This window comes from Diadema antillarum, unplaced genomic scaffold (assembly GCF_040938485.1).
Source record: "Diadema antillarum isolate AM-2024a unplaced genomic scaffold, OU_Dant_1.0 seq00001121_RagTag, whole genome shotgun sequence".
Lineage (NCBI taxonomy): Eukaryota > Metazoa > Echinodermata > Echinoidea > Diadematoida > Diadematidae > Diadema > Diadema antillarum.
Genome location: NW_027271935.1, coordinates 357 through 72,445, shown reverse-complemented (window position 1 = coordinate 72,445; position 72,089 = coordinate 357). Strand labels below are relative to the sequence as shown.

The following is a 72,089-nucleotide window of genomic DNA, read 5'->3' as shown; positions in this document are numbered from 1 at the left end:
ATCACGGACAAGGCACAACTACTGGCTGGGATGTCTCTATGGGGGCCGGAGGTGTGAGTTTGCGTCAGTGAAAGACAAGATGAGATGGGTCTCTGAACCGTTTATCTTCGTGATAGTAAATCGGAGCATGACGTTGGCAATGTAAGTCCATTGAAAAGCTATCAGGGATTCATGTTTGTCATGTTTTTTAACACTGATTTCATCCTTTCATCTTTGGCTCTTCGTGGAGGGAACCAGTCCATGGATGCGTCGTTGCTACGCCAAACGCGCACAGACACACTGCGCGGTTACCATGCACTGTGGCAGCAACTATCAGTCTAGACGCATTCCATCACAAGCAGGTTAGTTTTGAAATCCGTCCGACCAGGAGCAGACGTATACCCTTGTGTGTATGTTCTGCTTCAGAAACGGATTTTTAATCTAACATCACATCGCATCCTGGTCGCTGATGAAGAATGCGATGACTAACCTGTTTGGTGTCTTGTTTCTAAAACATGCGCTTTCCTCGCCAGGATAAAGCGTTTTAATGCCATTTTAGGTTTTAATCTCATAGATATATATATATATATATATATATATATATATATATATATATATATATATATATATGTTGATAAGGTAGTCCACGTGTTGGCAAGATAAAAAGATAAGTAACAAAGCTGCAACAAAGTTCATGCTGTATTCACCAACGGTTTATTTCTTCACACAAATTTTCGGGCGTCTCGCCGCCCTTTCTCAAGTGTTGATACTGAGAGAACAATGATAGTTGTTCTCTCAGTATCAACACTTGAGAAAGGGCGGCGAGACGCCCGAAAATTTGTGTGAAGAAATAAACCGTTGGTGAATACAGCATGAACTTTGTTGCAGCTTTGTTACTTATATATATATATATATATATATATATATATATATATATATATATATATATATATATATATATAGGTAGAAAAGAAGATAGACGATGTAGGAAGATACAGATAGATAGATAGATAGATAGATAGATAGATAGATAGATAGATAGATAGATAGATAGGTGGATGTAAAAATACAGGTGTAGTTGGTAGATGTGTTTTATAGATGTGATCGGACAGATAGATGAATAATTATCATTAGAAATTATTTTTTTAAGAAAAGGCGGAGTTATAATGACGGTGTATAATTCGCAATGTAACGTTTGATCGAATAGTGTTTCAATCTAATGTTGAAGCCCCAATCGCTGGTAAAATTATCAATTTCATTGATTGACTAAATCATGAAGTAACATTATTCGTGCGAGGATTATCATTGATGATCATCAGCATGGTGATTAAGATGATGACGATGATTATCATCATTATTATAATACTATATTGTTACATTATTACTACCATTATTGTTACCATTATCATTGTTATTATCATTCTTATCATTGTTGTTATTATTATTTTTTTCTTATTATTATTATTATTCCTATTCTAATTCTTATTCTTATTATTATTACTAGCAGTAGTAGTAATAGTAGTAGTAGTAGTAGTAGTAGTAGTAGTAGTAGTAGTACTATCATTATAGTCATCATCATCATCATCGTCATCATCATAATAGATTATCATCAGTAGTAGAAGTATACCAGTAGCAGTAGAAGTAGAAGTAATACATAAGAACACATACCTTCTGTCACCCTACCCCCAACTACGCCGTCTGTCACAAAGAGCGTTACGAACGCGAAGACGAAGACGGATTCCAACACATTTGCCGTCATGACTTTTAAATTTGTATGAGAAGTTGATGTCTGCCGTTCCGAATAAGAAAAATGTGCAAGCGATCGTCTGCCGCGTATACACCGATGTTTATTATCCTTCCTCACTGCAGTGAATGAGTCTGCAAGAATATATACCAGACGCGGCAACACTACGCTCTGGTCCTGCTCGTCCTTCCGTGGCGCTGCAACTCAGCAATGCGTTATTTCGTAGAGTTTCAGATCTGCAAAAACACGTCAGAAATATTTTCGTCTTGCGTTCAGTCAGAACTTGCCGGTGTACGTTGTAGTTTACAGTTGACGCAAGACTCCTGTGGGTTGTTTATTGGTGTGTATGGGTGTGTGTGTGTGTGTGTGTGTGTGTGCCCGCATTTGTGTGTGTGTAACACGAATGTGTGACAAAAATGGAACTGATGAACACGTCATGCGCAGGTATGAAAAGGTGTTGTGATATTGCCATTCCGGGTCAATACGACTGAACAATACTAGTATCTTTCGAATAAAGTAGGCATAATTCTAGCATCAGCCGAGGTCCGAGCAAAGAATTTAGAGAGTTCTACGAACATGATGAATATGTTACGATGTCAACATCTTGTCTAAAGCCGCCGAATACATATATATTATTCGCATGTAAAGTTCGATAAGCCTAGTTAATCAAAAAAAATATAAAGATTTCAACCCAAAATAACAACCAAAATACAGTGTAAATGAATTATACCAAAATTCTGCTAGTTTTTAAGGTTTTTCTGTCTTGTGTGTGTGTGTGTGTGTGTGTGTGTGTGTGTGCGTGCGTGCGTGCGTGTGTATGCCATATAAAGTGGGTCAAGAGCTTCGGAGTAGTTTAGAATGAAGCTGAATGTTCGAGATGACATTGCAAAGTACCATGAAATTGACAAACATATAGGCAGAAGTGACAATAAAATCGGGACAAATGAACCTTTCAGCTGGTACAACACAGACTCTCAGGTTTTCATGAATTGGTGAGTCAGAAGATGACGTAATAGTGTCATCACTCACAATTTTATCACACATCGATACCAGTTCATAATTGCTGCATTTATTCATGTTGCTGTTGTTATCATTTTAAGGGGGGTCAGCAGAGGCTTATCGGAGGGAAGAGAAGGTCCATGCAGCAGCCAGTCCTGGTGTCCTAGGTGCTCCTTTGCGGTGCCATGGTCAAAGAGTATATGGATAGGTAATACGAATAGGCAATACAGTAGAAACACTTTTTCCATATGTAGTACATGTATATTATGTTTTTGCTGTTCTCCTTCTCTCTTCTTCTTCTTCTTCTTCTTCTTCTTCTTCTTCTTCTTCTTCTCCCGGTCAAGCAGCGGCCCATGAGTATAAACATTTTGCACCGAAAGAGTTTCATATCATGCCTATAATATCGATCTCCTACAACTTCAAAGCATATAGCAATAGCCTTCTTCTATATAGTGCATGGGAACTCGCTTTACTTCTATATACTCATTGTTGATGGAACAGAGAAAAAGGAACTGTCATTTCCGATGAAAACCAAACTTTTGACCTTTATCACTTTCAGATGGTAGGTAGTGTTGTAGTTGTTACTGCTGCTGCTGCTGCTGTTAACAATTGTTGTTGTTGTTGTCGTTGGGGTTGTTTGCGTGCATGCTAACTGCTTCTAATCAAATGCACTTTATTATGTAACACATGGAGAAGGCGACCATTCATGAGGAGGAAAAGAAATTTGGAGGAGGGAGAAGAGTTGAAAGAGTTGTTGGAAGAGAGAAAAATAAGAGTAGAATGAGGAAGAGGAAGGAGAGGGGGACAAGAGGAAAAAAGAGAGAGGAAAGGAAGGTCATAGGATCTGTGTCTGACCTTCACAGTTCAAACTGTCGAGATCTCGGTCGAGTCAATCTAAAATCTATTGCTTGTACGAATGTTGTTAGCTTGTGTAAAGGTCCTGTTTACCTTTGGGAGCAGTGATTTAAAAAAAAAAAGAATCAAGCTATCACTTTTGATGCATATTGTAGGTCAGTTGTATCACAAAACAACCTACTATATAATTTTTTTTTCCAATAAAGCCTAAACTATAAGGAGATATCACTATTTTTCTCATTAAGCCATAACTGTAGACGGTTTAGTCTGGAAACACTTTTATTATATCATTGTTCACATTTTGTATGTTTAACAATACTTAACATCGATTATAATGGCTCAAATTTTCACAATCGTTGTTTCTATCCCTAACTCACATTTTAGAACTATTTTGAAGCACTAAGACTGGGTTTTTGTTTCATCTGCAAATTGTAAATTATGCCTTTAATCCCTTCTATGCCGATGAGTCAAATAATGTGCACAAATTTTATAAACAAACCTGTGGACAAGAAATGAATGTGACAGACTGAGGGTTAATAGTGGGAGCATAGTTATATATTGGAGGAGAGGATGGGGCATTTAATGAAGCGTTTTGTCCGACGAATTTGTCGGACAAACTTGCTCTCAGCCAATCAGATGCAAGGATTTCAGTAACAGAAAAAAAAATCTCACAATACGCTTCATGAAATGCCCCCAGGCGTCTGTGACAAATGTATATAATAATATATGTACCAAATGCGTAATTAGCAAAACTGCATATTTCATTTGCAATTCATTCATTTCATTTCCAATAATGCAAACCATTTACATACACAAAATAACACAATATCGATACAATTAACAAGTACAAGTAACAAAGAAAGATATATGTGAGATTAATATTGCTACGCATCGCATAAGCAGATGAAACTGAATAACAATTAACGTTGCAGGAAATGGAGGAGACGTGCTGACAAGCCAAGCTTGTATTTTGCAGTCTCCTCGTGGAAAAAAAAAAATAACATCAAGAAAGCAAGTTGCTTAGATATATAAAAAGTGCACATACATACAGACTTATACAAACAAACAAACAAACAGACGGACAGACAAACACAAGCAAGCACTCTTGTTACAGAGAAAGAGAGAGAAAAAAAAAACAGAGTGAAGAAAAAGAAGGAAATTATCTTGGAAGGAGAAACAGAAAGAGACATGAGAACAGGAAAAGACAGGGAAAAGGCGAGAAGGGAGAAGAGATGAGGAGTCTATACACCAGCACACGCGAGGCACAAGATGCGATGGATCACAGAGATAAATGTAAGAAAAGGAATAGGTAAAATGTGAGCATGGTGAATAAGAAAGAGCACTCAAAGTTAAGGATGACTAGAATGTAACTCATTCCGCTATATAGGAATTTATAAACAACATTCTTCAGTTTGAATGTGAATGTGTTTAAACTTAAAGCTTCTTTCATACTTTTATCGAGAGAATTCCAAAATTTTGGGCCATGCAGTAAATGAAAATAAAGATTCAGCAAAAATAGTCCTAGTTTATGGCAAATGAAATGAGTTGGATTGCCAGGTAGAGTAAAAATGAACAGATCGATTTTTAGTGAACATGGTCTCAAACACAGATGGGAGAGAATTATGATCGTGTGACTGCACGTCACTTTTGACTCCAAGTCATGTGAAGATGTATTTCTATTCTTATGGTAATATAATGAATATCTCATGATGTTCAGTTTCACTTTCTTTCTTCTCAGTCAATCTAATCACGGTAGATATTTAATATTTCTGGGAGACATCTTATGGTTGTTTCACTGGTGTATCGACTTCACATAATGTCTTTCGAAAAATATTTTATCATATTTCCGGTAGACTTCCCCACCAGGAATGATGTGTCGTTTCGGTGAAGCGAAAGTTTACATCAATGTAGCGGGACAATTGTCGTTATAGGCGTAACAGGAACTGAGGATATATCTAATACCTGCCAGAAGTTATATTGTATAGCCTCTATAGGTAATTCGTGTCTGGGATCTTCAAGTTTTTAAAGGGCTGTTCCTTTCTTTCTTTCCTTATTTGTCGTCATTACACAAACGTAGAATGTCGCAGATTAACATAAAAAATAGGCATCCATCTTAGTAGTATTAATATAATACTGATAGCAAATCTAAACTTCTGAATTTAAAAGTATACTAAATGTTACTCAATATTCAATTGTACATTAACACAATCGCATGTGAGGAAGCTTGCTAAAGAAGCATACACCCCCCCCCCCCCCACACACACAAGAGAATTATGACGATTCCATTTAGATATAAAGCATATAGTTTATCACTTCCTGCGCGTTTATATACGCGCTCCCCTCTCTTTCTCTTCTCCTCGTATCACCTGTTTTCCTTATACCTCTTCTCATTGTTTTTTTTTTTAGTTGTCTTTTTTTAATTGGAAAACGGTGATTTTGAATGTCTTCCTTTCCTGTAGAAATATGCCAAAACACACATTTCATGGTCTCATAGATGTGCTCCAGCTATTGACTGATTGAATTCTCGGGCTTCGAACAACAAAATGGAAATACATGTAAATAAAAAGTGTTTGATGATTGCTTCTTGGTGGATATACAGTATAGTCAGCTATACAAACACGTCATGCCCTCAATGAGAAGAACAATTCAATTCGGTTTAGATATTAAAGGGATGGTACGGTTTCGGCTGAGATGGAGCTTCAGGTTTCCAATTTGTATTTTGATAATATTCTTTTCAGAAAATGAGAAACCTCAATGAAATATGAAAGAGCATTATTTTGTAATTCTAGGAGGAATTCAAAGTTTATTTGATGAACGGTTTTGAAATGACTGAGATATCCAAAACAGGGTGATCACAATAAAAGGTGGGATCCATCTTTTATAACGGATAGCTTCTTTTTACTTTGTTATATTTTGGATAACTCAGCCATTTCAAAACTGATTTTCATCAAACAACCTTTAAATGCCTCTTAGAATTGTAAATGCTCTTTCATATTTCATAATGCCATTTCTAAGTATCTCGCAAAAAGAAAAAAAAAAACTTAAAAGCTGAATCATCTCCTCAACCAAGACCTTACCATCCTTTTAAAGTCAAGGAATTCAAGGAAGGAAGACGATAACATAACAGAACTCAAGTTCGGATACACAAACATTACCTTAAAGTGTGGTCTCACAGTCGGCACTGGTCGGTCAGCGGTCATGGTTATGACTTTCTATTTTGGCTGGGAACAATGATTCACTGAGTGGGATGCTGTCTGGATGAGTGAAATCAAGAGCTCTTTTGTCATTTGTGTTTTTTTGAAGACCTTCTAGACAAAATGTTTATGTCTTATGTGATTCTCTTTTTTCTGCATTTCTTAGGTCCGTGTGTCTGCTTTGTTATACACTTGTAATATGATATTACACTGAAACAATATAAGTGATTCAGAGTACACACAATCATGTTCGTGGTCATGAGTGTGAAAAGTTCTGTTTCAAGTTCGTTTCAGGTCACTTCCTATTCAAGGCCCATTGGAATCAATCACGCATATGATTATAAATATCTGTTTTATTCTATGGATTTAGGTGTCATTGTTTTTCTCTGATGAATGCTAGGCGGAACGAAGGCAATTCAAAAGCACGTCCAAGTACGCTAATGATATAAATGCTATCCCTCCTCCTCTAACCAATTATTTAATGATAGTTATTTACACCTTGATTTCTTCAAAATTACAATGCATAGGCTTGTATTCATCCATCCCTTTATATTTTGATTTTCGAGGGAAATGTTGTACGCCGACATCTTGATATATTCGTCAGTTGATATCATGGATAGATTTCATTTAAGATTTTCTCCATATTAGGAGACATCTGTTGGCCTAACTATGCAAAATGCTTCTTCCTTCTCCTCTTCCTATATTCTTTTTCTTCTTTTCCTGGATTTTTCCCATCGTCTTTCTTGTTCTTCTCCTCTCTCTCCTCTTATCTTAAATCTTCGCTCCTCTTTCTTCGTTTCTTTCATCTTTTTCGGCTTGTCTTTCTTCTCCTTAATTTTTCTTCTTCTCCTCCTCCTTCTTCTATTTTCTCTTTCGTTTTCTTCTACTTCCTTCCCGTCATCTTTCCTTCTTCTTTTTCTCGTTCATTTTTCATCATCATCATATTAATCATCAGGGGGCGGATCCAGGAATTCAGTAAAGGGAGGAGGCGCAAAGCACTATTTCTTGTGCCACTTCTGGGTTTAATCAATCTGACAAGTATTAAAAAAAGAAAGAAAACAAAACAAAATTAAAGGGGCCGGGCGCACCCTGTGCACCCCCCCCCCCATCCGCCACTGGTCATCATCTTGTTCTCTTCTCTTGATTATTCTTGCTTGAATTTGTCTTTAATCATGCTTCACATAGGCTTACCGACTACTATAATAGGCCTAACTTGTTCTCTATCTCATATCCATGTAATACCCGCAGGCAAATAGCCAGCCTACAACGCATCCACCAACATGACCAAGGACGCAATGACGAATCAGCGATTTCCGATGATTTGCACGTGATAACTAGACAAACTATTAATCGGTTCACCGACCGGACGTCACTGTGCACTTAAAAAAAAAGTCTTGCGTTGAGTTTACTGTAATTACAAATTCATCTAAGTTACTGCAATATATTCTGTTCGCCGATGACACCAATGTATTTTGTTCCAATTCTGATTTTCAGTCGCTTTTAAGAACTCTTGATACTGAATTACCGAAATTATCTTCATGAGCAATAGATTATCACTCAACTTAAAAAAGACAAATCTTATTTATTTTCATAATAAGAAGCATAAAAATGAAATGCACCATTTAAATATTATGGTTGATGGTATATTATTGGAACAAAAAGAGAGCGTCAAATTTCTTGGAATATATATAAGTGAAAATATGAAATGGAATGCCCATAAATGCAATACATTTCAGATAAAGTGTCTCGCAACGTTGGTATACTCTGTAAGCTTAAATATTATGTCCCAAAGAATATTTTATTTATGCTTTATAATTCGTTGATACTATCGAACATTTCATATTGTAACATTGTTTGGGCAACTGCAAAAAGTCACATTGACATCATATTGCTTCTACAAAAGAAAGCTATACGTATATGCACTAATTCAGGTTATAGGGACCATTCAGATCCTTTGTTCGTAGAATTAAAAACACTGAAGGTAAATGACATTAATTTTTTGCAAAATTCACTTTTTATGTTTCGTTTGCATAACGGTCAGTTGCCATCTTCTTTTTTCCCATTATTTCAGTTAAACAAGGACATACATTCTCATCCCACTAGGCAATCAGATAAATTTCATTTACAAAATCCTAAAACGGTGATGGCTCTGAAATCTATCAGACACACTGGACCCAATATTTGGAACTCTCTTCCTTAATTCTGAAATTCGAACTTTAAAGTCTATGTATTCTTCTAAGAAAGCTGTAAAGACAATGCTGCTCTCTGGATATCAGTGATCTTATAATGTCATTGTAATTGTATTGTATATGAAATTCCCTCGTGGAATTATCGCCGTTCTGAATTTATTGCGTAATGTTATGTAACCGACCATGACCTGTAACAGTTCACCTGTATACCTCGGTGAGAATTCAAATACTTTGCCATGCTTTACTATTCAGTGATCCAGGTGATCTAACGTTGTGTATTAGCGAAAGCAGACAGACTTCTCCTCTCTCCTTCTTCTACCATATCTCTATGCAAGTCATCCCTCCCTCCTATTTTCCTATATGTTATGTATTATGTAGGCCTATATACGAGGGCTGCATGCAAATCAAGCAATGCTGAAGCTGTAGCCCTAATTCATTTCATCGCTGATATGTTCTGTTATACATTGTAAAGGCAATTAATGAAGAAACTGTATTGCTGTATATTCTAAAGGTAATGGAGAAACTAATTTGTTAGCAATTAATGTTTATGTATATATGTATGGCACTATCAATACATATAATATATGTGTATGTATCTGCATGAGCAATGATATAATGCAGGAACCAATCAAATCAAATCAAATCAAACGATCTAGGCCTAGTACAATATTGTAGTTTGGATCTATTTTACTAACTCGTCAAGTGCCATACATGCATCCACTGAAGGGTTCCAGGAGTCGTCTGCTTAACTAGGTACCTTGAGTAGCACAGACAAAAGAAAAGCAAGCAAACAAACAAACAAACAAGCAACGAATACCTTTTCGCTCATCAAGTCATACTTCTACATACTGTCCGTCATTCACACATAATATACCAAGTTGCCTAGTACCTCCTTGCACATACCCCCTACATCGAATGGTTTCTTCTCATTTTCCTTATCTCTCTGTGACCCATGACCTCAAGCCAATGCACAGCTGACACATGCACCAAGTGTTATCATAGTCCCATGCGTTGCGAACAGTGCTGGTTGGTCGATAGAGGTTGATAATGAACACTGCCACTGGGCATCATCACCGGTGACCTGAAATCATTTGCTAGAATACGTTGGATTCTCTCTCCAAGGATCAGTTAAAATGTAAGTAATGACCATCTGTATCCAACAAGGGCAGTTCAAAGTCTGTTATCGACAAGATTAGTATGGTAACGCCAGAGTTTAATTTACTTTAAAATTTACTGTAGCCTCGTAGGGAATAGGATTTCTCTTAGACTTAGCAGATGCTTGCTGCTGTTTAAAAAAAAAAAAAAAAAAAAAAAGTTTTCCCAAATTGAGTTCACCCTCTGCCACCATGCACCACGAGTTTAAACTCCGCTTGGGGTCTTTTGCAGGATCACTACCAAGTACATATAAACTTGCGAATTTGCGGCTTTTGCCAAAGACAAGTTGCAGTACATTGCACGTGCAGGGCTGCCAACTCTCACTCATTCAATGAGACGAGAGTGAGACTCACTCATTTTGGTCTTTCTCACTCTAAAACTTTATTTCATTTGCATGCATTTCTATTGATCTCACTCATTTTGACTCCTAAATTATAGCATTATGGCCTATGGGAGTCTCACTCTCAACGGACTCAACTATGTCTAGAAATAGTTTCCAATGTTGGCAGCCCTAGCACGTGGTTGGCACCGTAGGTTGAACCTTCAATCATGCGGGTCCCCCCCCCCCCCCCCCCCCCCCCCAAAAAAAAAAAAAAAACTGCGAAACACAGCCCGAACGCTGGGAAAGGAAAGCGTTTGTCGCTCCCGGAGAGATCCCACAGGCCACTATAACTGTGTAACACGTTACAAGGAGTGCCCCGGGGTTACACCCCCCCCCCCCCCCATAAGCATGCAGAGCCCAAAATAGGCAGAAAAATATGTTTGTCCGGAGGAGTTTTATAATATTTAACAGTCCTCGCTTTGGAGACAGGGATTCCATGAAGCTTGAAGCTAGTAGGCCTTTGTATAAAATTTCTAGTCTCCACTGATTTTATTCTGGATGATAGATCATAGACAAAGACTGATCTTTCATTCAGTCAAAACCCCAAACTACTGCAAGCATGCTGGCATGTAACTATGCACACAGCCCAGTCGCTGTATAAATAGCAACCCAAGCACGGCGTCTGGTCGGGCTAGCTCATAAGTAGCTGGCATGAGCAGCTAGCAGTGCCATGTAATGGGTAGCTGCTGACCAAATAATTTACTGTATGATCATCATCATTTTCCGCTCGCCCACGAAGTATTTATACAGTGTTTTCCTAAATATTGTACATGTTATATGTTGTTCTATAATATGTCTCGTATATATATTACATGAATCTTATGCAAACGTATGAACAATATTTCATCACATGTATACTTTGTACTATGTTTTTTGATTTTCGATGATTGGAAATAAACTATGATTGAATTGAATTGAATTGAATTGAATACACTTTCACTGCATAGAGCCTACAATGTACTGCAGGTCTCTTTTATCATCTACGTTGTATGCCATATTTTGCGAGTTGACTGATATCTGATGAGCTAAGAAATTTAGATATATATGGAGAAAAAAGACTCTTTTATTAGATAGTAATTGCAATAGAATTAGAAATGCAAGGCTTACCATCTCCAATTTGGAAACCATCCACTGTTCTGTTGAGAAGTGGGAATAAATTCACTTTCTCCTTTCATTGCTGTGATGATTCTTGATATAATGTCTCTCAAGACTCGTTTTTGAATACAAAGTAATTTGATAAGATTCAATTCAATTCAATTCAATTCAATTTTATTGTCCGTTTCTGGAAATTTGTTTTGTTTGCATGCATATCCGGTTACATACATAATATACAAAGCACACGTATGCGTTGTAACATAGATACATAGGCATGATAGACATACAAAAGATATACATCAATACAATATCACTATCATTGTCATAAGATGTACAGTACATTATGTATACAGTGCTATATTGTTGAAAGATTTCCTCCTATGATGTAAAATTTACTGAAGAAATGTATTTTACAATTTTTTTGACAGGTGACATTGATTTGAATTGACTCACACCAGAGTGGAGAATGCAGAAACGAAGCAGTGTAGCGTACTTGCTGTGGCTGGTTGGGGGATGGCTTGGTCTCCACCATTTCTACCTCGGACGCGACAGGCAAGCCTTTGTCTGGTGGTGCACCCTGGGGGGATTCTTTGGTCTAGGGTGGCTGCGAGATCTGTTCTGCATACCGCGGTACGTAGAGACAGCCAACGACACTCCCGAATTTGTCAAGTACTACACTGAGCTTCTACGGACGCGGCAGTCGCCGAGATTTAGCGTATCCCGCTTTGCCGGGCAGCTCTTCACGGGATCCTTCTTTGGGTTGCTTGCGACTGTCTCGGTGCCCGATGAAGTGGATGAGCTCTACCCACTAATACGACCATTCATCGCTCCAGTCGCTGTCGCCATAGGTGTTCACACTGTGGGAAACATTGGACGTGAGGAGGGTCCACTGAAAAATGCTCTTATCGGAGCATACATCCCTGCATTGCTACTCTATGCAGATCCAACTAATATTGTTTACATAGCCATCCTCAGTGCAGTATTGTTCAGACGAGGCGTTTCATATAGGAGGACTCCAGAAAAGTGGAAACGAGAAGGCCTGTGTAAAAGAGTAGTTATATTGGGGGTAGCAGGTAAATATTTTGTGCTTTTGAAGTCATTGTTGGAGTACATCTGTAAAGTAGTTTGACAGAGTCATGTGAGAGACGTTTGTTTGGCATTTGTGATCACACACACTTGAAAAGCTTGATTTCAGCGAACAAGTTTGCACAAGTGTTCTCAAGACTTTAGTTTGTGAGCAAAATGATTCTTAGATGTACCATGTCATACAAGATCCTAAACTCCTTTTATGGTTTGGATAACACATCACATTGCACAATACAGTGCACTCCCGTTATAACGAAATGCTCGGGACCGGCAGTTTTCTTTCGTTATAACGAAATTTCGCTATAACTGAACAAATACAATATATAACGAAAACAAGGAAACCACGTATATACAGATGTATATCATATTCTGTTTGCTGAATACTCATCATACACTGGAAAGCTATGTGAAATGTGATGGGATAACTGTATTACAATAATAAACGCAAGTTCCCCTCAGAAACTGTGCGTGACACAAGGAGCGAACACACAGTGGTGTGAAGCGTTCACCCATGCAGAGACACAATATATGCTTGTTCCGCTACGTATTTTCGAAAGCAATTCGCATTTCGTTATAACGGAGCACATTTCTTTTGTTTTTCTTTGTCTGTAGCACTCGGAAAAGACTTCGTTATAACGGAAATTCCGCTATAACCGTGTTCGTTATAAGCGAATTTTGTACCATAGACTTTAATGGTGATAATTTTGGGACCAGAAAATTTACCTTGATATAAAGAAATTTCATTATAAATGTGTTCGTTGTAACGGGAGTGCACTGTACAATCATTACTTCTTTTGTTGATTTCTTTCAGTCTTATTGTGAAAAGCATCTTGTGTATTGTAACCTGTTATTTGCTCATACTCTTTGTAGTGAAATATGTGCCTAAATATTGAAAGCAAATAAAAGTTAGGAGTATATAACACATTAGCAGTATAGAACTCATTCCATGCTGTTTATGAAAAGTGCTTCTTATTTCCTGCTGTTATTCTTGGAACAAAAGTGGAGCATGTTCTTGAGTGGCATTGGGCTAGTTTTTTTATGAAAAAAAAAAAAAAACAGACTCTGAGCTGTATTACCATAAGATTTCATACATGATGTTGGGATACATTTTGTTTTTTTCTACCACGCAGGATTTTGTGACATTTGCAAACAGGAATATATGACCTTAAAGGGAATGTACAGTACTTGTTGAGGTGGGGATTCATGTTTTGAACATTCCTAAGTGAGATAATGAGAAAACTCTTCCGAAATATGAAAGAGCATGTAATTTTACGAAGGATTCAACATTTATTTGAGGAAAATTGGTTTTTAAATAGCTGGGATATCCAAAAAAGTGATCAGATAATGATAAAAGGCGACAGGTCATGCCTTTTATTAGGATCTCTTTGATTCACCTTGTTTATTGATATCTCAGCCATTTCAAAACCGATTTTCATCAAATAAACTTTTGATACCCCTTAGAATTGCATGCTCTTTGACATCTCATAGAGTGGTTACTGAAAATCTCGCAAAACGTTAAAAGCTAAATCCTCACCTTAACCAGAACTGTACACACCCTTTAAAGAGGAAATGGCGCACAACAAGTACTTTTCCATGTTTTCCACAGGTTGCATTGTGTGCACCGCTTGGGGCTCTGCCATCTATTACAACATGAAGGTCACGACCGCCGAGGGCGAGTCGATACGCGTGAAGGACGCCCTCAACCACTTCTTTGAGTCGCCGGCCTGGAAGGACTTCAAGGAGGTGCTGGGCCACGTGGTGAACCTGATTTGGGAGCGGGGCTGGCGAGAGGCCTACAGGGAATTCGTGGAAGCGTTGGATCCAGAGGGGGAGGCCGCCGCATACAAGGTGAACACCTCTTTTGCCTCTTGCCCTCTTCACGGGGGATTTGGAGAGAAAATCTGAATGTTTTATATACAAGACTAGTATATGAACAGTCACACCTGTCTAGACTGTATAATGGTCAACCAATATGTATGTTGAATTCATTGAGATATTCAAAACAATATTTAAATTGATGATATAAGCACTTTAAGAATCTTTGGTGTCTACCCAAATGTAGAGTGATAAATGATGTGACTGCATGGCTTTCTCAAAAGAAAATGAAAAAATGTTAAGAGTTAATTGCTCTAAGTTTTTACCTTCTTCGAAAAGAGTGTGGTATTGATCACTGTATTAAATTAGAAGCATATAAAAATTTATTTGTAAAGTTGATGTGATGTGTGATGGACACCAAGCATTTTGACCTAAAAGGTCTAAAAGCAAAAGAGGACATATAAAACAAAAGGCTTCTATATTGGGAATTTAGGCAATGTTCAGCATGTGTGTGTATGGCCAGAAGTGAGCTGCTTGGCGGAGATCTGCACTCTCCAAGTGCTTTTCTAGTTCACTATGACCCTAATCCTGATCCTAACCAAATTTCCTTGGTTATAATAATTATTCCTATTGTCCATTTACAGACTCTGGAATTGGAGGAGGGTGCCACGCAGAAGGAGATCACCCAGCGCTACCGCAAACTCGCCCGCACCTGGCACCCGGACAAGCACACGGGGCCGGGCAAGGAGGCAGCCGCCCAGCAGTTCATGAAGATCCAGGGGGCGTACGAGACACTGTCCAAGATCCACACCCGCCGTGCCACCCACAAGAAGGAGCACAGCTTTGAGCAGGAGGAGAGGAGATTCTGAGGAGATGATCGAGATTGGTGGTGGGGTGGGGGGATTGGAGATGGGAGGAGTTGGTATTGGGTAGGCCTACTTGTTTCTCCGTCCACTATTATGAGATTAGTTAACATGAGTCCATCAGAGAGTCACAATCATGTGGAGGAATTGGAGCCATTTTTTGGTGTGTTGCCAAATGAGTAAATGAGGAATAAGCTTGAGAAATGCAGCAGTGATGGACAATCAATGTATGTTTTATTGAAGATTTATAAGATGAGCTTTTACTAAGGAAAATCTCTGTCTCCTCAAAATCTACTTCATCTACTTAGAAGAAGCAGCAAAACAGAATGCAACTTGATGTATGGAAAGTCAGGTACACTGTCATCAGGCAGGGATTACCTTGTTGTCGGTAAATCATTTTGAATGTCATGAATTACAGTAATTGATGAAGCTCGAGAGTGTTTGACAGCGACCTCTGATTTCTGAAGGATTCTTGTTTCTCCCACACTTTGCTGCCAATGAGAAATGTCTGTGCAACAAATATTTTTCTCACTGATAAAGTCATGATAAGCTGTATCTTGAAACACGACAAGTTTTGTGCTTTGTTCAGAGTCAAGGAATCATGAATGTGCAAGTAAAATTTTTACAACGCATCGTTGGAAAAAGGACAAGGAGTTTGTCTCAGAAAGTATTTGCAGAATTTTTGAAACCACGGAGAGGGATAAGTTAAAGATGGACAAAGTGTGAGAGCATACATAGTATGTATTTTGTACAAAAAAAAAAGTTCCACATAAGGAAGAGATTGCCATACAATCATGTTTTTCCCTTTGCTGATTGGTGAGTTACGACAAAATTGTTTTTCCAAGAAAAGCGATTGTGACACAGAGGAATTTATGTAGAGGGACGTGAGTATGAAGTCAAGAGCCATGATGGGAAATTGAGGGGAGAAGACGCAAGCATGCAATGATAGCAGGAAATACGAAAGCGGTCGTCAATCGGGCGACTTTTGGCAGGACGAGCCTTCGTGGTCTGCGTTAACCCAGTCAAGACGATTTGACGTCAGTAGTTGGCACTGATTCTGTGTAGAAACCTACCCAATTGTGCTCGGGATTACAAATTAGCAGTACTGAGGAGGTTGATGGTGAGTCAAATCATTGCTGGGCTACCAGTTCAGTCGATGAGGTGCCAGGGATGAGGAAATATCATGCTGAGGGAAGTGACCGAGTTCCTGTCTGATTAGATCGATATCATTTGATAGGGGAAGTGTATCATTTGACGATGTACGTGGAATCATGGTTTAATATCCAAAGCAAATCATGTGCTCATCAGTCAGTCAAGGTGGTTGGGGTTTTTTATGTTCGATGGTTTGATTATTTTCGTGTGAGGAAAGGATGAGTTGTGCTTGTTTGATATTTGTTTTCTTTTTGTCTGTCGTGTCTAGAAGTTATGACAAAAAAAGAGAAAGTTCACGTTCTCATTATGCACGCTACTAATTCCGAGCCTTCTGATATGCAACTTTGTGTACTGTGCATAATTTGATTTTATGCTAAAGTGATAAATTTCATTTGTTTACCAAATATCATGACAGTGATCCTGAACTTGAAGTATGGATTGTCTGATTTGCAGTCATTATGCAGATGTATATTTGAAATCATTGTACTTTTGGTAGAGGTGTTAGTCTTACCTGTGCTCTAGATTCATCACAGGGGAATGGAGGGGAATTTGAAGTTGTTGTATTTTTATTTCTTCAGTACAGAAAGGACACACCATAACTCTTTGATGGTGTAATCTTGCCAGCACTTTGGCATACAATGCATTTAACTCTTTTTCATTCCAGCCAGAAATGTGTGTATGTACATGTACAAAGTCAAGAGGATCTTTGGTGATGGTTCTAAAAGGGTTTGTACGTATCATTATGTATGATGGCGTTAAAGTGCACACTTGAGATACAGACTGAAGAGTGATTGAAACAACATGTATATTCTTGCATTCTGCCATACCCAACTGGGCAACAATTGCTCTACTTTTATATTTGTTGCAATGATCACAAAATGTGAGTGTGCGAGGCCTTTCCAGCTTTGAGAAAAAAAGAATGTCACATTGTACTACTTTGATGCATAATTAAGATCACACCTGCCAACTGTACAATCTAATAGGAACATTCCTATTTCCTAGGAAAGAAGCTTCATTCAATCCTATTGTATGTATGCATTTTTGTCAACACCTGGTATTAGTGATGTATGGGAAATGAAATGGGTGAAAATTCCTAGTTTTTAGTCATTTTCGCCCAGTTCCTTACTTGGCAGGTACATGTATGTAGTAAGATTATTGAACGATAAGCAATTACTTTAAATGTTGGATACTGCAGTATGCGTATTTCAGGGAATAATATGCCCTTCTGTGTGTGTGTGTGTGTGTGTGTTTGTGTGTGTGTGTGTGTGTGTGTGTGTGTGTGTGTGTGTGTGTGTGAGAGAGAGAGAGAGAGAGAGAGAGAGGAAAAATTGTGTATACTGTATTTGGGCATGTGTACCTTTATGTGACTGCATGTAGGGTTGTGATCTGTATTTCACAGAAGTAATGCAGAGTTATTTCATGCTTGATATTACCTCAACTCGACGATCAAGAAAATTGTCAAGAAAATTGCTACACTGTATTTTAAAAAAGCAAATCTCAAATGTCCTCGTGGCACCGGCCAAAAAGAGCACCTCAATAAAAGGTCAGTAGTCCTGCTTCATTTTTGACATTATGTCATGCCATATGATTACTATTAACCTGTTGAGGATGAGTCCCGAGTATACTCGGGCAGAGGTCCGTGGGAAATGCGTGCTGTCGCAAAATCAGTCCATCCTCAATGGGTTAACAACAAGGGTATGTTTACAATGCTGTACATTCCATGTACATAACCACAACACTGCCCAAACCCAGGTGTTGATGCTACTGAAAGTGATTACTTGTGGATCATGTGTTTGATTTTCTGTCAAATGCTTTAAAAGTTTCAATGATGCATAAGCATGCATGGGGAGGGGGGAGTGATAAAGAAGAGTTGTTTTTTTTCTTCTGAATAAAGTCAACATATTTGAGATTTGTGAAAATAGAGAAAATGTATGGTGTTTTAAAGGCACAAAAGACTTGTTATGAAGAACGCGTAAATTATGCAAGTGTATGTTTAAGTTTGTAGTGATTACGTTCAATTTCTTTATGACTGAAATTGTGAGCAAGTGCCTTTGAGCACAATAAGAAATCAAAATCTATCAACTTTCTTTCTGTACAACTATAAGATAAAACTTCAATTAATAAATCAAAATCAGGTGAGCCCTGTGTCGCTGCCTGTAGTCCTTTTGCTTGTGTGTGTGCATGTCAATGTAATGAATAGAAATTGGAAAGTTAAGACAATGAGAATTGATAACAAATATTTGCCTTGTCATGAATATGTACAAATAAACTAACTAAAGTGCTTCACAGATATAAAGTACATATTGTGCAAGAAGCATACAACCCATACCCCACACAGAACTGGCCCAAACCACATACAACACATGAGAGAAATTGAAGTCGCAAACATCGCACATGAACACACATAAACATACATGATTGCCTATACATAGTCTGCATGATTTGACTTTTAAAAGAAAAGAAAAATGAAAACACAATTTGTTCTTCAACTGTTAAAATCGGACAAAACTGGAGCTAAGTTGATTACCCAATGCTGTTTGAAATAGATATTCTCATGCTTTATTTGTACATAGTCTTCATTCCTAAAACGAGATAAATGCAAGCACATTTATATGTACAATGTACACACTCGGTTTCACATACTACATTAAATATTTTGGGTCATATGTTTCTCTTTATCTCTCCTCTTGTGCTGTTAAAAGTCTATAACTAGGCCTTTCCAAGTAAAAAGTCCATGAAATACCCATCAAAATCAAAGCCACAAAATGAGCAATTTAGTCTTTATATTCTAGAAGTAAACACACTGGACATCACATCAGAGTTTTTATATTATTTTCTTATATAATATATATATATATATTTCTCTCTGTCTTTTCTCTCTCTCTCTATACCTAAGGGTTTCTATATTATTTTCTTTTATATATATACATATGTATATATATATATATATGTAAATGGAAAAAAATATATATATATAGAAAAATATATTTCTCTCTGTCATTTCTCTTCCTCTCTCTATATCTCAACATCTTTTTCCCTATTCATAGAGTTGTAAAACTTTTAATCTCTTTTTTTTTTTCTTTGGTCCTCTCTCGTCAAGATTCCCCCGTCTCCACTGTAGATGCAGATTGCATTACCTTGTCTATTGAAAATGACTCCGTCTGGCTTCATGGGGCTAAAATAAAGCGACCACACCCGGAAATACAGAACATAAAGACCATAAGATGAACCTCACTTAATTTTGTTCATAAGCTGTGCATTATTGTCATCTTTATTCGATCTCAACTGGCATCATATGATTATTTATCATAGTGGGCAAAAATTGTTGGCCAATCCTGTTGACTTTGTCTTCCCTACCTAAATCAGTTTGTGCATGAAATCATTTACACTAGCTTCCTACAAATAAAGGAACATGTCTGCATCATATTGGCAAGATGTAGGCAGATCAGCATCAAAATCAACTTGTAAGTAATAAATATAATGAATAGGCAGCATTTAATACCTCCTGAAGTGACTTTAAAAAAAGAATAAAATAGGACTATTTATGATCCAATGCCTAATTTGTACTTTATTGCCCTTGGAACCATGAGGGCCTATATTCAATCAAAAACTCTAAAAATGACACTAGTGGATATGAATGATACCTCAATTTGAGTCCACAATTCTTGTATACATATCAAAATGTTGCCAATTTGGACACTGGACGTGATTTGGTAAGGATTACTAAATTTGCTTGCATTAGGTGGAACTCTAAAATGCAAGGGGCAATGGTGCAACATGCAATGACAGTCAAATTGGCAGTACAGTATAAGAAAGGCTTGTCCCCATTTTGTTCTTCTTTTGTGTTATTATTCTTTTTAAGACTTGGCCTTGATCTCCGGGCGGGGTTTACGGGCTATCCTCGCCCCCGTGGGCACCTGATCCCTATTGGGCCCACACATCAGGGCTGGCAGAGTCACGGGGTCACCCGTGGATGCCATGGAATTGCGAGGCACAATGGGGGTTCCCTCTGCTACCTCCAGCTCTGATGAACTGTCCATCACGCGATTGCCGTTGTTTTCCACTGTCGGCTGCTTGGGCTGGTGGGGGACATTGAAATATGCATGGAGTTTAATAAAAATGACCAAAAAAGAAATCTAAAAATGCCTCTTTTTTTTTGTTTGCTCACAGTAAGCCAGTTCACAGTTAACAATGATCTGTAGTGTGATCACTGAACCACACACTTTTCAAAATAAGGATTAATCTTTTGATTACAAGAGCAGTTGACAACATCCAAGCAGAAAGTGGTAACTACATTTTAGTGCTGGATGGATGGCTTTTGTAAAGTGCGGTTGAAAAGAATACACATTCACATGTTTGTACCTTCCAAAAATGCACCTGCAGTTCATGCATGAATATTCATAACAGAAAGTTTTCATGAAGACCCGTATCCAGTTTTTTTTTAATACATCGGTTACTAGTCACTTTCAAGAGAACGTCAGCAGTGATCTTTATCTGCACATGGCCAGATCGTAAATTCTGAACTGGCTTATACTGATGAAGGTGATTGATAAGGATGCAATTTATTCCAAGGAGATTCTCATGCCCTGGTCATGTCATGCTTCAGACTCACAAAGTAGTTCATTTCCATGCATGCTAGTGTTGATGGCCATCCATCCCCAGGTATAAACACCAACGACATATGAAGGTTATTTCCCCATCTTCCTAAATCTGTCACTTTTGCAACGACTGAGTGTACAGCTGTATGACCGTGTAGGTAAATGTGGGGTGATTAAGTTTCCCTAAATGTACACTGTACCTGAACACTGGAAAATTAAATTGCCTTGTAAAGAATTATCTTTCAAAACAGTACAAGTGACTAACGCTCAATGAATGACTGCCTGCCATGCAGAAACATGTCTCTTGACCTTTGACTCCATGACCTTCAACCCCTTACCTACTATCAGCTAGGTCACGATTTATTTCGTCCTACACAAATACCACCTCTGGGAAGCTATTTCCATTTGTTCTCAATATATCGGAGCCATATGAAATTTTTCACATCAACAAACGAACAACGAATGACCAGACAAACACCTAGAAAGCCTGGCATATTTCCTCCAAATCCACTTTTTTTTTAAGAGAGAGAAGTAGAAAAAAAACCCTCCTAAAAACGAAGGAAACCCAAACCAGCTAGACACTCCAGAGGAAAAGGCACTCAGACAGCAATGAATTTCCCCACACCTCCTCTCACACATGTGAATTTGAAAGAGCAATCACAAGAAAAGCTTCTGGGTTTACCTTCTTGGATGGTTGCCCAATGCCGCCGTTGCTATGGTGGATGCCGTCGTTGCTATGGTGGATGCCGCAGACTCTTCTGGTAGCCTTGCTGACGATGATTGGCAGGGGGCGCTCCCAGTGGTAGATATCTTCGCACCTGGTCGGACGAGCGGCATTGGCAAATCTTCCAGACCATTCAGGAAAAAATGCAAGAATCAATAAATTGACAACTACGATCTCTTTGGCTTTCTCATTTTGTTTTGTTTTGAAACTACATGAAAGATCTACAATCTCAATAACTTAGAATTCAGCACATTCTAAACATTACTGGTTCTCCTCTCTTTCCATTTCCTTTCTATCTCATGTTTTCTCTTTTTTCTCCAGTGCACACTTAGGCTGTTTTGTAAAGTTTATTACCTTGAAAATGTTATAATTCAACTCAAAATGTTAAGGTTAATGTTAATCTACTCTAGTCCACTTCCAGTCAAGCTACATGAGGAATACATTTTGGAACTGTAACAACTTAACATTTCTTGCTTGTGCTTTCTGTTTGCCAATATTTCCTTTCAAAATAGGGGGATGGCGCACACAAAGCATACTAAACAAAGCTCAACGTACAGCACTATATTGTTCATTTGAAAAGCACATTCTCCCCTCTTGGATGAAGAAAGAGCATACTGTATATAGTAAAACCAAACTAGTCAGGGGCAGCAGAATGTGTTTTCATCATGGGTTTATTACTATTTCGTTTTCAAAGAGTAATAGCCCCTGTTCCTCTTTTCCATGGCCCATGCTACTTAGGCAGCTCACATACCGTAAATAACGGTGTATCATCTGCATTTTTCTTCCCACTGAAACAGGTCAAGCCTCAGGGTGCGATTTATACACTGTTACAGCAAATGCGTAGTTACTTAATGTTTGCATATATGGTGTGCAAGCAATGTTCAATGTTTGAAATAATTTCTTTTCGTTGTGCATTCTACTGTATATTTCCTTCTTTATTTATTATGGCACAAAAAATCAACACATATTCTCCCCCAAAACATTTCACTCAATTCAACCAATGCGTCGGCAGTATCTCCACCATTGCATGGCAGTATCCGCGCTTGTAGGCAGACTGCCATTTTTTTCCTCCTGATGGCCGAAAAAAGGGGGTATGGTTCATATATACATCGATGCGGTTAATACATTGTCATTTACCATACCTCTGCTTGGCTAGGTCAATGTCTTGCAGCTTGAAGAGAGATGGGTACAACATCTGAGTCCTCAGCCAGTTCCGATGGCATGTCTCGCTGCACCTCCTCTCATTCTCTTCTTGTCCACCCCTCCACTGAGATGGGATGCCCCGCTGTCCCTCCATCGCTGGGGTGACGAGGTGCCGCATCCTGTCCCAATTGGCCTTCTGCGGGGTCATGCATGCCCACGACATCTGCAGGGCGCCGTAATTTGTCGTTCCCTGTCTCCTGGTATGCACGAATCCACACAGAGAAGTTCAGCCAGCCACGCACAGACATGATACATTCATATTTGATCTGATTTCATTCCATTTTTACATTCCTTCAACAAACAAAGATGACTCTCAAACATACTTTTACACATAGTGGAAAAAGTGGTATGATTAAAGTGTAACCCTACAAAATTGTAACAGTATACACTAATAGACTTGGAAAACATATACCATTTCATAATCATTAAAAGAAAGAAAGCTGGGGGATTGATACAAGTCATAATCAACCAAAAAAAGAAAAAGCAAGAGACCTCCATTTCAGGCTGTTATGAACACTTTGGTATTAGCACCGCCCTTACCCTGTATGTTTAGGAAGCTCCAAATCTGCCAGGCACTCTTGACCTTTGCCCCTTGACCCCATGGTGACTGTGTGCAGGAGTCTCCGCCCACTGCTGCCAGGCGTGAACGCCACACCCCGAGGGATGCAGTTGATGACGGTGTCTACCTTTCCATCTAGGTAGCAATGGTTGGATGCAGAGGCAAGGGGAAGGTGATGAAAACGAGCCCCGCCCTCTGTTGCTAGGGAACGGCTCTGTGCATCCTGGAGGGCCCTCAGAGCCTTGTTTTGCTGTCTCCGCTCCTGGATCTCGGGGAGGTGGAAGAAGTCGCGCCAGTTGGCCCTGGGCTGTGGCTGGAAGAGACATCAAGCACAGTTTAGTATGAACAGAGATGGGTAGGCCTACCACATATTCCGTGTTTATAAATCTTCCCTTCTGGAAAGTTGAATCACTGTTTTCGAGAAACTTTTATGCACATGGACAAGGTCTAACATTAATCTTCAGTAAATTTGCTTATAACCACAAAGTCCTACTTGACTATTTGTTCCTTTGCCACTCCCCCCAAAAGACTACAAATTGATTCAACTTAGATTATCAAACCAACACATTGTTTGCATGCATGCAACTATTTTGCAAGCATATATATTAAAGCATGTCAGTAGAAAACATGTATTTCATTTCACGAGGAAGGGCGTGATCAGAAAGGGAAGTAAATGTGAAAACAATTTGTGATGCCTATACCTCAACTGGATTTTTTCCCAATGATATGTATTCACTGCCATTCAAATAAGAGCAAAAAAAGCGATCCAATTCAGTATTATTCTAGAATGTAACAAACACAGGTATACTCACTCCATGTTTACCACCGCAGTGAGAAGAGTCTCCTCTCTTTTCAGCGCGTGCACTCAGCAGTTCATGTCTCCGCAGGTTAGCCATGGTCAGGTTGGACTTTGGCCGGACGTCCAGGTCACGTGGGTTTGACTTGTTTGTGGGTACCATACCCTCACCACCTTGCTCAGTGCCAAACAGGGTGTCACTGGTCGCCCCTTCCCGGCCGGAGGAATCCAGTGTCAGGAGCTGGCTGGGTCCTGTCACCATGCTGTCGCCGAGGCCTGAGTCACCCGCCTGCTCGTCGGGCCTGCCAAACTTGGGATGCCACGGTGTGGCATGCCCTTCTGCGATCAGCTGGTCCATCTTCCATTTTCTCCTCTCCAGGCGAACACCGGTTCCTGCTCCACAAGTACCTGGTCCAGCGGACTCATCTCCCTCCAGCACATCGCCTCCTAGTGCTAGGTCCAACTTCTTCGGCCGGTTTGGAGTGACACCAGAATCACCCGACATCTCATCGTTGCTCTCGTGAGCATCTTCCTTGAGGTGGGCAGAGGACTTCTCCTGCTCCCAGGCACTCTGACTTGTCTCCACCGTGCTGCTGACAGTCGCTTCCACAAGATCTGAAACGGAGTTCAAGATGCTCTTACTCACCAGTCCCTGCTGGCGGGGTTGGCGGGGATGATGGGGACGACCTTGGCGCTCCAGGAGCTCCAGCCTGTCATAGTACGAGTAGAAGCCGGCATGGTAGGGCAACAAGTGCTTCATCTTCCGGCGTTTCCTCTTCATCGCCTTCTCGTACTCCTCGATGTGCCTCCGCATCTTCTCCTTCGCCGCCTTCTCCATCAGGAGCTTCTCCCGTTGCATCGAGGCCTCCTTGGCCAGCATCATCGCCTCGTGCTTGTTGAGTTTCCGTTGCCGTGGATGCTGCTCCTCCGAGACAGAGTAATCCTCACCCGGCAGAGAATCTTCCTCAATCATCCCCTCATCCCCGCTATCATAGTAATCCTCCTCCTCCTCCTCCTCATCTTCCTCATCATCATCTTCAAACTCCTCCTCCAGAATCTCTTGCTCCACACCCTCATCCTGCCCCTCCTGCCTGTGGGGTCGATGAACGAGGGACATTCTGCGCTTCTTCTTCTTCTGGATGGGAGCGTGAGGTTTGCCCTGGAAAAAAAAAAAACGACATCAAATACACAAATGGAACGTTTTCAGAGCATAGCTGTACTTCCTGTGCACACACAACCATGTGCAAGTAAAAGTGAGGCACAGTTCCATTTGTTTATATATCTTTGGCAGTATGCTTCCTTCGTTCTGTACCTGTTAATATCATCTTCTCTTTTTTTTTACATTCATATTCTCCAGAAGGTTAAAATGTATAAACACCTGTCTCTGTTCCGATTCTTACCATTTCCTCGTTTGGAGTCTTCTCACATCATATCTTTCCAGACTGAGGAAGTTTATACTTTATTTCCACTTATCATCCTAATCTCTCCCACAGTTATCCTCTGTCTTGTTTATCAGTCTTTACTGCTTTTCCGCTAATAAAGTCAGGGGAGAAAGTGGCATTAACTACTTTGACTAGAGGTGGTGAGATTTGATCCATTATATGACCTTTTTTTTCTGCACCATATCTAGAGTTGAGTCAAGAAGAGACACACTCTGAAATAGGTGACATTTCATACACCAAACATATTATGGTCTTCTTTACCTGATAAGCTTGTCATCGAAAATACATTTTCAAAATACACACGAGATGTATCATATGGCTGCTGACACACAGGCTCTAGACATTAGTTTCAGCTGGTTTTTTATCATCCTGTACCTAAAGGTAAAGTTTGAATGATCTGTATGAAATAAAACAAACAAACAAACAAACAAATTTGATTACATGGCTTTTCCTACAAAAAGCTTCTTGATAGAGGAAAGTTCCTTAACTTGCCCTACCCACCTCCTCCCCCCTTTCACCCTAGTCGTTCACTCCTTCTCCAAATGGCGTACCTTATGTTTGTATTCGTAGAGCTGTCTGTCGTGAAACATGCGCTCCAGCCATTCCTCGACCATCTCCGGGCTGTAGACCCGCTCCCTGGGGGGAGAGATCGACGACAGCCGACGCTCCACAACGCTGGTCACGGAAGTCAAGAGTGTGCTCTCGCCGCGCTGCCTTTCCCGCCGGCATCGCTGGGCTAGGTCCGCTAACGGATCCTGCATGAGACAAAAATGGCTTATTGATGCTTTGTTGTCCCTGTTTCCAAATATACATACTAGCTCAATTGAATTCACCGGCATTACCGGTGTACAGGTCGTAATGAGGTCTGAATCACAAGACTAACAACTATGTCGGTGAAAAAACATGGCTTGTAATATAATGACATGACATAATAACTCTCTTCTACATCTTTCTCTAACCTATCCCCTACAAGCTGAAATCCCCATTAACTTTGACATGAAAATGAAAATATGTTGATCTTTACTTTCATTTTGTAACAGCATTAAGGAAGACAGCAAACAGCATCTATGAAGGCAAACTTTGACAGATTAACAAATTTAGGGCTCACATGTACAGGTGCAAATAAATATGTATGGCCGAGGTATTTCACTTGCACAGCACATTTTCCTTTATGGCCAACCCCCTTGGATTTGGCACAGGCATGACCCTAGAGAGTGACCTTTACCCTCAAGGTCTACAATCTTGAATTTGGCATAAGCATCACATTAGAGTATGACCTTTACATTCAAGGCCAATAATCTTGAATTTTGCATAGGCATTACCCTAGAAAGTGACCGTTAACCTCAAAGTCTACAATCTTGAAATTGGCATATAAGCATTACCCTAAAGTGTGACCTTTACCCTCAAATTCAACTATCTTCAATTTGGCATAGGTATTACCCTAGTGTGTGACCTTCACCTCAATGTCAAAAATCTTGACTTTGTCATAGGCATTTCCCTAGAGTGTGATCTTTACCCTCAAGGCCAAAAATCTTGAATTTGGCATAGGCATTTTACAAGAGTTTGACCTTTATCTTCAAGGTCAAGCATCTTGAATGTGACATGGGCATTACCCTGGTGTGTGACCTTTACCCTCAAGGTCTATAATCTTGAATTTGGCATAGGCATTGCTCTGGAGTGTGACCTTTACCCTCAAGAATAACCCTTGAATTTGTCAAAGGAATATGACCTTGAAGACAATACAATGTACCTCCTGACAAAAGCCCAATCCATAACATGACTCAGAATGTGACCTTTAACCTTGTGACCTAACACCTCCATGTAATCCAGATAATACTCCCACTTTGCAGACCTGAGGGCCCTGTTGCATAAAGGCTGAGATCAAACGTAAGCTATAAAATCAAACATAAGCCAGAAAATCAAACATAAGCCTCTGAATACTCAATTCTGATTCGCTGATACCAAACTTACGTTTGATATCCTGATTTATGTTTGATTGCACTTTTTTTTTAATGCAACAGGGTCAAGGCCCAGTTTCTCACCTCTTGGTGTTGGGACAGAATGCCGATGCTGGCCAGGTATTTCTCCATGGCTTCCTTGGTGGAGATCCCAACGAGCTTGTCCAGCGCCTCCGCAGCCTCCTGTTGAATAGATGCCTGCAAGAGTAGGTAGGAAATAAAAACCCATAACACATGTACATATCAGGTCAGTGGATGCGCGTCCTTGGTATGTTTCTGTTCATACTTGATTATCATGGAAGGGAAGGCGTGGCATCTTTCAACCAGCGGGATTTAAGCTGGAGAAGAAACTGATGTTAAAGATATATGCATTCCTGGAGCAAAGGGTGTCAAAATCTGAAAACAATTATGGCCTCTCTCAATATTTATTTTACAGGTTTCTAATAGCTTTGTCTGTCTGTCTCTTTTTCTGTCTATCTGTCTGTCTCTCTTTCTTCCCAGTACCACGCACTCTGCAGCTAATCATGAATTAGTTTTTCATTGTATATCTTCTGATCTATCAATCTTCTTATCCATCCATCAATCTATCTACTTGTGTATCTATCTATCTATCTATCTATCTATCTACATCTGTTTCTATCTATCTAATCTAGCAACCTATCTATCTATCTTTCGGCTTTAAGCATCATTCTAATGGGAAATGACAAGCGAGAAAATGATATTTCATGACTGTTCATTCATCAATCAGCCTATGGTGAAACCATCATGAGAAACAAATTCATCTGAATCACACACAACTCTTAACAGCTGCCATTAAACTGTGTGCTTACATCTTCGTCCGTCATGGAGTTGAGCACCGACAGCACGACGAAGGGCCTGTTGTCATGGAGATTGGCAAGGGTCTTGATGGCGTTCAGCCGTGTCATGAACAGGCTGCTCTTCAGGTCCCGCAGGAACTTGCGGATGATGGAGTCCAGCAGGTTTTCGCTGAGCCCAACAATACTTCAGGAAAGGAGGAATGAAACATTAATGAGGTATGGTGCACGGACCAACTAAGTGATTAAAATAGAATCATCCAACAAAAGATAATCATGGGAAGGCACACAAATATTAATCAATATATTTTAGTACAATATTAGACTTTTATGAAATAGTACGTAGATGTCAAGGAATAGATATAAAATGACAGATGAGAAAGACAAGTAATTGTAAGAAGAAAAAATATAACTACAAAATGGAATACTGTTACAAAGTGGTGTCATACATTCATATGCCCGCACATGCACTCAATTATGTGTACATTCATACATAGCTGAGCACTTCCCTGAATAATTTATTGATTAATGCTCTTCCAACTGCATAATTACATCAAGTGGATATACTATACGTACACTGTAGTGTAATGCAACCAATGTAATTTGCTGTGGAGTAATCAGTGGATCATTGGTTCTAGCGCAACATGAGTATGTATGTCTATGATTTTTCTATCACGGCTACTACTAAAACGCTGAATTGTAAGTGTTTATTTACATCAGTGAAGGGCAATTCATCAATCAGTTGCAATGTGTTTTGCATCATGAAAATTGTGGTCAGGGCAAAACGAAAAATTGAGAATTTGTGTCAAGTGCCTCGGTGATGATCATACACTGAACGGTGACGAGATCACGGAAATGAATACTCACTCATTCAGTTCAATCAACGCCGAGCAGATGAATTTGTAGAGCTCATCCGATGCGTTGTCGAGCAGATTCACTGAAACACGACATAGCAAAGAGCGATAGGTGAGAAGACAAGGATGTAAACTTCGTTACAAGAATGGCTTTAAGTGTAACCACCAGTACCTATCAATCAGTTGACACTACTGAACTTTGTCACAAAAAGATTTGGAATCTATTTATCACATCAAATGCCCACTAGCAAACACAATGTTCTCTCCAACGTGTTGGAGGGATCCAGAACTTAATCTCTGTTGCAGAGCGTTTAAGCTTTTAAGCAAAGCATGTGAGAGATAACACTCTTGGTGATTGCATTCCCCACAGCTTGTACAGCATCTATGAGCCTGTATCTTAAAGGGACTGTACAGTACTGGTTGAGGTAAGGGATTCATGTTGTGAACATTTCTAAGTAAGATAATGAGAAACCTCTTATGAAATATGAAAGAGCATGTAATTTCAAAAAGGATCCAACATTTATTTGATGAAAATTGGTTTTCAAATGGCTGAGACATAAAAAAAAAGTGATGATAATAATAAAAGGCGACATGCCACAACTTTATTAGGATCTCTTTGTTTCACCTTGTTTTTGGATATCTCAGCCATTTCAAAACCGATTTTCATCAAATGAACTTTTGATACCTTTTAGAATTGCATGGTCTTTGACACCTCATAGAGTAGTTTCTGAATATCTCGCAAAATGTTAAAAGCTAAATCCTCACCTCGACCAGAACTGTACACACCCTTTAAAGTCGGCTAATTCCCAGTATAGTTGTAAAACTATACTGTTGATTTAATCCAACAGCAAAAAATACAAAATAGGACGGACAATGGAGTCAATTTAGTGGAGTACCCGACTATCATTGGTAAGCAGCGCCTGATTTGGCGGAGAGTACTGTATTTTCTTTGTATCATTCTACACATGTGACATCAAAAGCGGTTTCCAATGTGTTCTACTGATAGTGCTGCATTCTCTAAGTCCTTAATATGTAGGTCCCTATATGAAGGTGAACTTGTCGTTTAAAGTGTGCTCCTTGCTGGGGTAATGATAATGACAGGAGCCCTCTTTGAGAGCAGTGCCAACACTGAAGAGTCTACTCTAGATTAATCAAAGACCAACTTGTCATTATCATCATCCCCTCTCATTATCATTACCCCCCTCCCCCTCCCTCCTCACCCAGGAATCAGGAGTGGACTCACGCAGTGTCTTGACCGTGGTCAGCACATCCATCTTCAGCCCCTTGGGATACCAATACATGCTGGTGATGCGGTTCAGCAGGCGGTCCAGCGGGCCCCTCTCCTCCTCTTCATCCTCCGCTACCTCATCATCCCCGCTCCCCTCCTTCTCCCCCTGGATGTCATCTAGGGGGCCAACCTGAATAATACCATGCATAAAATTTGGTGCAAGAGGCATTGCACTTAAGTGTTACTTGTGGAAAAGCCAAATACCAGTTTGGTAAAGAAGTTAATTATCATGCTATCATCATCATTTTTATATGTTTCTACAATGTAGGAGGATCTTCAGCTACATTTTTATCTTAGAAAACCTCTCCTGAATTGTATGAGCAGAACAATATGTGCCTGGTAATGCGGCCAAGAACTTAAAGGGGAATTCAGGACCAGCTAAAAGTTAGACTGATAAAAAAAAGTAAAATTTCATGTTGAAGTGTTCACAAAAGTGAAAATTTAATCCAAATTGTATTAAAGATTATAGAAGTTATGAAATTATGAAGCTTTGCTAATTTTCAAAAAACAGTTCTTGAGCAGTTAATGTGAATATGTAAATGAGTGAGTTGATAATGTGTCTGTCTATAAGGGATTATGACATGATCTCAGAAAAGTGAAATTTTTGGTGCATGCATGTTAACGTTCAGGCTAGATTAAGATTTTTGTCTTCAACATCAGAAGAAGCCTTTATCCCGTTGAAGACTAGTCCCGAGTATACTCAGACAGGTGTCTATGGGAAATGTGTCTTCAAATAGCAAAATGAGTTTGTCCTCAACAGGTTAAAGTTCAATTATAATCACAGCCATTATTTTAGTGGAGATTTTCCCAACATGGCAACGCAACGTGCAATGTCATGCATTATTACACGAACTACACTGTATCCCTCTTTTGTGCAACGTTATTCTAAATCCAAGAGCTTAATCTTACTTGTATATTGTACTATAAATGCATTTTAGATTTATGTATTTTAACATTACAATTTGTACATGTACTTTCATTGCGCATAAACTTGTGCACAATGTATCTGAGAGGTGCAGACAAGCATTTGTATTCATAACTTTTTCTGCTCCCTTAGACACATTGTTTTAATTTGTCTGAATAAATACAAAACAATACAATACAGATGTCAGATTATCAAGTAGGATTCTCATAGGGGATAACACAGCTAATGCCTTCAGACCATAGGCCCATGAGAGCACCATCATTCCAAGTATCAAAAGATTTCAAGACGACAGTTCTCACTTTCCCATATCTTTTCCGCTTTGATTGCTCCGTGTTGATACCTCTGCCTTTTCTTCTCTTCTTCTTCGAAAGCATCTGAAAAAAAAAAAATGGCAGAACAGGTCAGCACCGAATCTAGTTTATATTTCGGGGGAAGAGAATGCATTGATCATCTCAGCTACATGAAAATACACAGAAGGCCCTATGTACTCACTTGTGAATATACGTGTGAAAAAGTGATTATAGCAGAAGCGCACAATTCAGCTCTGGTGGCACATGAGTTTTGGTTGTTAGATGCTTCAACTGTCGACTGCAAATCATGCAAACACAATGCCGCTTATAAACATTCACTACATTTGGGTTTGCTTTAATTTGTTTTTTGTTTTTTTATGTCTCGTCTTAATCTATGAAAATTTGTTTATTATATCCAGAATCTTTTTTGTGAAGCCTACCGTCCTCTCCCTTTCTTCGCTCATCCCTGGGTGAGATATGACAAGCCTTCCAACTGTCTCTGAAATGTAACAAATTGGTGCAGTGGTTAATAGATCATTTTATTTGCGCTTTCCTCATTTTATTACTTGTATGAAATCATCCAGAAGAAATCAAATGAAGAAACATTGATGTTAAAGGATGTGAGTAATGCTGAGTAGTAAAGAATTACCCCCCCCCCAAAAAAAAAAAATAAATAAATAAATAAATAAATAGATAAAAATATGATACTAATAATAAAAATGGTCAGTCTTATCTCTGTCACTGGTATACAATCATGCATAAGAGTAATGTCAAGTATCAAAATTAAAAGGTCATATCGTATTCAAACACAGAAGGTGTTCTGATAACATTGCTATCAGATTACTCATTAGTTAAAGTCACATCTTGATAATTTTATATGATTTTGATTGACACACATCACCTACTTGAAATATTTACTTTTTTCAGACCATCACATCACACAGAGTTTCTTATTATTCTTTTCAGCTTAAGTTGGTTCATTCAGATGAAAAGTAATTCTGGATGCAATATATCAGATGTGATATCATACTTCTTACATTACATTATAAGGCTAACAAGACACAAAGATGAATAGATAAAGAAAGTCATACAGTTTATACAAATGAATAGATAGCTGTATACATTAACACAAAAAGATAGACATATACATTGTAGATGGAATAGATACAGATAGAGACATATAAATGAATAGGTGGAGAAACGTATACAGATGAATAGATACAGAGATAAGGGAATATATTAGCGGTAGATGTAAAGATATAATATACAGATTGATAGATAGATAGATAGATAGATAGATAGATAGATAGATAGATAAATAGATAGGTAGATAGATAGATATAAATAAATAGGTAGAGAGATAAGGGAATATATTAGTGGTAGATGTAAAGATATGATATACAGACTGATAGATAGATACTATAGATAGATAGATAGATAGATAGATGATAGATAGATAGATAGATAGATAGATAGATAGATAGATAGATAGATAGATAGATAGATAGATAGATAGATAGATACATGTAGATAGATAAATAAATAGATAGATAGATAGATAGATAGATAGATAGATAGATAGATAGATAGACAGATAGATAGATAGATAGATAGATAGACAGACAGACAAATACATATATAAACGAGAGAAAGGGGACGACACATAGAGAATGACATAGAGCAAGGAGATTTTGCAACACTTGTGGGGAAAAAGACAAGGAAAAGGGAGGAAAAGAAAGAAATCCATCATTACAGTAATCATAAGGGTTATCTCACTAGATACTCACTTAGGCTCAGCTTCCTGATCTTGCCTTGATTCACCTCTGCCTCCTCCTTCTCCGCCGCTGCAACACCTGGTTGCTTGGCAACCCGTTTCTCGGCAGCAAGGTTGGCCGACGCCTGAGGGCTGGGCGTGGTGACGGGCGTTTCCGCGGCCACCGTGCTCTCTTCGGATGAGGCCCAAGTGAATGGTTCGTGGTTCTCCTGACCGAGACAAACAAAGCCAGTCAAAGCTACATTAAAGTTGTTCCAGTCGTTACGTGAGCACTGTATGACATCAATTCAGGGGAGATGCCGACCCCTCATGCGTCGCCCTAGAAGAATAGCAGTAGTCAGTCAAACGCTATAGACTGTCAACATGGTGCCACACAAGAGGGGAAAGAGTTGATACAGTCATCAGGGCAGATATTTTCAGATGTAGTACGGTAGCAGAAATTTTTAGTGTCTATTTCACTGGATTTCATTGTGACAGTCATGTCATATATACATTGTATCATAAGTGTCTGTTCTTCAACCTACACAAAAAGTCATTTGTGTGGGTAAACTCAGCTTAATTTCGGGGTGCCTATCATTATTACCCTTTGGGGAAAAAATAAGATTGTAATTTAAACTGAGAGTGTTGAGTTCAGCACTTTCCATGCCCAAGCTGATGACAGCAATGATGCACCTCAGAAGTTAGAGAAGCTTCATATATTGGCCCTACCAATGCTGTTAGTAAGACAGCGATACTATTCCAAAATGATCTACTCCTCAACAAAATTACTTTAATCATTGGTGTGGTGGTATATACGTTTCCTTGCTTTGTTTCCCCTTTGGTTTAGGTTTCCCAGAAAGGGGCATCTTTATACTCTAAGCTTCATGGTGACTTAAAGCAGACTTAGATGGAAAAGACCGAATCTTTGACCAAACGATTTCGGAAGAGTTTTTCCCGATGAGCGACTCACATATTCCGTGTCCTCCGAACCCTGTGCAGCAACCGGCATATCGCCTGCAGGAACCTGTTTGAACAGAAATTGGAAGTATGCTGAAGGTTATATCTTGCCAAAAGCATCAAGCTGTCTGTCCATCTGGGAACTCTACGACACTAATGACCATCTGTGATGAAATTTCATTCCAAATTACCAGGGAGGAATGATTTTGTACTGAAATGCTCTGAATGATTATCACAAACAAAAAAGTAATTGAAACAAAGACAATAAAAAAAAAGAACAGTGTATCCTATGTAAACAATGGTTTTCTTGACACAATCTTATTCGGCATATCTCCACTCTTTTCCAATCCAATTTTTCTCTCTTCAAATAAACATATTTCATATCATAGTTACCAGAATAAACAATGTTATGATAGCTGCACAACTGCAAAATATAATTGTATACAATGTACAGTTCTAAAAATCATCTCGACATAGAATAAATGACACTGAAAAGGGCAAAGAAAATTTCATCACTCTGAAATGGAAAAGAACTAGATGTAAATACTGCTGTCAAAAGGCAAAGCAAGAAAGGATTTGAATTAAAACTTTGGAGAAGTAACCGTGACAGAGAAAAGAAAAACCACTGAGAAAGTTGAAGACAAAGAGACAAAATGTACAAAAAAAAGACAAAAAAATCAAAGAGAAAGTGGAAATTGCCAATGAAACAAAGGATAGGATAAATATTGGAGGTACATTCAAATTTGATGACTTTCAAACACCACACATGGCAAGGATGCAGACACAAACTTTTAATCCACCCATGAATCATCTGAACAATTATTCTCAACATCTTTTAGGGTAACATTGTGAGAGAGAAGACCAGAATGATGACAAAAACTGGTGAAATCTCGTCTACTCACGCTCCGTGGTCGCCATTCTCCCGGTGGAGGGGGCGGGGTCGGAGGCTTGGGTGGCTGGACCAGCATCCTGATGACAGAATTTGGGATGTAACCTTTGGCAAGCAAAAAAAACCCAGATAGTTTGTGTAAACTCACCAAGAGAGTACACTCTCACAAGCTTTAGGAGAGAAAACATCTATGAAGCTTTTAAGTTTCCCTGGCAAGCAGACGAAATCTCTAAACAAAGTCTGCAAAGTCTGGTGTCTCTCTCATATATACATGTATATATATATATATATATATATATCATTATATCACAGATAAAAACAAAGGAATATAAAAGGAATGGGACCTGGAAAATCACCTCGTTATATTAGGTATCTCACTATATCTGATGCTTTATAACAAGGTTCCACTGTATTTGAAATGAAAATTGAATTCAGAATTCTTAAAATTCACAAAACTCACCATCGGGAGCTACCAAGAGCTGGATGATCTTCTCTTTCTCCATCTCCTCCTCCTCCTCCTCCTCCTCCTCCTCTTCTTCCTCCTTTGGCCCTGCATCAGTAACCATCTCCTCCCCTTCTTTATCCTCTTCTTCCACCTCTCTTTCGACCACGCCCTCCCCGTCCCCTCCCACGCTCTGTCCATCTCCGCCCTTCCGACTCTCCCCCGCCACCGATTTTTCCGTCTCCATCTTGGGTTCCTCTGTCTCCTTCTTATCCTCACACTGGTTCTTCTCCCTCTGGATGTGTGTTTGTGAGACTGTTCCGTTGCTAGGTGCATCCCCACTCTTGTTCTGAGCTCTGATATGCTGGGATGATGCCAGCTCTGAAATGTGCCTACCAACTGGAGTTCAAAAGAAGAAGATAAAAAAGAAAAAACACACATAGATGCTGATGACCATGCTTATGATGATTCTTATACATAAAACATCACTGCTACTTGTCTGACATAAGAGAACGAAAAAAAAAAAGTATAAGTGAAGAAAGATCTGACTGCTTAAACCTTTCCTGTGCTACATACTTCTGACAATGTTTAAAGTGCTGTGGGGTTTTCTATTTCAACTGGCACTAAAAGCACACAAAAGGTTACCATGGCAACAGTATGCACACTAGAGATGATTATAGAAACATATCGTCGCTGGGGCGATAAGACCTTGTATCTGCAATTTTGGTGAAAATGAGTTTTTGGGATTAATGGTCAAATAACGGGTTAAGTGATGTCCTGTCAAAATCCCAGCTGTCTTACTCCAAAAATGAAGCCATCATGGTATGTCAAAGGAAAGGCTTTCCCATTCGCCACAGTGCTTTGGCTGCCATGTTTTTTGGCTCTCCTGAACATTTGACATTTTGTAGATACGAGGTCTTATCGCCCCGGCGACGATATGTCTTTGTGATGCTGGAAGACAGACTTACACCTTACATTTTTGTCAGATGTCTTATTTTGGTTCTGATGTGTCAAATGATATACCTGTATTTCTTCACTCAGCTTTTGTGATGTGGCCAACATTATCCCCAGCAATTTAATACAGAAGTCTACATTAATTGCAATGGGCGAAAAGCACGCAAGATGACAAACTTGGGATTGTAAATTCAGGCATGTCTACGACGGCAAAAACACAAACTTGGATAGTTGGTTTAGCTTCCAACATTGATTTATAATGTCCTGCTTGTTTCTGATTGTGCCTGCCAAGGCCATCATGTTTTCATTCCAATCACAAAGACCTGTGTAGATCCTCCTTTTCATTTCATCAGCTGGGTTTAACTTCTAGTGATTACTTGTGGACTTTTAACTTCTTGCTGAGTATACCTGCAAAAGCTTTCATATTTCAATGCTAATTTCCAATCATTTGAATGTTTCAAGGTCTTCCTTCTATCTGCGTAAAGTTTCATACATGTGTCAACATCCTGCGATAATCTGAACAAGTGTTATATCTTGAAATCATCAGAAGCATGTGGGACTCATACCAAAGCTACACAAAAGCTGGTATTCAATAAACTATCTGTATATCTTGCTTTATATTCCAGCCATACCCAAGCTCTCTGAAGTGACCTCTGTGCCTGCCTCCGACATCTGTCTGCTGCCCTCTTTGCTGGCCGAGCCGGGGATGGGGATCCCCAGGATCTGCTTCCTCAGCTGCGGCAGTTTGCTCTTCACGTGTTGCCGTAGCAACAGGTCGGTGGGATAGGTTGGGAGGGAGAGCAGGTCAAACCTGCGGATGGCAGAATGGAAGTGGTAGATGAATCAAGGAGCAACACAGATGAAGATTTAGGATCACTGAGTTATCTCGCTCTCTCATTTTTTCAAGATGAACGCTCCATAAAGATTATCAAGGTCAAAAAGTCAACCACAATGTATGGATGTTAGTTTGTTTGTTTGTTTGTTTGGTCACTTCCATCTGAAAAAGATAACTGGATAGCCCATATTCAGCTATGTTAAGCTGGTCTTCCATGGAGACCAGTTGGATGTGAGGTGTGACCACTTCACCGGGTTAAACACCCTGCACTTTTCCATGAATGAATGAAGCGGGATCTTTTACGTGCACGAGTTGTTACTCTCTCATACACGGGACCTCCATTTTATGTCCTATCCGAGGGACAGAGTGTTTTGCCTCTTGCTAGAGGGGGCGGTATGCTTACAGACAACATTGCTCAGTCCAGACTTGGGTTCAAACCCAAGCCGTAAGGATCATGAGGCAGATGCACTACCGACTGAGCCAACTGGATGGAGATGGGATGGGAAAGATTACTTTCACAAATTACACCTGCCAAGCTTATAGAGTCGACTGGTCCCATGGATTCAATTTCTTTCCTCAGATTCCATCAGCTGTATGGCCGGTCAATTATCAGCTGTTGGGTTTGATACGCCCCTGCTATGAAAAAGCACTACAAAGGATTTAACATTTCACACTGACCAGGATCCATGGCGCAACATTTCGTACTCTCTAAGCTTACCACAGGGGAAGATCAGGGTTGAACGGGAATGGCTCTTCCACAATCTCGTCTTGGAATTCCATCTCCAGGAGGTCCTTCATGTAGGACAAGGGGAGGTACGACGCAATGCTGACATAGCTGCGTCAGGAAAACAGGAAAAAAAAATTAAGGATAACTGCAATGCAATTTCAATCAAAACAAATGACCTAATTGATAAAATGTCAGGATATGAGAAACACGATTAACATAGTAAATTTATGACAGAGTTTTATAACAAAGATGATGGCTATAATGAAAGTATGACAATAGTAATAACGATAATGATTACAGGACAGGTAAGAATGCAATAATAGTGACGATATCATCACCAGCAATAAAAATATGACTATAGCCATGACAGAGTATGGTTTTTGTGTTTGTTGTTCTTGTTCTTGTTGTGTACATTACAAAATGTGATTCAAATATAATTCAAATGACAGTGACAGAAAAACTGTATCAAGTATGGTAACATCAATAACAATAACGATATACTGTACAACAGGTAAGAATGTAATAATAGTGATGACAAAATCATCAATAGCAAAAAGAAAACGACAGTAATAGCAATTATGATAGTATTTTTGTTGTTGTTGTTGTTCTTGTTGCCGTTCTTATTTCCTTACGAAATATGATTCTGGAAGCCCACAAGGAGGTCACCCCTGTCGTTGGCAAAGCAGACGCTTCGCAAGGTCTCGTCAAACCACAGCTCACGCACCATGGTGTTCGTTCGGTCCCAGATCTTGGACAATGAGAGACGTCAAAACAATTGATGCACATTTATGACTGAAATTAGACTACTTGTGTGCTTGGTCGAACTTCACTCTAGCCAGGGTCTACCGGAAGTGCTTATGTGCGTCTGTGTGTGTGCATTTTAAAGGGACTGTCCAGTACTGGTTGAGGTAGGGATTCATGTTTTGAACATTCCTCAGTGAGATAATGAAAAGCCTCTTATGAAATATGAAAGAGCATGTAATTTTAAGAAGGAATCAACATCCATTTGATGAAAATTGGTTTTCAAATGGCTGAGATATCCAAAAAAGTGTTAATAATAAAAGGCGACACGCCACAACTTTATTAGGATCTCTTTGTTTCACCTTGTGTTTGGATATCTCAGCCATTTCAAAACCGATTTTCATCGAATAAACTTTTGATACCCCTTAGAACTGTATGCTCTTTGACATTTCATAGAGTGGTTTCTGAATATCTCGTAAAACGTTGAAAGCTAAATCTTCACCTCGACCAGAACTGTACACACCCTTTAATAATCTTGATACATGTATTCTTATTGAAAAAACAAAAATAGAAAACAAGACAAAACAAAATGTGCATTCTACTGCTAGTACACGGCTTGTCATCCCATTCCCAATACAAACAGGTCAGATCCCCGTTTTGTATCTGATAATTAACCAGTTCACATGCATCAAGCCCATTATAATCTATTTAGTCTTCAACTTTTAGTCATTCTGTCCTTACTTTGGATTTGTTCAAATGTCTGCCTTGTGTAATACTCTACTTCAATCCATTGCAAGATTCACTACAATATGGGGCACACGTGCCTTTGGCCATGCTGCTTCCACCTTACGGAATAACTTACCTTCAACTATAAAAAATTGTTCTTCATCAGATTCTTTTAAAAGCAGTCTAAAAACTCACCTGTTTAAGGCCTCCTTTTGATTGCTCATTATTTTGAATTTTGTATGTTCTTTATCTCCTTCACTTTCTCTTCCTTCCGCGCCTAGGGCACTCTACAGAGTGGATTTGGCGCTATATAAATCATATCAATTATTATTATCATTATCATTATTATCAATTATTAATATTACCTCGGTCAATTTGATTTATGGTGCATACATAATGTAAACGTATGCGCAATAGTTTTGTCACAATTGTAACTACAGTGTAGTAGTAGCACTAGTAGGTAGTATCATCACTATCACAGTCACTATCAGTCGTAGAACCTCATTATAAATCTTCTCCTTCAGTGTAAAATTACCTTCAATGAGCCATCATTGCTTGTTGTTGCAAACACACCAAGGCAAGGGCAGCTACACAGAGCTGTGATCTAAGGCATAATTACATATACAACAAATTGTCATTATCATTATTCATGGTTCATTGCAATCGTGACAGGAAGCAGGTGCTGAATTCCTCACAATTTCAAGTCATAATATTGAAACATGCATATATTGTACATATAAATTAGAAAATAAATAAATAAATAAATAAATAAATTAGACTGACTATGACCCCATTTACAGTGCAGGGCTGGACCAAGCCCCGGCTGAGCCCAGGCTGAGCCCGGCCTCAATTGCAGTACTCGGCCCCACAATTCTGTGCGTTTACAGTGGAGGGCTCAGCCTGGGCTTTTAATTCAAACCTTTCAATATTTTGTTGTAGTGGGGCTCTGCTTGTAAACAAACAATTATTTGGGAGCAAGCCGGTTGCAGTTTGGTACCGCATTTGGCCCAGTTTGCATTTACAGTGAGAAAAGGCCAGGCCAAGGCAAGGCTGGGCCCAGGCCGAGACTACCTCCAGAGCTTGGCTAAATGCGCAGCCATTTTGGGTACCGCATTTGGCCTTTTGAGCACTTACAGTGAAAGGAAGGCCGGGCTGAGCCTGGGCGGAGCCCGGTCTTTTCACCCACTGTTAACGGGGTCTATGTCCACACGTCAAGATTTGTTTCTAATGTCTAGTTGATAAGCAAAAGTTTATTAAATAAGTCACATTCAAATGTGATTATGTAATTGTCATCATTTGAAGACACACAAGAAAACATTTAAAGGGAAATGCAGAATTGAATGAAGGATGATCAAATTCACTGGTACAATTTTGCTTTTGTTTGTAAATCATTATGTTTAAACAGGATAATCATAATGGCATAGGCCCTACAATCCTATTCAATCACAATTAAGAATTACATTGTACATTATTCTACATGTGTACATACATGCATATACATGACTTGTCAATCTCAATCACTACTAAATTAAAAAAACTGACATAAGCTTTGCAAAAATGCAAAGATATAAAGTGTTTTCTCCTACATTTATGCTGGCTCATAAAATTTGACAAAAACTTGAAGTATCATTCTCAATTCTGAAAAAAAAAAATATATATGCAAAGACAAACAATTATCTTTTGCATGTGTGTGTGTGTGTGTGTGTGTATTTGTACAGAACTTTTGTGTCAATTTGATTCAAACTGTTCTATTGTATCGGGGCATCCCAACACAAATAACCTATTATTGTAACTTTTCGGATATGTCCTCATCAGATCTCTGTATGGCTATCATGTTCCGTATTAATGTACCCTTGCGATTGAAATGATCTAAATGAATAACATAATGTATTTGAACCCAACCCGAACCCAACCCAATAACTCGTGACAACGGGCAAAGATTCATCGGCTTTGTGCGCCGTGGGTGTACAATTTTGTACCTGTTTGGTGTGGTCGTGGTCCTTGAGATGTTTCAGGAGCCTGATGCCAGGCACCTTATTTGCCGCGATGTGATTGGCCAGCTGCTGTTGGGGGACGCTAGGGGGCGGAGACTCGTCATCGTTGTCGAGCAGCTCGTACATTTCCACCGTGCTGGAATTGATATTTTTGTTTTAAATGACAAAATCCATATCCTGTTATGATCAGAGACTACACTACTGTGCAGATCTCTACCAAGAAAAAGGTATCAAATTTGCCAGCCCAGAAACAATTTAAAGATTTCACTATACCGGGTGTCCCAAAAAAAGCGAAACGGTGGATTTTCAGTACCTTGCGGTCTAAAAGTTATATATTTTTTGTTTTGACATCATTAGAAAGAGCATCTTCCGCAGAAGACTATGATACCAAAATTATAAAATTTGGTTCAGGACTTTTAATTCTACGCCAATTTCTGAAAATGCAGTCATTGTCAAATTTTGCCGGATTTTTGCGACTTATGAGATAATACGGTGAATATTGTATAAGCTTGGTGATGCATGTCAACAAAAGATACAGCTTTCAAATTGGGCACGGGCCAGGAAAAAACAGTGTGTGTGTGTGTCCGCGCTCCCAATATGAAAGCGTTATCTTTTGTTGACATGGATCAACGAGCTTACACAATTCCCCGTATGGAACGCGTGTCGCACCCAAATTATTATCTCATAATTCGCAAAAAATTGAAAATGACTGCGTTTACAGAAATTGGTGTAGAATAAAAAGTACTGGACCAAATTTAATGATTTTGGTATCATGGTCTTCTGCGGAAGATGCTCTTTCTAATGATGTCAAAAAAATATATCACTTTTACAACACAAGGTACTGAAAATCCACCGTTCCGCTTTTTAGGACACCCGGTATTGTGCCATAAACATTGGTATATCAAAATGCTTGTTTCTTTCAGAAAGGATCAAGTTTGCTCAAATTTACAATTCTTGCGCTGGGTTGCTTTTATGTATCTGATTGATAAAATGCCTTTTATCGACGTAACTATCAAATGTAAATCCGGAAATATTTGTGGCATGAAATTTGGGCAAATTGTAGCCAACAGCCTTTTTCACAGCATGAACTTTTTGTGAATTTTGCGGGAGCCAATATTCATAAATTTAAAAAAGCACAAAAAAGTTCTTGTCTATACTATATGCACTGACTGCCAGTGGCGATTTGCGAAAATCTTATGCACGCAAAAATATCTGGTTTTACAGTACACTAGTAGGCCCATGAATGAAATGGCACTTTCATGAATATTCATTTGAAGCTGCATCACAAATAAAATATGCAAAAATGTAAATTCCATATCTTGATGATGAGATTACAGACATCACAAACAAATTAACTGATATGATTGACAGAGCGACAGATCTACATTTCATGACAGACAACATGCAGCATACAAAGCAAAGGGAATAGACAGATAGATCAGGATAACAGATAGTATATTCTGAGGGTGATGGGATTTGGTTAACACAGTGGGAAGAAATAGTGCACTCAGTTGGAGAACTACTGTATGCACATCCCCTTTGCATTTGAGACTAGGATACCTTGGAACTCTTTGCAACATGATTCTGACAATTCATTACTTTCATCATGTCATCATTTGGCACACTTCGTCATGTGCATGGCAGATTGTTGTTAGCGCACTTCCGTGCGCATGACAGTATGTTGTTAACCCTATGCGCACTCCCACATCCTAACGACAATCTGCCATGCGCACTCCCACACTGTAACGACAATCTGCCATGCGCACGACGACTTATCAGTCTTAAAATCTAAAAATAAATCACAGATGCAGAAATATGTTGTTCTTAACAAAATTTATTCTACTGATAAGCAAAGTGTAATGGAAGAAGGCCCCTTTTAGCACACTTGTACACCAAATTGTAATTTTAAGGATTGAGTGAGTTGCGCAAAAAGTTTTCTATTTTAATCCATACATCTTTCAAGATACCTACAAATCCAGTTGTCCATCCATCAACAAAGTTATCTACATCTATCCATGTGTGAAAAAAAAGTTTCGCTTTTCCATCAATAAATTTAATGTGTAACTGTTTTTTCCATTCATCAATTTGATTAGCCTTCCTGCAAGACTCACTTTGTCTCAAGTGTTGTACACAAGACATTCCCTAGCATGGAGACATGTGTAGGGGGTGTGGTGCAAGCAACCTACAAGAAGTAGAAGGAAGGAAAGCAAATACACATATGGTGCACACATGCATAAATATTGTTTGTGATGAGCCAGACATGTTTTACGGTTAGTGGAAGCAAAGCTTTAAGAGAACAGGAGAAAGAGAAATCAATGGAAAAACATGAAACAGCAACTGCCCACAAAATGGTAGCAAAAGTATGGAATGAAGGCAAGTTAGGAAGTCATCACATGTTGTTATTATGTACACAAGTAAAAAATGGACAGGGAAATGGTATGAAAGTAGGTCATTTCAGCACAGCAGAGCTTTAATTAAACAATAAAAAGAAATGCAATGCATGAAGAGACAACGACAATACTTACGACAGCATATAAGAGCAGGATCATCTCTAACACGCCAAAGGGACTTTATGGTGCTGTGCTTTGATGAAAACATTCCATGACTGGTTTTTATTCCGTAGTGTGTTGTGACAAGTAAGCTTGATGGATATGATGGGAAAGAAAATAACTGCAAACAAGGAGGATTTCTCACCATCTTCAAACAGACGAGTTTAACGGAGGAGAGCTCTTTACTAGCGCTGATCCCCCAAATCTTCACCATCTATTGAAAGAGAGATGAAAATGTGGCAACAATAGAAAAACCTGGATTACATCATACTACAATTATACCTTTAAGACAAGGGTTGCTGCTGACAACAAACATAGCATCTGTTCAACTAATGCAGAACACCATTTTTTTATCTTCTTATTTTTTACACATAGATCTTTTCCAAAGCCCCCTTTTTCTGTTTTTATGGCTGATGTCTTACCATTGACAAAAATAAGTATTGCTTGACATTGCATCAAAAACAGAAAAAGCATGTAAGACATTTTGAGACTCTACCAGAATACGACACACACTTGTCATAACATGTTTGAACATTACAATCTTCTCAAATGTATAAGTTAATTTCAATGCTCAAATCATCAAAAGTAACATACAGATGTATTGATGATTATCTGTCAAAGCACACCTAGCATAACATTCAATTCCTTTATTCACATAGCTACTGCTCTGAGATTTTTAATTTATCATCAGTATACCTCTGGTACTTCGACACCTACCTTTTTATCAAAATATGGATAGTAGTTAAAACTCTTTCTTTTTGACATAAACTGTTGGACATGAATATAATGTAGCTAATCATAACGTTTCTTTCTGAACGTAAATCAAGGGAAATTTTGACATTTGCAAAGCCATAAAAAATTTATAACCATATACAGAAAGGATCACCACCAGCAGTAAATTATATCATATTCAATCAGCTGCGATATACCTTAATGATATTTGAAACAAAATTACATAATCGGGAAGTAAGTCAAATGCGTCTACACAAATATAAATGTACTTTTAATGTTCCTATCACCAAAACTAAAATGGCAACAATCAATAATCATATAATTCTAATGTGGCATCAGTATTCACAAGGTTTGTGGCCTTGTTATTACTTCTCTTTATGCGAGACTACTCACTTTGTCAGACCCACAGGAAATGAGTCTGTCTGCTGCTCCAATCTCATTCGTCGACCCCTCCCGGTCGCTGCCGCACGCCCCGTGGGAGCACTCCAGGGCGAGGATGGCACCCCCGTGGGCCTGCAGGGGGTGCTTCATGGAGTGGGCGCGGCACTCCAGCAGTGAGATCTGGCCGCTTGCGTGGCCGGCAAAGATGAGGTAGTCGCCGTCGGGGGACTCCCCCAGCCCCAGGGCACAGTCCTGTGAGGAGGAGGAGGGGGTGGAAGGGGGGGGGGGGGAAGAGGAGCAGGTGAGTGGCGAGTGAGAAAATGGAATATGGGATGAAGAACAAGATAAAATGTAGATAGACAGTGTATGAATAAATTTCATAAAGACAGGAAGACTAGAGACAGACAGAATAGAGCTTGCCTTATTCATGACAAATATCGATGGGAAAATACATATGTGGACATATACACACACACATACGTACAAATGCACATACATATGGACAAACAAGCATTTATTTTTACAAATTCATTAGCACAAATATATAAACAGTAATACAAAAGCTCATGAATGAATAAATAAATGCAAAATAATGGGCTTAAAAGATGTGGATGAAAAGCTATGCATACAATCATACATTTGACAAGCACATTAAAAAAGACCTCAGAAAACAATAACTTTTTTTTTAGTAGACATGAGTGCAGAGCATAAAAGAAAAAGAAAATGGTAGGTTGATGTGATATCTAGACACAAGTGCACCAATATCTGGTCATTGATTTATTCTTCAAAACAATAAACTAGTTGCTTTCTTCTGAAGATGTGAAATGATCGATACCTACGTATGGATTGCCACTTGTGTAGAGAAAAAGCACAGTGATTTTAGATAGAGTTTGAACATTTGCAACAGTAATCATTTCAATTTAACTCAATTCAATTCAAATTACATTTTATTTCCAATACAACAGTTTTCGTTTTTCATACAATTTCTAGGAAAACAAAAGAATGATGTATTACAACAATGACTCAACAAACATGGATGAAACTATTTGTTCAAAGTAATTGTATCATTGGAAAAAAAGAGGCCTACGAAAAAGAACAAGCATGTAGAGATGTGGGCCACTCAATAAATTTAACTTTTAACTAAATTAAAAAAAAGTAAAGGAAAGGAAGCAAACACACACAGAACATACAGATAATTCTGCAATTTCAGAGTGAAAATGTGCTTCTAGTCTTCTGAACAGGTAAAAAAAGCCTCTATGCTACATGCCAAGAATTTGCGTCCCTTGATGATGCTACAAGGGGCATTCCATACTCCCAAACAATGGCCTACTAGTAGTCCACAACTTTGATAAGACCAGCTGTGTTTATGCGGGTCTTGACAGTCCAGTGTTCTCACCAGCTTCACAAGGGCGAGACACGTGACGGACTCCTCAGGGATGAGAGGAACGAGCAGCTCCCTCGCTTGACAGGGATTGGTAGAGCTGTCGAACACCAGCACATCCCCCATCTCAAGGACGGTGACGATCAGGGCATTCTTGGGGTCGTAGACGATGTCCGTCAGCACCTGGCCAGTGAGGGGAAGTTTGAGATCCCATCGCAAAACTACTTTTCTTCATCTATTTCTCAGTTTGTTTTTTTTGTGTGTGATTACAGCTCTGTTTGAAAAAACTCGGCTACCATACTAAAAATTCTACCGGAGAAAACACAATATGTATACGTGTATAATGCACATATACCTGTATGATATGTACTGTTTATGTGTACATACTGTATGACCGGAGTGCAAAATTATTGATGTGTCTGTGATCATGTACACTTATAATGGTTATGGAAAACATAGCTCCTTTTCCCCACCCTGCATTGCTCAGAGTGCTCTACTCATTAAAATGTGTGTGTGTGTGTTTGTGTGTGTGTGTGTGTGTGTGTGTGTGTGTGTGTGTGTGTGTGTGTGTGTGTGTGTGTGCACAAGTAAATACACACTTACTATTTTCAACAGTTCATACCCCATGCTTTGCAATATGCTTCAGAGATTTTTTTAATCCCATAAAGCAATAACAGCAAAGAAGACACCATGTCAAAGGCACGCAAATTAGCTCTCGACAAGTCAACTGCGTGAAGGTCAAAACTTTTGTTAAAACAAAATTTAATACTCACATATTAAATCGGTACTTCTGTCAAAGATTAAGAAATAATCGAGCTAGCTCTGTGGGGCCTACGCATATTTACGTAAGTAATCTACAGCTATTACACGTAGTTCATGTGATTTCGTTTAGAATCATTGATTTTCATGATTGAGAGCATCTGGGGATCATATCATACTGCATATTATATGCTACAATATTTAAATAGCGAGTCTGATTTTTCGCCAATCGGGACTTCCCCTGATGATGTCACGAGTGGTTAAAGGGACTGTACAGCACTGGTTGAGGTGGGGATTCATGTTTTGAACATTCCTAAGTGAGATACTGAGAAACCTCTGATGAAATATGAAAGAACATGTAATTTTAAGAAGGATTCAATGTTTATTTGATGAAAATTGGTTTTGAAATGGCTGAGATATCCAAAAAGTGATAATAATAAAAGGTGACAGGCCACAACTTTGTTAGGATCTCTTTGTTTCACCTTGTTTTTGGATATTTCAGCCATTTCAAAACTGATTTTCATCAAATAAACTTTTGAAACCCTTTAGAATTGCATGCTCTTTGACATCTCATAGAGTGGTCTCTGAATATCTCGCAAAACGTTGAAAGCTAAATCCTCACCTCGACCAGAACTGTACACACCCTTTAAAATCACGATGGTGTAGTCAACTACTAAATGGAGAAAAGTATATGCGTGCATGTCACATTCCTGTCGGGATCAGAGTCAATATTTTTGCACGTCTTTAAATTTGCAAATAGCACCCGACTCATGAAATTTGCGAAGAACAAAAACCTTGCAAAGTATCGGGCATATACAGTATTCGAAACAAATAGAAGTCTCATTGAAACTAAGCTCCATCTTTTCAAAAAGCCATTGGAGGCTTAAAGGGAAGAATCACTCACCTGGTAGGAAGGCATGGGATAAATGATGGTCAGCTCTGTACCGGAGACTGCAGATATCAATCTCACTCCGCCATCCTGGATCACAAAAACAATTCATAATCTGAATCAGTATTTTTCTTTTTTTTTCATGAAGACTTGAAAACTTTACTGATTCCCATGATCACAAAAACAACTCAAAACCTGAATTAACATTTTTTTTTTTTTTCATGAAGACTTGAAAATTTTAATGATTCCCACGATTACAAATACAATTCATAACCTGAATCAACATTTTTTTTTTTCACGAAGACTTGAAAATTTTAATGATTCCCATGATTACAAATACAATTCATAACCTGAATCAACATTTTTTTTTCACAAAGACTTGAAAATTTTAATGATTCCCATGATCATAAAAACAATTCATAACCTGAATTAACATTTTTTTGTTTTCATAAAGACTTGAAAATTTTAATGATTCATCATATGAGCACACTCTCCATGCATTCCACACATTTGAAGCTTTCACTATGCATACATGATACTGTTACTATATTGGTGATAATGACAGTGAAGATGATTGTGATTATTACACTGTCTTCATCATTATCAGTGGAATTATTTATTTGTTCACTTTTATTATCAAAATGTATTTCATTGCAACTGCTTCTCCTGTTTTTAATTGAATGATTTTTGCATCACTTTTGTTTTCCACTGCACCAGACTAACTGCCCTTCATCAACGTAAATAAACACAGAGTAATAGCCATAATAAGAAAAGACATGGCATCAATATTCAGGTGGGACTCAAACCCACTACCTCCTGATTGCTAGACAAACATTATACCCACTAGACTATTGCTTCTCCTGTTGCTATATCACTTTTTGACGACTGGGTCAAGTCAGCAGGAAAAAAAACAACAACAACACTAACCTCTGCTGCACAAAGAATCCTGGACGGAGTGGCTGGACTGACTATTCTGGCCAGTTTGTGGACACAGGACCTTACTGGTGTGAACAGGTGATGAAACTATAAAAAAAAAAGAACAATGGCAACAACTTATCAAATGGTCTACATGAATACTCATCGTGGTGATGATTGGTGATATTGCTGTCACATAACTGAATGCAGCAAAGATGGAAATCATTATGTTGTGAGCTGCGACTTCACATCAGGTACTATGGTTTCAGAATTTGACTGGCTGCTGTTGGGGCTAGAGTGAATTAATGTTTTATATAAAGACGATATGATACAACAAATATTGCCTTGTCTACTATCAGCGCAATACGACACTTGCCAGTCCCTTGTGAGTTACATTTTCCCCTCAAGAAAACATTTGCCATCAGCTCTTTGCACTTCAAGAGAAATATGGTTTCTGTGGGGATTTTGAGTCTTAATACTGCACTTCTACAAAAAAAAAAAAAAGGCAATATGTGTATAGAGAATGTGACAGACACAAAAAGAACAGATTTCAACCTGTTTAAGTCAGTTCGTTGAGGCATGTTGAGACTGGGACTGTGTTCATCAAAAATATATTTTTGCTATGCAGTGGGATGGATCATCCACTTCAACCATCTGACAAGAAAAACAGCCTCCCCCGTCACTCTCCTCCACCCCTTCCTTTCCACTTCCTCCCCATCCCGCCCCGCCCCTCCATTATCAAGCCATTTTTCTGACATTGCAGCCTTCTCTTGTACAAGCATGAGAGAAGAATCTGCAGTGATTTAGTCTTCAAATGCTGCATTCACCAAACTTTCCACAATGGCTGATTAGTGAAGTTAAATCCCAAAGTGTAAGATGCGTTAGATGCTATTTGTGGTGTAATCATTGTGCCACAATTGCCACATACAAACACTGGCCTTTTAAAGGGTTAATGAGTCTTTACAAATATCTCACCAGGTTGAAGTTCCACACTTTGATGTCCTTCAGGGTGTAGTAGTAGAGCTGGTTCTGATTGGCTAGCCTCATTCCAAGGACTTTCTCACCAACATTCAGTATCTGAGTCTGATTAGCATAATCAACAAAGACCCACATACATAATTATATAGATCTACAGGTTCCATGGCATTTGCTCCTTGGACAATTGCTCCCATGAAATACCCCATCTGTATGATATGCCAAACATAAATCATACACAGAAACATAACCCTAACATGATCGTCCTAATCCTCACATCAAACTAACCCTAAAACCCTATCACAACCCTAACCCTAACCCTAACCCTAAGTCCTTTGAGAAAATAAGACCAGAGCACTTGTCGCAGGAGCAAATTTTGTGCCACCGGTGTTTAATAAAATGCTGTCAGCTCTAATGTCACCCATAACTGGGAAACTTCAAAAAGAAGAAGAAAGGATGATTTAATGGGCTATGCAAAGAGTCAGGTGCATTGCTATGTCAGTACACAAATCAACTATTGTTAGGCATACTAAAGCCCCCAGTTATGGCTGAAATAGATATTACAATAAAAAAAAATGGCACCCAAACCAAGCAGGTCTATACTATCAAACACACAACTGATTATGTTTATTAAAATGTAGCCTACTTGCCAAGAGATTGGGGAGACATAAATCTATCAGTTCATATAATTTTGTTTGTTTGTTTTAAAAGCGATGCAGAAGTACTACAAGTCATCGGAATAGTTCATGTTTTGATTAGCTATTGGTCATAAAATGGCATTCTTTGGGTATGTTTTGTACTTTCTCAAGGTTAAGACTGCACATTTGCAGTATACAACAGAAAATCTCCAGAAAGCCACCACTTTATAGTCAGTTATTGATGACATCACATGAAAAATGTTTTCAAATGTATGTCTCCTTTAAAATTTGAAATTATCAAGGAATAGCAATTTATGACACATTTCAACAATCAATTTACACACAAGATATACTGTACATTGGGTTTGCATCACTGCCTTGTTAAGCATTCTCATGTATAATATGCTTTATGATTTGAATTCTGATTTTGCTGACAGCTAATTAAAAGGGAACTACATTGTAAGAGGTGCAATATGCCCTACACTCAGGACACAGTTAAGTATTGTTGTAATGATTTGCCTTAGATATAACGGTATATGTATGCATATTGTATCTTGTATGTACATATGTATCTTTGTATGTGTGTGTGTGTATGTATGTATGTATGTATGTATGTATGTATGTAAGTATGTATGTGTGCGTATATGTGATGTTGTATGTGAGCACAATTTATACAAACCACGTCACCCGCTACAACAAAAGGATCCGAAAGTCAGGGGAGGTTGATTTTCTGAAAATGACATGACATCATTCCCTTACTCTTCCACTTTAATTTCATATGACACAATTCATGAAAGTACTCGGTTGTGGAGATATCAATGATTTTATTAGAGCATGTTGAGTGGTTTAGGAAATCATATTTTCGAGAAAACAGCCTTCAAAGTTTTCCTTCCAACACAATCAGAATCAAGGGGAGGCAAGACAATTTTTCCCTTTTGACAATAGAAGGTATGCTCCTAGCAACCTCGGCGATGTTCATTCAAGCTTAGCGCCAGCGGTCTACGCACGACCAGTCAGTAACTAGGATGCCATGCACTGACCAATAAGATCACTCCCTCATTGCTAGGGGCAAAGTCTATCTGCAACACTAAATCCAAATCTTCGGACACATTTCTGTTCCATTGAAAGTTGGAAAATGATGGCAAAGAAAAACACAAATTTCTTGCCTTTCCTTTGATCATTTAGCTTCGAAATTTCGACAGATGATACATGATACATTAGACTGCTTAATTATGCCAAAACGGAAATCTGATCGTTTTGACTGATTTTGGAGATATGATTTCAAACTCAATTTTCTTGGCTCATCTGTCAGCAATTTTTGGATCCTATCGTTGTGGCGGGTCATATGTAGTCATGTCTGTATGTATGTATTGTTATGTATATATTTGAATGTGTGTGTATCATATACAATGTACAAGTATTGCAGGATGACATTGTATGTATATAAATTCAAGGTCAAGTGATGAGCTACGGTTGTACAGCCCACAATTCACCAGTTCAAACGTGTCCAGCCGCCAAATCCTGACCGTACCATCCTTAGAGCTGGAAATGAGAAGTGGGTCGGCTGGATGGATCACCAACCCTTGGGGTGTATGGTGGGAGGAAAGAGAAAATAAGAAAGGAAGTTATGAAGGAAACTAAAACACACATTTCATGTGCATTATGCAGAGGGAAAACAATAAAGGAATTAAAGCTAAAACATAATACTTGGCAGGACTCAAAGTTCATTGTCCATCATCTAGAATTTGCAAATTTGAGAACAGGTGAAAATATTAACTCTGATCCAAACATGTGTGCAACGTGCAATGTGTACATGCACTCGTATGCAGTACAGTACATGATGATACTCTACTCTACGATAGCAAATTTAGACTTGTAAAACTGTAGGGAAGATCAGATTTGCAAAAATTAGACTCCCTACATATATACCTTGTACAGTACATCACAAGGAGGACGTCAAACAAATATATATAAATTTTATCTTTACTTCATTCAAACTTTCCCTCTTTTTTGTGTTGTTAATTCATTACCCTGCACAGAGAGCTATGTTTTGCTGCAAGACAAAAATCATGAAAATGACACTTGAGGCATGGTTCTGACTGGCTTGCAGCCTTTATTTTTGACTTGACTCAAGGTGATGGCAACCTCCCTTCCCTGGCATTAAGAGCCCTCACTTACCTGTGACATTGTCATAGTGGCCCACAAACTGATGCACTTCCTTGAAGACAACCGCATTCCACACCTTGATTTCCCCATCCATGGACGCCGTGATGCAGTACTCCAGCTTGCGGTAGAAGACAAAACTGAAACAGCGAAGAGACGATTACAGTCTAACAAAGCAATGTGAGAATACAAGGTGGCCTGTGCCAGTTGGAAAAAGAAAGCTTAGAAGGCCTTGATAACTTGCAATTGCATTGGTGTGCATGTAAACCATACCGAATAGATGTATGATCACAGTACAGAATTTGCAAGACAATGATATAAATGCCATGTATTTCACGAGGTTATTAGTTTTGCGAATTTCACAAATCGGGTGCTGTTCACAATTTTAAAAATCCCATGAAAATATCAACTCTGATTAAGACACGAATGTGACATGCACCCATACCCTTTCCGTTCATTAATGTATTGTCTCCAAGAACACAAATTCAACCCCTCCCGAAATTGTCTGGAAGTCCAGATTCACAAAATTAAAAAAAAAAAAATCAGACTCATTAAATATATGGCACTAAAGTACAGTATTCTTGCTTTTTTGGTTTGACATGCTGAATCAGGAAAATGACCAAATATTTATCAATGTATCTTGCAATGTAATCAGAGCAACACATCACTCAAATCTGAGGCTGCTCAAATGTAAAGTGATATAATATCAAGTACAATAATTGCTCACAGCTATGGTGATGAAGATGAAAATGATGATGATGATGATGATGATGATGATGATGATGATGATAATGATGATGATGCTGACGCTGATGATCATTTTCAGCATCATCCAGATATCATCATTTAACATTGTCATCATCATCTCCATTATCATTATCATTATCACTATCACTATCATCATCATCATCATCATCATCATCATCATCATCACTATCACTATCACTATCACTATCACTATCACTATCACTATCACTATCACTATCACTATCACTATCACTATCACTATCACTATCACTATCACTATCACTATCACTATCATTATCATTATCAATATTGATACTACTGCAATTACAATAAATATTGTGATGATCATTATTATAATCACCAGTGTGAAATCACACTGACTTTCACAAATGCAGCACATTCAATTCTGGTTGGTCCATGAAGTTTACTTTAAATCAATACCCACTATCTCAAAACTGTAGACCATAAGACTGTACTTTGCTATGCCAGACCATTTTTACCTCCGCCAAGGGAGGAGGTTATGTTTTCATTACCGTTGGTTTGTGAGTTAGTCAGTTTGTCCGTATGCAAAATAACTCAAAAAGTTGTGCATGGATTTGGATAAAACTTGTATGAAAGATTGAGAATGACACAAGGAACAGATAATTAAATTTTGGTAGTGATTCAGAATTTGTAGGGATTTTATGAAGAATTTTCGATATTTTGGCAGGAAGGGTCAATGAATTTGGGAGTTCAAGCTGCGCATTTTTTAGGTTTTCATACCCCCAATAAAGAGCTTGCTCTAGTTTCTGCTAGGGCAAGGCACACCACGCAGCTGAGGGTTTGACGTAATGAAGGCTTCTATATTGGGAAATCGGACGATCTTTCAGCATGCATACATATGGGAGGATATCACCGATCTCTATGGAAGAGCAAAATCATCATTGGAAAGTAGCTGCTTGGTGGAGGTTTGCACTCTCAGAGTGCTTTTCTAGTTTTTAATGTAATCTGATAAGTCAGTCGTCGACAGGTCATGCATTCACAACTTCAAAAACAATGTCAGCTGAACAAAGAGCACCTCTCATGATTGAAACTATATATATCCTACGTGAGTCATGAAAGAGTGATCATATTGTTTCGATACCAGCAACTTTCTGGAGGCAAGACGCATCATGCTCTGTGAAATGAGGTGAGGCAGCAGCATCTCAACCAATTTACTACCAAATTCTGAAATCCTCGCTGATTCTGCAGGGGATCCACCATGCTCTGGTAAGCTATGGCTTTATACAACAGGTGTTTAAAATTAATTATCCCCCAAAATGTCCAGACATGCTGGCATCTGTGTCTTTGTCTCACTTGTCCAGCCTAAAATCAGTCCATGATACTGGACATTGTATAGCAACAGCCAGAGTGCCCCACTGACCTAATTGCAGCCAAGATATGATGCTACTACCTCACAACAAATACTTTAGAACTCTCACAGGGGCCAAGAAGTTACAACACCTTTGCCTGCAACAGAGCACTTATCTAAAAGTGCATTCAGGCTTGCCATCGGCCACATATACATGTATATATGGGCCATGAACTCTAGCAATCTAGCATCAACATTTTATGGGGTCTTTTGATGATAACAGATGCAGTAAGCCCTATTTTTTTTTTTTGTCATTTTCGTAATTCTTTATACCACATTGATAAGATGATTGTCCAGCTAATTCATATAAGTTCTTTACCGCCTCCAGCCCACTTTGAGTTCAAGTTCCTGACCTATATTCTTGGAAAGCCGGAAAGCATGGTTGCTGGCTACACCCTTCATTGCAGACCCTGCTGCTCCAAAAAGAAAGCAAGCGAAATGACATTCGAGGCACATTAAAGGGTGTCACAGTTCTGGTTGAGGTGAGGATTTAGCTTTTAACGTTTTGCGAGATATTCAGAAACCACAGTATGAGATGTCAAAGAGCATGCAATTCTAAGGGGTATCAAAAGTTTATTTGATGAAAATCGGTTTGGAAATGGCTGAGATATCCAAAAACAAGGTGAAACAAAGAGATCCTAATAAAAGGCGTGGCCTGTCGCCTTTTATTATTATCACTTTTTTGGATATCTCAGCCATTTGAAAACCAATTTTCATCAAATAAACGTTGAATCCTTCTTAAAATTACATGCTCTTTCATATTTCATAAGAGGTTTCTCATTATCTCATCTAGGAGTGTTCAAAACATGAATCCCCACCTCGACCAGTACTGTACAGTCCCTTTAATGTCAAACTGTTGCTCCGAGCATATGTAGTACCCTTCAAATATATAATCATATATTTTTTTTGAGGATCTGCACTGTTGACAAAGGATCAGGTATCAAGGGGGAAACATGGGATGTATCATCTGAGTAACACTAGATGCCGTAAATCAAGAACAAGCCTGAATGTTCTACCAGCACGTATGCAGCAAACATGGATACTCGCTTCCTAAATAGGGCACGATAAAAAACAACAACAACTACAAGCATCAGCAGGTTCTTGAGCGTTCATAATAAAAACCGTTTGAACATTAATCCAGAGGCCATCGACCCGTGGTCGGAAGTATACTTGATATTTCTCCTTCCCGCTATCGACGTGTTAGCTGAAATAACAGTCAACAGCTCCGGACTTTAAACGTCACAACCGCGATGGGTGTGAATGAGATATTATCGAATGTGCGTGTCACACTCTGTCTGAGATACCAGCGACTTTTAACGAGAGGCGGTCGATATGTGTCATCTCGCCCACGTGCTTGAAGAAAAGTGTCAGACGTTTCCTCAAATCACTGCCAGCACTTTTGAAATGAATGAGGATGTGCCACCATCTAAAAGCAATTGGAAATTGACCCTGCAACGAGGAAGGGGGGGGGGGGGGTCTCACATGTCAGGCAAATCAGATAATACCAAGGTAATATACTTCAGACCTATCCTGAACTGGTTTGTATGTTTTACTGAATCTGTTTACCAACATTTTATGAGAAAAAAAAATAGAAAATACAAAGAAATATTTAAAACCAAAAGAAATATTACCACAGAAAGACCAAGTCAAAAATGGCAACAATTTTTTTTTCTTTGAAAACCTAGGACTGCTCACGTTGAGTTTGTATGCTTAAAGTATGACTCTTCAACCAAATAACCAAAAAATATGCTTTGTTTACAAATACATACTAATACAGATTACTGTCCGCAGTGTCGTTGTATATGTTTGCCCTCTTTAAAAACAATGAAACATCAGCAATGCAATCATGTAGTGGTAGCAAAATGCAAAGAAAATTCGGCTCAATCACATGAACCCGTGATGTACTTTGATCACCAGTTGACACATAAGCTGGAGTGCTTTCTTCGGCAAATGGCACAGACGTTTGGAAACTATAATGTCAATAGGCGCAGTCAGACTGGCAGAAGATTGAGAAGATTAAGATCGCGAAGTCTTCGTGATCTTTTGTTGTCTGGTCACACTGGCAGCCAAACTTCTTGATCTTTGGATCGAGAAGTTTGGGTCACTAGTGCGTGTGCGCAAAAAAAAAAAAAAAAAAAAAGAGTACGCTGTCTGACGGCTAGTTATTGTGATGTAACAATGAAAATCTGAGCATCACAATGGCCGCGTGCTTCAGAGGCAACTGTGATCAAGATGTTTCAGTTTCTAGTGGTCACATTGGCAAAAGATTGATAAGTTTGGTGAAGTTGGAGAAATATCCCTGGTTGGAGTGGGAAGTTTCGCGGGAAATTTGCGGTCACACTGGTAAAACTTCAAGATCTTAAAGATTGTGATCTTAAACATCTCGATCTTTTGTCAGTGTGACTGTGGCTAATGAGCAGAGATTACTTAACCCCCCCCCCTATATCTATTGTGTCATCATGGCCTTCATGTTGGAGTGAGAAACATTATATTGCCACACCCTAGTGGACTTGCTAACTTGCAATAAGGTCATATTTGGAGGGATTGATTGAATACATGTCTTGAAGAAACAGCTAGGCAGGTTAACTGCAAAAGCCTGGGCACATAAGGGGCTAAACATCTTGGACCACTTCTTACCACGTGAGGGCTGAGGCGTGCCAATTTCTGATCGTGTAGACTTCGCGATTGGTGACATAGTTGATGATGTGCACACCCTCATCGCAGAGCGCGACCACCTGGCGTCGCTTGCGATCCACGCGCAAATCCCTCACCCAGTCCTCCTCCTTGATCTGACTCTCGATGGGGTGCCCTCTAACCAACGGATCACGAATCTGACAAAAGGTTTTAATATGAAAAATAAGAAGACAGACAAAATAAGAAATAAGAAAAAAGTAAAGAAAGAGTGCAATCTTACGAGCACAACAGTGAAAATTTGATCAAAATCGGATGAACATTAGAACGACTGTAAATTAGTTTTAAACTTTTGATCTCAATACAAAAAAACTTGCCTGCGAAATCTTTAGCAATGAATGCTACAGCCTTCATCAGTGGAATGACCCGCCTTCGCCTTGATCATGTGACGGCTGATAAGTGGAAACAGACTTTCGGAAGTTTGTATTCCCCGCTCCCCATCTTTATTGAGGGAAGGTTGGTAGGCCCTGATGTACAATGTAGATTGCTTTGTTATAGCTTAACTCCCCTTTCAAAGTGCAGAGGTTCCCAGTCCAGAACTTCCCCCTTATCGAGGTCCACATGGTGGCCTGGAGATTCAATGTGGATGTGCTGTGAAACTTCAGAGGAGGTGGAGCTTGGGCATTGGTATTCAAGCCATCTTGTCCTAAGTGAGGCGAAGGCGGATCATTCCACTGATGAAGGCTGTAGCGTTAACAGCTGAAAATTCTGGTGGTAGATATTTTGTGAATATTTTGAGATTAAAAGTTTAACACCAATTTCAGATGAATTTCCCAACACATACATATTAATGAGCTTCTACCTTAAAATAGAGATGACTTGTTTAATACCTCAACATGTGCCATCTTCCAAGCCTGGATAAAGCCACGTCCCCCAGTGATCAGCTCATCTGTGTCTTCATTATACACCATGCTGCAAAATCATTTGAAGAGGAAAACTTGTATAAACATCATCAACTCCTAATCTGCCATCACTGTACTTGTAGAATAATTCAGAATGTCAAGAGAAATACAGGAGGGCAATTGCATATCATGTAGGGCAGGACAGTGCCATACAATACGGTATGAGAGTTTTAGTAGTCAGAAGGCAAAAACCTCTTTCACAAACAAAGCTTATAGACAGACTTCCTTACTTGAAGAAGGTGATAAAGTATGCATTGATATTTAGAGCTGAGTTGTTTAGTCTGGATATTTGAGCAAATCAAGAGTGAAATATTAAGAAACTAGAATAGCACTCGGAGAGTGTAGACCTCTGCCAAGCAGCTCAGTTCCACCCATACACACATGATGCTGAAAATTGCCCAAGATCCCTAAAGTCGCATTCACACATACAAATAGGTAATGATTGCGATCTAAATCTTGAGATTTGTATAGGGCCTAAGTGTGAATCCCACTTATGGTAAAGAAGCCTGTGTTTACTAGTACCTCATCAGCTTCCTGAATGCTGTGCAGCACATTGAGAAGAGCATGCGGTTTATTGCACGTATGCAAACCTCAAATACACGCAGCTTGAACTTCCAAGTTCATTGACCCTATTTGCAAAAAGATTTAAATATCCTTCTAAAATTCATAAACATTCCCAGATCATATCAAAATCTAATCATCAGTTCTTTGTGTCATTATCAACTTTTCCTGTCAGTTCCATCCAAATCTGTTCACAACTTTCTGAGTTATTTTGCAAACAGACAAACAAACAAATGCTGATAAACCGTTAAACCTCCTTGGCAGAGGTAAATAAGTGTCATAAAGGGTAAATGAAAAATTGCCCAATACATTATATCAAACATGCCATTGTACATACCAGAGAACCGTTTCTGTGCAGTGGACGCTGGTGAGTTCCATGCAGTTATTGATGAGATCACTAAACACGTGGAGGGTGACATCGGGAGAGTAGCCTACAAACACCTGCTCACCGCACAGAGAGGCAAAAAAAAGTAGCTGATTACACTATGATGATAAGTACATCAGTCCTATTTCGAGTGGCAAAATGAGAACTAAATCGGAAACAAGAAATTGAAAATTGATTATATAAAAACAAGAAAACTTCAGAATAGATTTGTGCAATTAAGTTCTAACTCTGTGAATCTAAAAGAAAAGTTAGACTCAGAAAAATATACAATACTATGACGTTCAAAATATGCCTCTGCAATTTCTCTTTTGTTTCACTGAGTTCATTTTGTCTACATCTAACCTGTGCATCAGTGTCTCCACTTCAGCCTGTGAAGTTCTCTCAAACTCTTCATCTTGACATATGACCTTAAGATCTTTGTAGTTGACGAAATTTGCAACGGCAAGTCTCAAATGTAATCATTACTAAAGTATATCATCATCGTCTATCCTTCTACGTACATTTAGAGTCTGACTTATCATGCTCTACAGCTCATCTGCACACCACATTAGGCAATTATAAAATTTCACCTGCTTAGTCAGTATTCCTGAGCAATGACATTTTAGCCTCTGTTAAATTCAGTAAAATTTTGTCTTTGACCACAGAACTCACATCCCAACCTCTCATGTTTACAAACTGCATGATACATACAAGACATTTTATTCACGGTGGACAACTATATTATCAAATATCTCAAATTATTGCCATTAACAGAGAAGCCACTGATAGTGCTGCCACCCTTGATGTAAAAAAAAATAAATCTGCCAATCCTGTCGATCTACATCTAATTAGAATAAAATCTCACCCTGTGCTGAGGAACAAAGATGATTTTGGAAATCAGGAAATTGACTTTGATCCTGTGGAGAAAACAAAACAAAAACAAATATTGTGTGATTCTTCTTCAGGTCTTTGCTGTGGTTGTAGTTCAGTAGTTTTCAAGGGTTATGAAATGCCTGAATAAGAACTACAGAATGTTTGTGATTCAAGGAAGATGTTTCCATCATTTCGAACAACCCTGGACTAATTGACAAAGTCAGTTAAGGTGAATTAACTCATATTATTATTCATGATCACTTTCTATTTTCTCTGTGTTTTTTTTTTTATTAAGTTTTTAGCATTGGGAAGTAAGACTTGTAAGATTTGTTAGATTTTATTGACTCTATCGACCCCCTCTCGGGGTATGAGAGTACAAACATATTTACAATATATGAATACAAAAATATAAGTGATAATGTACATGTGAAAATAACAGATATAAATAAATATGTTTACAAAACAAGGCGTAAAGGACGTTTAACTACTCTACCACTACGTGTACAAACATTCACATCTACTTTACTTTCTACAAAACTACTGTCTTTCTTCTTTGGTATAGAAGAGAACTGAAACATAATAATTCTGACAAATTTGGCTAGTTTTTTCAAATGGCAAGCATTGGTTGAATTGAATAATTTGGCCATATGTAATGCACTTGGTCTACTGGCCGTCAAGCTACTTGGTAAATACAATAGTCTCTCTTTGTTGAAAAAGGGACAAACAAAAATATAATGAAATTCATCCCCTATATCGTCGGATGAACATATAGTACAATGCAATTCATCTGTCAGGCTTGCATCAAACCTGCCCTTATTAACGGGTAATCCATTAGATCTACATCTGAATTTACTTAATGTAATATAATCTTTCTTACACAAGACCTGTAAATACTTCTCTAACATCAAATTATCCTTAAACATTCTATAATTTGTACAGATTCTATTTGACCATGTTGCTGCTCTCCACTCTTGAATAAACATATCAAAAAGTCTAAAACACGAAACTACAAAATGTGTTAAGCTCATCTGTGATGAAATTGGTATTGTTGGTGTTTTTCTTTCAATCACAACTTGCCATTTAAAAGTTTCTCTGTCTTGATACTAGCTTAAACAAAACTGATTATCCATCCACGATTTATTCCTACTATGGTGACTACAATGTCTGATCTTAAAATGGCATATATGTACAAAACTATAGAGGATGACACTAACTCAAGAAGAGAGTACTATTTACTATAAAAATCTGTATGACTTTTCACAAACTTGTTTTGAACGGGCAGATACAATTTTGACCAGTTTTAAAAGGTTTTAGCAGTAGGGCCTACTGCTGATGAGAAACAAGATTCAGAAGTGGTGCACGTAGAGTAATAATATGGTGATTTTTTTTTTTTTACTGACCTTTGACATTTGACCTCCTCATCCTGCAAGGTGCTTAGAGACCAGCAGTGGAACTCTTTGATGTAGCCAGTATCCACATGCGCGACGTAGTTGTTGCCATTAGGACCGTAGTGGTAGAAAGCCAAGCAGCGGAGGACGTGGGCATGGTGCAGAGTGTGAGCCAACTGATTGAAAGCAAACAATCATGCTGCAGAAGAAATCTTATTGTTGATTGCCACCGTTACATCCCAAAACAACATTCTTCTTCCATGAGATTGACTACAATCAACTTGCTGATTATTCTGTCACTTTCAGGGAGGTCTAAGTTATGTGAGTCTTCAAAGAGTTCAAGTACTTGCAGAAATAATCATCATCCAAGTAAGTAAATAAGTAAATGAATAATTAATAAACTGGCAAGTCCATAATCTTTTTATTAGTATATTGTTATGCACAAGTTCCAAACTGTCTGGGCTGCATGTGCACACTCAGGGTCAAATCTTCATTGGTAGATAACTATAAAGTCACTCCTCACAAGGCAGGGCAGATGCAGATGTCTGGTTGTACATGTATAAGCTGTAGATGGCAATGCCTGGGCCCTGTCTTATAAAGACTTGTGATTGATTCAAATCAATCACAACTTTATGATTGAATGCAAAACCATCTTATAAAAAAGTTATGATTGAAATTAAGACCGAGAACTGCAATCAATCAATCACAGGTTGCGATTGATCTCCAGCTTCCAAGAGATTTGTGATTGATTAATTGTTCTCACAAGTTTTATAACACAGGGCCCAGATCTAATCCATTAGGGCCTTGATTACGTGACCCTTTTTTGCTTTCCAACCAAGCAACACACAGTTACACATTCTTTGGAATGAGAAAAGCAACCATAGTTTTTCCTTTGGTCTTTGTCCACATTTAAGACAACTGACAGTAAAACTGCTTTAAAGTGTGCACAAGAATCCCAGGATGCACAAACCGTTGGTAGTGTATAGAATTTCAAAATATGGTAAATTTCAAATTACATGGTTCACCGACATTATGCTCATTAAGTTGCAAGGTCTAGATTTTCTACATGTAGTTCCAACCCTAGCTAGTAGTAGGGGGCCCCTTGCCCATCAATCACGAATAAATTTATCTATCAATAAGTCTAGACTGTCCAATTGTTTAATTAATTTGAGTAATAGAGTCTACACTCTGCCTGGTGGTGGAGTAATGGTTTAATTTATTGGTGATCAAATTCAAATAGGGTTCTAAAAATGCCAACTTTTGTTCTACTACACTAGATAGTTACACCATGAAATATACTTTCACAAAATATCAAATTGACTCACGTTGACACGAGTCATGCCCACAAACACTGACTAGCTAGCCCTGTAAATTGTGATGAAGAGTGTCTATATCACACTGTTATGTTGCTCCGAGCAAAATGTTGCTTATAATAATACACTTGATACTGGTTTTACCGCATATCATGGATGAAGCTGAAGTGTGTCTACTTTTTTACGCGTAGGTCCTACAGTGCAGAGTACGTTTAGGGTTAACTGCGACCAGTGTGTACATGGACCGGGGTTAGTTTAGGGTCTATTTGGCAAGATCAGTTTACCAGCCCCTGTTTGCAATATGTGGGACTGCACTAATTTGTTGCAACTTGCGGTAAGGAGTGAATAGCATAGCATCATAGCCCATGCCCATTCAATTCACTTACCTGCAGACCGTATGGGACCATAACAGAATGCTCCTCTGGATCAGTGGTCCTTAGGGTATGATCGAGGTGTTCTCGGACCGTGGTCCAAGGCTGGAATTTAGAATCTAAAAGCGCCATAGTGGATTTCCCACCCCCAAGTTGGGGCGAACAGGCCTTGTTGCGACCGAATGGCCCGCCGCTTCGTTTGAGCATGCGCGCGTGATGATGTTTGTAAACAAATCTTACACACGTGCGTAATGTTTCCGGGTTTGCGTATTGTGACGTAATCCTAGTTACAAGTTTTGTGCAATGTACCCCTGGGCACCCGCTACATAATACAGTACACATCCCCACCCCTCTTGGTGTGTTGTGGGACAAGGCAAGCGGTGAGGGTAGACTGCAAGTTTTGAGGATTTCTTTCAAATACCACTAGAATTAGCATAATAAATTATGGAAATGACAAGTGTGAAATTAAGATATTAAGAATTACCGAGCTGAACTCGTTCTCAGTGCAATGTAAAAAGTGAGATATGCTCAGTATTGCCTTTTGATCAAAGGCTATAAACATTCATGAATGTTCATTATTTCTCGAAAGTTTGTGAACATGGATTTTCTTTTTCTTTTCTAATCATTTTTGTTGTCATTTTCTTAGATCAAATTTATCTGGTACTCACAATTTTATTTCATGTCTGTTTGTCCCAACACAATTAAGTTACATGTCCTGTGTAACTTGTTGGAAAGTGCCCTCTTTTTCAGATCACCGTTTGTTAGCTATCATGTACCATATAATATGTAGATGATGTGCTCCAGTATTTTAGTTGGTCTGATTGGAATAAAAAATGTATCTTGAATCAAATTAGATTGAACTGCAAAGGATAATAACGTGTAGTATACAATTTAAGACGTCATGACTAGAATTCATGGTCATCTACACCTGTATCAAATGATGCACCATATTCTTAATTTGTGAATATGCCTTTTGTTCATGATAGCCATTTCACTGGTTATAATGTCCTGTTGTGATATTCTGTGTTTTCTGCTACACACTCTTCATCTATTGCTGATCAAACGTAGTTGTTAGGCAGCTTTATATGTATATATATATATATATATATATATATATATATATATATACAGTGGCGGATCCAGAGGGGGGCGCAAATGGCACATGCCCCCTTTATTTTTCTTTAAAAACAAAAGAAATAAAAAGAAACAAAAATGAAATGAAACCCGGAAGTGCCACCAGAAATATTAGTTGGACCCCCCCCCCCCTTTACAGAATTCCTGGATCCACCCCTATATATATATATATATATATATATATATATATATATATATATATATGTTGATAAGGTAGTCCACATGTTGGCAAGATAAAAAGATAAGTAACAAAGCTGCAACAAAGTTCATGCTGTATTCACCAACGGTTTATTTCTTCACACAAATTTTCGGGCGTCTCGCCGCCCTTTCTCAAGTGTTGAGTATCAACACTTGAGAAAGGGCGGCGAGACGCCCGAAAATTTGTGTGAAGAAATAAACCGTTGGTGAATACAGCATGAACTTTGTTGCAGCTTTGTTACTTATCTATATATATATATATATATATATATATATATATATATATATATATAAAAATATATATATATATATAATATATATACACATATATGTGTATATATATATATATATATATAGAGAGAGAGAGAGAGAGAGAGAGAGAGAAAGAGAGAGAGAGAGAGAGAGAGATGTGCATACACACCTTACAAAATGATAAACAAAACCAAACAGCAAAGAAATATTCAAGGAATATCATGTTTGTATATTCTTTTAGAGATGTCATATGTTTATATTAGAAGTATTTTCAAACAAAAAACAAAGGCAAAAACATATTTTGGCATAGATTTTATCTACATCAGTATGCTTGTCATTTCCTTTTTGCACCTTTCACTTTCACTTGTTTAGTTTTGAGTGTGTTAATTGTTTGCATGTGTTCAATGCCAACAATATCATTCTATCACGATTTGGGGGTAATTTTTTGGCATCATACAATTCTTGGCTTTAGATGAATGAATTACCAACACTTTGAAGAAGATATTTGCAAAGACTCCAACCCCAAACTTTTCTTCAGGTGGGGATTATCTAGCTTGCTTGGGCCTCCTAGAAAACTGGAGACTCAATTGCATGAACATGCATGCAATATCATGTGTACATAGCGCACATCACGATCTCGAAGCCCAATGCCCCTTGCACCTATCCACTCACCCTGCTTTTGTGGAAGCTCTTAGACTATATATCATGTTCTATGGTGCTATCTTAGCCCTACTTTTGAATGCGTATGCAACATTATTGCAAAATGAAGTTGGGTTGGAAAAAGCGGTTCCATAGTATAAAATTTGTGCCTGTGACAATTGCTCCCGTGAAATATCTGCATCCAAACGAAGCATAAATTCTACCCACAGTCATAACCCTCATCCTAACCCTAATCATCACATCAAACTAAACCTAAAACCCCACCACAACCCCAGCCCTAAAGTCCTTGGAGAAAATAAGACCCGAGCAATCATCGCAGGACGTCGTGTCATCGGAAAAAGCTCATGTTTAAGACTAGAAAGTACATCTTTAAAAAGCAGGAGACACACAGCTAGAATGGGAGAAATTTAGAAATTCTGCAAAAAATTGCTTCAAAGCAGGAGATTTCCCATCAAAAGTGAGAGTTGGAGCCTCTGCCTTTGCAACTCCATGTGATGTGAACCCTTGAAAAATGGACCATTGGGTTTGATAGACCTGGAGAGAGTCATTGGATTCGATAACCCTGAAAGGGCTGTTGGGTTTTGTTTTGTTTTTTCTCATACTTTTTTGAGAAAAAAAAAATTGAAAAGTGCAGGTAGTGTGTAGTCTCCCGAGCCAACTCGTGCTCTGCCTTAAAAGATGTAACAGCAGTGGTGCAAACTTTTCAGTTGTCCAGCAGAAATCAGTTTGTGGTCTCTTCTCATATTATGCAGCTGGTCAATAGAACAGGTTTGACCAAAAACATACATACTTATGTACAAATACATGTATACATTAAATGCATGGGGGGGGGGGGGGGGCTGCAAGCCAGAGGAGGGTCAAACCCCCCCCCCCCCATTCCCATCACCTACAACTTGTATGGTTCCGCACCCCCTGATTTTATGAATACCACCTTGCTCTATGTAGCAAGCTCTTTCTTCAGTACTACATACAATGTATAAATATTATATTTATATCATTATACCCGACCACTGTCCCCTGTCATATAAAGTTACACACGCACACGCACACACACATACACACACAAACACACACACACACACGCAAACACACACACACACACACACACACAAACACACACACCAAATAGTCAGACATTTTAAAATGCAAAATGAAACACAGGACACAGGGGCAATTTTGTTGATATAAGAAATTGCAACTTTTCATTCCAACTTTCTTACATAAAATGATAGATATATATTTAATAATCTGCATTTGTATCATTTTTTTTTTGATAGAAAACCAGCACTTTGGATTACAAAATTGTGTACACAACAAGCATTTTTCTTTCTCTCTCTCGCTCTTTCAGACAGTGAGGTGTGATTGTTAAAGACATCTTCATGATGTAAGTTTGGTTTGTGACACATAGTCAGTTAGAAGCAGATGAGCGTAAGCTCTGTGTGAAGCCCATGGAACTTATTCCCTTCTGCTTCTAAGTTGACCATATGCTTTTTACATCCAACATTTGTACAGGGTGGACGAGCTGGCATCTACTTCTGAACTTGAGACAAATGGTTATAAAAAGACAGTGCGTATATTTTCATACTACTTCTACACATATCTCATTCTTTTTTTGCTGGTATGTATGTCAACAAAGAGACTAATCGATACAAGAAAACAGGGACACGATCAACTAGATTTGTTCTCTTTTTTCGGTTCACACAAGATGGGTTATCCCATTTCAAAATCCTGCAATTCGATATGACGTAGCTAGGCTGAAAAGTGCATAACACCATGCATTCACAAAATGCTATCATTCACATCAGCTGGGCAAAATGACCTGCACTTCATATTATCCTTCAGCTGTCTATAAAAGAAAAAGAAGACTTTTTTGGCTTTGTAGCTCTCTTTGGGTGAGAAAAAAAAAACCCCAGGCCAATATCACATTTGTGGAAGTCAAATGTTTTGTGAGTAAAGATAATCTTGCTGGTTCAGTGAATTTTCTGTCTCACCATACAAGTCTACCAGACTATGGTAACATGTATTGAGCTACAGTTTGGTTGTGCGTATTTGTTTTCGCTGTTATTATTAATGCACAGTCCAGGCCATTGTAATATGGCTCGAAATTTAAAATCCGTATTTTGAAATCAGTAAATAAACCGCAATTTTATATCATGGAGGACAACCTCTCCTATCACTACAATGTTCTATGCTTTCATTTCTTTTTGGATAACAGTGTGGCACTGTAAGCTGGAATTTTCATGGGAAATGCCAGATGCAAATCCATAATACATCATTTTCCTAATCCTCCCCCTTTTCTATGCCAAATGAGATTAAAAAAAAAATATGACCTGGTACATGTAAGAAACCAAATGTCTGATTGTAAACTGGAAAAGAGGACACTTACATCAGATAACATTTTGCTGTAACAGATGGGTTACCTTGACAACACAATCAACAATGATTCCATTTTTTTCTTATTTTTTTTATTTTGCAAATACTTGATCACATTACCACTCTGTAATGCTGCATTTCCTGCACAATATTGGCGAAAGTTAGTGCAATTTCCTTTAAAAGCTATATTATTTCATCTATCTCGAAACCTCAATGTGTGAATCAAATCCACAACAAACAGGCAGTAATTGAACACTACCACCATGTCACTGCTTTAAGTATCCGCTTTCTCCTTCACACGAAATCAAAAACTATACACAGCTGTACGATAACTTTCAGACTGATCAACATATACATATATCTTATTCAGCAGATAGATGAAAGTTCTTTTACTTATCTTTTTATCAATATACTTTGTACATGCACATCACATCTTTACAGAAGACTTACAGTGGTGTAATGGTTTGTGTTTTTTTTCCCTACTTTTTTTCCCACTGTCTCTACAATATATGACCCCTGTTAGGTTCGCCACATCACAGCCACAAAATGTCCTAAAATTTACAAAGAGAACTGAATTTTTTTATGAACCCTGTGATGTTCAACATGTCACAGCCAAACTGCATGTCTGTAATTGCCTAAAATTTACAAATTGAGTTGAATTTTCAAAACATTATTCTCCGAAGCAAATCCTGAGCTCCTGTTAAGACGAGCATAGTGGGAATGACATACGCAGGCACGCATGAAATCAAATAATGTCTGTACCAACACATTAATTTCAAAGCTTATACATGCACAACTATTGATAGTGGATGACTAATTGTATGTGGATGCAAGTAGGATGATGTATGCAAACTATGCAAGTCTGTACATTTGCCGTCGCAGGGAAATGCCATCAAAAGGTAACAGTTTTATGGAATAGCGTGACCTGAATTTCATTTCTCATCGTATTCCCACTCACATACTTGATATTCAATCAGCATTTTAATCTTTGAACGGATATGGATTTTTTTTTTTCCATGATTGCTGCGTGTCTCTGCAAATTTATTCATGCTGAGGAGTGCGAGTGTTCATGAACGATGTCATACTTGAAACATCAAGCAGAATTAGTCGGACATATGTAATCCGCGTCTTAAATCGTTGCTGACGGCAAAGGTTTATCTGTGGAACTGAAAAAACAAAAAAGAATATGGCCATTGGCATCCTTTCTGTGCAATACCCTAATGGCACAATGAATATTTCAATTAACATGCTCATGAAATATTCATCTCACTTTGTAGCAGATGCCTGATTAGCTGTTCCTGACATACCACACTGGCAATTTGATTCCTCTCGATGTGTGTATAGCCTTGTATGGTGTATGATTACACTATACTGGATGTGAAATACCTACTCATGCATTCAACACAAAGTGATATTATGCAATCAAAGACGTCATATAATTTGCCATGTATGAATGCCAGTATAAAAACAGAAGCAAATACATCATTGTACTGAATAGCGTCAGAGTTGATTAAAGGTCTTTCATTTGCATATTAAAAGTAGACACAACAGGGTTTCGTAAACCAAGCTATTAAACTTCATCAAATGCAAAACCATCCACCATTTCACGCAATATTCATACTGATAGTCATCTTTAAGAATATATAACCTCTGATAATGTACCATAAAATTCATATTCGAATTTCTTTCAGCAGAAATGTAAAAATTAGACGAGGTACCATAAAAAATGTACGAAAAAAACATAAAAGTGCCTTCTAGGCGTATAGGTGGCTATCATGATACGCAGGATTAAACACGTACATCAAAATATAACTGGTAGACATGATACAACTGTACAAAGAAAATCTACAACATTCTCATAGAGATGTGATAATAAGGAATACAATGTTTTACATCAGTTTGATATGACAAAGTGCAGAAAAGCATGAACAGGAAAAAGGAAAGCTTGATCACTCCATCAAAGTCTCAAAATTCTAATCTAACTGCCGAGTTCACAGCCGAACGACACACACAAAACTCTCACAGAGATTTCCATCTTGGGTAAATGATAAAACTCTATTTTGACAAATTCTATAGGGGAAAAAAAAAATAGAGAGAGAATTCGTACACATCACATTTTAAACAGACACACACAAAAAATACAAAACAAAAATAAGACACTTTAAACACAAGCACTCACTATAAAGCATTGGGCAGTCAGTGGCAACACACATAAATACATAAACCTGAGCTCCTAACAGTCTAAACAGATGGAAGGCATTACCAATAACCCCCTTCTTTCGACAAATGTGATATTTCTTTGTTTCCTTTAAAAAAGACAAACAAATTGACAAAATGATGGGTTTAATCACTCAAGTGTACATACAGGATGTAGTCTTGCTATGCAGAAGTCAAGCATTTAGTGAGAAGTGAGAAATAGTATTCATCAACGAGCAGAATATGGATGGATTTTTGTTTGTGTCACAGGGTGACCACAGAATTGCAACTCTACATAATGTGCCAGTTCGCATAACTACACACGGACGTCTTAAACTTGCTAATCATTGCCATAATCATCAAAGAAAGCACTTTTTTTTTTTTCAATTTCAAACGATGTGGCTCACTCCACACATTCTTCTATTGATGCTTGCTCTTTGTACATGTTCTGATTCAAAGGGAAATTATACTGAAAGACACACTTTTTTTTCCTTCAACATAATCCTTTGCTTGGTTTCATTTGTACTCTATCCTGCATACATCTTGGTGGACTGAAAAGTAGGTATCAGTATTCAAACTGATCTTTCCACATAATAGCATAATGACCGAACGCATTACCCTGATTTTGTTGGTTGTGTTTCTCTCTGAAAGTGCAGGTCACAGGCAACGGCACTTGTAGCCTTACAGGCTGAATTGGATGGAACATTACACTTATTTCCCACAGCCAAAGAAATATCAAAAGTGGAATATTTTAACCATCCAGAACAAAACACACCATATATTTCCCCCTAGCCCCCAGCCCCCTTCTCTCTGAAAAAGCCAACATCCGAATAGATACCTCATCACAAATACCAACATAGTAGAATTCATCCATGTGCAAAAAAGTCAGCCTCTTACGTGTTTTTAAACAGCATGTGGGATAGAGGAGAGTGTAAAATAACGGCACCATTCAGGGTAACCCAGGGAAATTATACAGATGATTTGCAAATACAACTGCATTGCTCACAGAGCTTGTGCACCATCACTTGCAGTATTTATCAGTAGCTGTCCGAGAGTCGGGGGGGGGGGGGGGGGGGGGCTAGGAGAGTGGTCAATTGTCCGAAGTGACAGTCATCAGTCATGCGGTCTCTTGGTCAAGAGAGCAGTTGCAAGGGAAGTTTTACAAATTCCACATGAAGTATGAAATTGGGAAATTGTATGGATGGCAGGTAGACAAAACAAAAGACAGAAAAATGTTCACAGCAGAAGTTTTGAAATATGCCACATACATAAATCAGTTAAGAAGTTGTGTGAATAAAAGCAGATACAGTTGTACA

The 72,089-nt window shown here is 38.6% G+C and overlaps 2 protein-coding genes across 2 annotated transcripts; one reads left to right on the top strand and one right to left on the bottom strand.

Annotated features, from left to right (window-relative positions):
- The first annotated feature begins 10,007 nt into the window (after positions 1 to 10,007).
- LOC139743906 (dnaJ homolog subfamily C member 22-like) lies at positions 10,008 to 15,362 on the top strand. Its single transcript, XM_071654371.1, has 4 exons — positions 10,008 to 10,095; positions 12,021 to 12,665; positions 14,285 to 14,526; positions 15,138 to 15,362. The coding sequence occupies exons 2-4, from the start codon at positions 12,059 to 12,061 to the stop codon at positions 15,360 to 15,362; spliced, it is 1,074 nt and encodes a 357-aa protein (XP_071510472.1). The 5' UTR covers positions 10,008 to 10,095; positions 12,021 to 12,058.
- Positions 15,363 to 20,365: 5,003 nt separating this feature from the next.
- On the bottom strand, positions 20,366 to 64,122 carry LOC139743916 (uncharacterized). The gene is made up of 37 exons (XM_071654381.1): positions 63,976 to 64,122; positions 62,289 to 62,452; positions 60,881 to 60,932; positions 59,989 to 60,092; positions 59,019 to 59,100; positions 58,135 to 58,328; positions 53,376 to 53,500; positions 52,691 to 52,779; positions 50,560 to 50,667; positions 49,597 to 49,692; positions 48,685 to 48,759; positions 47,037 to 47,204; positions 45,653 to 45,892; positions 44,673 to 44,741; positions 44,090 to 44,160; positions 41,964 to 42,114; positions 40,520 to 40,588; positions 39,150 to 39,265; positions 38,509 to 38,625; positions 37,588 to 37,766; positions 36,123 to 36,400; positions 36,020 to 36,068; positions 35,573 to 35,664; positions 34,684 to 34,737; positions 33,748 to 33,943; positions 32,401 to 32,459; positions 31,970 to 32,044; positions 30,701 to 30,875; positions 29,471 to 29,540; positions 28,619 to 28,790; positions 27,873 to 27,986; positions 26,382 to 26,585; positions 24,405 to 25,547; positions 23,574 to 23,905; positions 22,973 to 23,230; positions 21,789 to 21,951; positions 20,366 to 20,587 (listed from the first exon to the last, which is right to left on the bottom strand). The coding sequence occupies exons 1-37, from the start codon at positions 64,090 to 64,092 to the stop codon at positions 20,366 to 20,368; spliced, it is 6,042 nt and encodes a 2,013-aa protein (XP_071510482.1). The 5' UTR covers positions 64,093 to 64,122.
- Positions 64,123 to 72,089: the final 7,967 nt, after the last annotated feature.

Excerpts from the sequence above, each read along its gene's own strand:
- LOC139743916 (XM_071654381.1), bottom strand. The coding sequence starts at position 64,092 with ATGGCGCTTTTAGATTCTAAATTCCAGCCTTGGACCACGGTCCGAGAA. Across the intron at positions 33,944-34,683 it reads GTTCGGAGGACACGGAATAT|GAGAACCACGAACCATTCAC; the intron begins GTGAGTCGCTCA and ends TGTCTCGGTCAG. Across the intron at positions 20,588-21,788 it reads TTGGGCAACCATCCAAGAAG|CCCAAGCAGCCGACAGTGGA; the intron begins GTAAACCCAGAA and ends GTCCCCCACCAG.
- LOC139743906 (XM_071654371.1), top strand. The coding sequence starts at position 12,059 with ATGCAGAAACGAAGCAGTGTAGCGTACTTGCTGTGGCTGGTTGGGGGA. Across the intron at positions 12,666-14,284 it reads AGTTATATTGGGGGTAGCAG|GTTGCATTGTGTGCACCGCT; the intron begins GTAAATATTTTG and ends TGTTTTCCACAG. Across the intron at positions 14,527-15,137 it reads GGGAGGCCGCCGCATACAAG|ACTCTGGAATTGGAGGAGGG; the intron begins GTGAACACCTCT and ends GTCCATTTACAG.